This window comes from Mchenga conophoros, linkage group LG6, assembly GCF_057382185.1.
Source record: "Mchenga conophoros isolate Kocher_MC1m ecotype Shallow Benthic linkage group LG6, M_conophoros_male_GT1.1, whole genome shotgun sequence".
Classification (NCBI taxonomy): domain Eukaryota; kingdom Metazoa; phylum Chordata; class Actinopteri; order Cichliformes; family Cichlidae; genus Mchenga; species Mchenga conophoros.
The window spans coordinates 6,231,049-6,301,881 of NC_140531.1; the positions used below are offsets into that span (position 1 = coordinate 6,231,049).

Genomic DNA, 70,833 nt, shown 5'->3' on the forward strand with positions numbered 1-70,833 from the left:
GGTTGCAAAACAAACGGATGGCATAAAATCGTTAGCCAGTGATCTTCTTTCCATTTTAAAACACGATTCGACACATTACTGAATAAACACATTTTTTATTCGTGTGACCCGAGATGAGTGACTGAGCCCATACACTTCTTTTTAAATAATCAAAAAAATAACACCTAGCCAGTGAAAAGGTGTCCATGCTGTGCAGCTTACTCAGCCTTTTCATCTATTTTACTCTAAATTGGACTATAATTTGCAAGGTGAACATGCTGTATTTTTTTTTAAAAGCTTGAAACTACTAATTGACACCATAAACTTACAAGATGAAAGAATGCAGGTTCAAGGCATTTCTACACTGGCTTTACTTTCAGACCTAAACCGCCTCCATCTTTTATATGCAGTCTTTTGTCAAAACAACCATGTCTTGTAACTTTGGCACTGTTTTGTCTTTGTGGCAGTTGACTGCATGTGAAGAAAAGCTGAAAATGTCTCTGGTTTTGTCCTGACATCTGAATTCTGTTAGACGTTCTGACCGTACAGTTTTGTTTTGGGTTTGTTTCCTTTGGTTAGGATTACCATAGGAAACAAAGCCATTACATTACAGTATCAATCCCACTCATCATAAAACAAACCACAGTTTGCTTGCAGAGTCAGTCCGTCACTGGACACCAAATGTCATTATTCTCCCATATCCAAGCTAATCGACCTAAAGGAGGGAACCGCTGGGACGTCAGATAACCCGTGTAAAATGTGCAGAGTATGAATGCTCAAAAAAAACATTCAAATTTTCAATTTCATTTCTTTTTCTCGTGACTTTTTTTCCTTTTCATTTTTGATAACTGGCTACTGTTCATTTGTTAAATGTTCCTGGCAGCATAGACGAGGATAGATTTTTTTTTTTAAGTGTGTTAAGAGTCACCATGGTAACAAACATTCAATAAATCACAAATCGGATTGTTTATGGATTTGGGACCCTGTATGTAACCTTGTATTACTGTGAAGTAAATGCTTGTATGTGAGTGGCACTGTATGTGAAATACTTAATAAAGAACTATGTCTCATAGGATACAATCGCACTCTTCAAGTTATTTATGTTCCATCTGAGCGTTGGCTTTCAGTTGTGGAAGAAACATTTGCAGACACACCGAGAATATACAGGCATGAACTGACTGGTCAAACATACAAACACTGACAGGCAAAGTTAAAGAAATCGTTAAACTGACTACACTTTGTTGCACACTAAGCCACACCCCCATGCAAAACTGTTCACGAATGATTCCTAAATACAAAGAGCCCAAAGTGATGCCCCAGCTTCTAAATTTGCCACGTCATAATCTAACCAAGCATTCAAAGGATACAAAAGTCCCATCCCAAACTAGCACTAACCAAAGAAATTCCATGTCCATGCCCATACAGTCAGGTTTTTTTTGGATTTGCACATTGTTAGGAATGTGATTTTAATCATATTTCAAGTGAGATCATATGCCAAGTAAGTACTGAATGTTTTACTCAATGTTTTGCAAATTAAACTTATCCTTTTCTCTTATAGAGTTTTAGTCTTATTGATGGTACATGATAAGAAACACAGACTGATTCATTTTTAAATGGTGACTTTTTAAAAAAAATTTCTGTGAATACCCAGAACACTGATGGGAAGTTGTAGCAGAATTGTAGATCTACTGTATCGCTGTGTATTTGCGCTAAGAATAAAAATATCATTGAACCTTCCTGGTGTTGACCTTTTTGCAGCATCTCTGTTGATATTTTCCACTATCTCTAAAAGAGACAGAGGTCTATGCTGTGGGGCTGAGCTAGTTTAGGTTACCTTGGTAATCAAGGACAAGGTTGACTCCCTCATGCAAGATTGTCACAACAGAGCAGTAAGATAAGCATGCATGATTTATAGACACTCACCCAAATCTATCAAAAGAAAGTGCATTGCTAAAAAACAAACAAAGAAAACTGAAGAGCTGTTGAACTAGAGAACTCATCAATTAATGTCTTTTTAGGAGAAATGTTAAAAGGAGCCTGAAGAGATGGAGGAGGGCCATATTGGCCTCAACTGGCAGAAGTCACTGACAGGGTAGATGAGAAGAGCTATGACAGGAAGCACCAGGTTCGGATGAGATTTGCCCTGAGATGCTAAAGCCTCTAGACATTATGGGAATGTTTCAGTTGACACACCTCTTTAATGTTAGGTTGTAATCTGGCATTGTGCCTGTGGAGTGGCAGACTGGAGTGGTGATTGCAATTTTCAAAAAGGAGATCCTGAGTGAGTGCTCCAGTTATCGTACTCAGGCTCCCGGCAAAATTTCTTTTAGGGTGCTGGAACGGAGGCCCCAGCTAATGGTGGGACCTCAGATTTAGGACAAGCAATGCAGATTCCAGCCTGGTTCTAAAACAGTTGCCCAGATCTTCACCCTTGCAGAACTTCTGAAGGGAATAGAAGAGAATCTGACCATCCAGTCTACTGGTGCTTTATAGGCACAGAGAAAGCTGACAAGAATGGAGTGAGGGTGAGAGCTGTGTCTGCATCCTTGGTATAAAGTACACCGTGTTTTTAATGGATGTTGAGTTACCGCTTGTCTCTGATCCTGTTTTTGACGTTTATGGACAGAATCTCAAAGTGTAGCCAGGCTGAGGAGGGCATCTGCTTTTTGAAGCTCAGTCAAGCATTTCTTCAGTTTGCAGAAGATGTGGTTCTATTGGCTTCATCAGAGAGTTCCCATCAGCATGCACTGCAGTGATCTGCAGCCAAGCATGAAACAACTGGGGTGAGAGGTCAGGGTTCTTCACTGAAAATCTCCTCCTTCTGCTCCTTCTGAGATACAGAACAGAGGAAAAAGAGTTAAAATATCTTGAACTCATTTAGAAGTGATGAGAAGGTGAAGTATGAGTTGGACCAGCAGATTGGTGTAGTGTCAACAGAAATGCACATACCAGTCTGTGGTAGTGAAGAGAGAGCTCGGCTAAAAGACAAAGTTTTGAATTTACCAGTCCATTAACCTCCCAACCCTCTCCTGTGGTTATGAAATCTGGGTGAATACAGCCACAGCTGCTGCATGTCAAAAGAAGCCAGTGGAGGTGGTTTGTGAATCTGGTTAAGAGGCCTCCTTCACTTTGAAGCCACCTTTATCAAATTTGGCTACCACCATCTCAGATTTTGGATTCACCAATGAAAACAACAGCTAATGCAAGCAACTTTGGTTTCGAGGCACAAACACAAATAGCTCCTAATTAGTAACACAAATTTCCAATGCTGTATAGAAAAATACAAAGGAAAGAAATTCACCAATTCAATAAAAACACTGCCAAACATTTTATTTAGCTAAGTTGAAGCACAGCAACCGGCTAGAAGGCTGGCTCCAAGAAACCACGCCTCTTAAGATAACTTTATTGTCGCCTAGACAGACGTCAAGAACGGGTAAATTAAGACTGCAGAGAACTAAAACCTTTTTGTGCTAGGTTGTAAACATATTTGATTTCTGCTGTAAAGTTTATGGAAGTCTATAGAGATTTACTTGTTTTGAAGCAAACAACCAGTGGCCAGTTAAGAAGCTGCAGGTTTTTTGGCACTAAAGCATTAGCCAGCTGGAGATTGCCATCTTTTCCGGAGGCATGGTTGAAAACCCTGCAGACATAAGTAAAATACATAAATTCATTTATTTAAGTATATAAATATTTAGTGTTAAGATTTGGTTACCAAAACACATTCCAGAAGTCAGGTGTCTCAAGCTTATGCTTTGTCTGAACCCTGTTTTTTGCTAGCTAAAACTCAAATCCAGCTTGGGGTGACACTGAATCATAGCTGTACGTTGCTAATGAAACAAGATAGCCAGTGCTGGCAACAGCAAATAACACACTCAGTTATGGGCTCTGTACTTTAAACATAGCAATCTTTGAGAAGAAATAGTAGTTCATTGTCAAAACAATAATGTGTGTTGAATGCAATCACCAAAAAAAAAATTTATATTAATTATTAAACCAGTATTGGTGTTGTTGTTGAAATACAGAGCCATGGAGACAGCAGTGAGCTAAAGGCTGATGTCATACATTGTGAATTTTACACCTTATTGTGTTTGTATAATGATATACTTTTTACATTGTTATTACTTTACTGTGTCTATAAATCAAAATTTCTTTATCAGAGTAACAAAAAAGGTAGGTGATAGGTAGACATTTAATAAATGAACTTTGAACTCATAGATGACACATCGAGATGTATCAATTGAAACAGAACCATACTAAGTAGAATGCAGTCATGTATAAATACTAAGAAAAAACAGGATTACAACCTTAATATTTTGAAATGTAGCTTAGAATGTGTAACAGAGTGGCAGCAGAAAAGAAACATTCAGAGTTCAGAAAAAAGAAGAAAATCTCATTTCGCATGTGTATAAATATTAATACTTATTATTGAGGGACTACTAAGTAGCAATGTACCTGGAGGGGCAGTTCAGATTGCTGTGCTCGGCTGTGACTATTACTCATATTTCATTGCAATATAAAATTGAAAATATTAATTTATATTTCTCAGCTGAAATTAAATTAATGGTGGGGCAGAACTGCAATTTCACCATGGACATAAATTAATGAGTAAACAATCCTTTAAATCTACACAATCTTTTGAAAACACAGGCGTGTTTTTGGTAAATGATTGACTAATAAGGTGGGTTTTACTTCCCAGTGGTATTTTGGTTGAAAAGGTTAATATTGTTCTTTAAGTGTGTATCTATCTATCTATCTATCTATCTATCTATCTATCTATCTATCTATCTATCTATCTATCTATCTATCTATCTATAGTTGAGAGGGCAACACATATGGGCTTCAACTGGCAGACACAGATAATCACAAACACCACGCAGCTTATCCTCGGTAATATTCATAAAATGTGGTGTAATGCGCTCATGCACCATGACAACCTACTTTCCTCTGAGAGTACATTAAGAATTAACTATCTTTACACAAGCAGCTATATCTGACCTAAATATCGCTGCCTGAACTGTATGGCTGTCTCTGTAATATAAGGCAGCAGCCAGCTTTTGCTATGTCACTGCTATGTAACTGATATAATATAAACATAATTTATCAATATGACATAAAAAATAAACCATGACTGTAAGTATAATGTTGAATTAAATGCAGTTATTAAATGAATACAATGTGTAATCATGTGCAGACTACAAAAGTAAGAATTTCTACGGTAAACCTGGCTTATCAATAGCTGCTCTATACACCCCAGTTTCCTAGGAGGCTGGAATACCGTGTGTAAAATAAACAAACGCAGACTGCAACGACCTGCAGATGAGTTGAAAGATGTTATCTCAACAGCAGCATATTTTGTTCATGTATATGCATGTATAGATGCATCATACATGCCTATCATGAAGCATTAATGGTCACACGCATTCAAGTTCTCCATACCACATGTGCTGCTTGGAGCTATTATTTTAAACAACCTGCAAACCATTGCTCCATGAATCTGCATGTTACAAACCATTGTTTTTATTTTTGGAAAGTGGTGGTTGTATATCCATAGTAATCAAACAATCTTTTAGTTTTCAAACATTTCAAAATTTATTAATGCTCTTCTTCTGCTGAATTGACTAAATGTTTGCTAAGTGTATCAAATTAGCACAGGAACACAGTTTCTAGCTTGCACATATTTACAGAGTTAAAAATATCTGTTGCCTCTGTTTGTAGTTCAAAGAAAATATTTTTGATAGAAATCTACTGCATACGTTTCTTACATGTTAAGAAATCGTTCTTTATTATTGTGCAAAATGTTTGATCTGATTACAAAATAAATGAATGTTGTTATTGACCATGATGAATATTAATGTTACAGCTTATCGTCTTATGTTTACTGAACACGTTCTGTCAAGTTCGATTATTCTACCTCAGTTGTATCTATATTCACAAACTGGCCTGTCTCTATTTAACTGGTTGTTAATGCGAATATAAAGAACTGGAATTATATGGTACTTTTATTGCTTTACATGGGTTAGAAAAAGACTTGCATCATGGCTGTTCAGTAACAGTAAAGACGTCTGCTCCTCTGTTTGACATGGGGGTATGTAGGTGAAGTGGTCCCAGCGGGGTTCTGCTCTGAAGTCGCCCCAGAGCCCCGCTGAGGTCAGTGGGTTCGTAGCGTGAATCCTCCCGGTGTCCTTAAAGACGGGTCGTATGACCACACCCCTATGACGACACCGTGTCGTAGATCAAACGGTATCCGTTTTCACTCATGGGTCAAGTTATAAAAAGTGAACGAGCGCAAAACCGGCTGATCTGTCTTTCATAATAAAAGTCTGATCTCACGGGACCCTGGACACAAAATCACTGCTATCATTATGATACATTTTCAAACTCGTGATGAAATGTCTTGAGGTTAGAATGAACTCTTTTAGCTTTTACCTGGTATCTGGCTTGTTTGTCATGAGAAAACAACTTAACATATATAACTTATAATAATTCTATTTTCTATCCAAATCAGGAATCATGTTTTTGGCCTTACGGTTTGTATGGATATTCTTTAAAAAAGAATTGTACATTTCTTTTCATATCTTACATTTTGTTACAGTGAACATGTCCCCAGGGGAATCACGGTAGAATGCATGCTTTTAAAATTGTATTTTATGTGTGAAAGAACTTCACTTTGTGTTATTCCGAGGTATGTAATGGGAGAGGATAACAGCTATAGACCTAGCTATAGATAAGCTATAGACCTAACAAATACAATCCTTGAACACAACAGATATGAAGGGATATTAAGGGGAAAAATAGTTATAAAACGTGTATGTACCCCGTTTTTAATTGATTTAATACAAATAGGTATTATTTAAAATGTTGCATTATAAAAAGTATGTCTTTAATATAACCCTAAATTAATAACGTACGTTTCATATCTTATTCTTCAGCGCGACTTTTATTTTGAAAGGCAATCCCAGAAGTGCAGCCCAATCTTTTAGCTCTGACACTCGCTCTTCGGGATTATTCGTAAACTCAAGTGCCCCCCAACCCGCCGATGAGAACTGCAACTGTTTTTTTTGTTTGTTTGTTTGTTTTTTTACAGCTGACACACTTCCCATTTCGATCAGGTCAGTCTCTTTTTCACTACTTGTATGGCTCGCTGAACCCTGAACCTAGTAGCTAACCACAGCGTAGCCAACAGCAACAACAGCGCTGTTACTCAGTGACAGCAAACAGGACACACACTGCACGCGCGGATCCACGCCCTCTATCTCTCTGCTTGTGTTTATATTTCATTCTGAGCCCGTAAAAGTGGTTCTAACCCGCGGAGCCGGCTCCAAAAGTGTCCCCCAGTGTTATTTTGTGAGTCCCGCGGACGGCACCAAGTCAAACACAGAGGGGGGTCTGCTGTACGAGCTCGTAAAAGTTTATTAACGACGGAATTAGCTTCAGAGGAGAGATGAGTGCTTCTGTTTTCCCACCCTCTCATCTCCAAAACGTTAGGTTTCTGCACCAATGAAGGGGAGGGAGAGACAGGAGGAGGAGGAGGACGGGGTGGTGGTGGTGGAGAAGGGGGTGTTTAACAGTCCTACAACCATCTTCTGTCCCGTTTATCCGCCATATAGGCCAGCTCGATACTGCCGTGAACTAACTTCCTGCATGTGGCTGTAGCTTGAACGGGATTTCTGGGCTGAGCGGTCACTGCTGCTGTCCATGCGTGAGCCTCTTCTCCCCCCTCCGTGGATGGTGCGGAGTAATATCATCTGGAGAGGCCGAGGCCGACATTTTACCCCGGTCCGGAGGAGCATTAACTCGGAGGGGACATCCGAGGACACGCGTTAAGGTAAAGCCCGTCTCGCAGCTTTGTGCCTTTGGACAAATACATAAGCATTTACGTAAAGTTTTACGACCGATAATTAACTGACAAAATATTTAAAGCACATATAGAAAAAAATATGACGGCTTTTAACGGTCTTCTGTGATAAAAATGGCTACTTTCACACGGATTTACACACTGTAGCTGCACGATAAAGAACTATACTTTTGAATTTGGAATAATAAATGCACCGCGTTCACAAAAACATCTGGAAATATATGCTTTCCACGTGCGATATACGTAACAAGTTAGCGTATATATATATATATATATATATATATATATATATATATATATATATATATATATATATATGTACCAAATTACACTTTTACTACCCCATTTCACGCTACATAACGCATTTATACCGTTTTGTTTATGTTTCCTATATGCGCGGCCAGGCAGCTTTTGCTCCCGGTGTTTATTCTTTGTAATGGCTCAAACTTTACAGTTGCTCGCCGACAAAGCCTACATTTAATGACGGGCATAACTTGCCTCGGCCTGTAACAGCCACCATCAATCGGCAGCAGCACCTGCAGGTGGACCTACAGAAGCCAAAGTTGTTCTGAGATTTATTCAACTTTAATGTAACGAAAGTCCGAGTCGGTGTGGACAGAGAGTGGCCACCTGACCGCAGCTGGGGCCGTTAAAGCGCCGGAGCCCGTCCACAGGCTCTCAAATCGGCCGTATTAACAATTAATATTGGACATCCGGTGGCACTGCCAGCTGCGCCCCATTTTTATTGTCTGTGCGCTGAAAGGATCCCTGTTGTCTCGGCTGGATACTCCGCGAAGCGTGGTGGCTGATTTAGGTAGGAATATTTATTTCTGCGTTATATTGCAGTTTTAAAAAAGTAAACTAAAAATGCATAAAATGTGAATGTGAGGTGTGAAAGAGAAAGGCTGGATGTGGGAGCGCGGCTCTCCAGCTCGCTGTGCCATGCGGGACACGCTGCTGGCTGCCACCATGGCACCTTCCCTTCGTGCTCTGGCTCTTTATGTGCTGCTGCTGTTGTTGTATCCAGCTGTGCGGGGACACAGCACCGTTGTGCCCCGTCAGTTCGATTCCACCGACCGGGTCAGTGATTAAAAGATTTATTCGGGAATATTGCGGACGCGCACTGGATGTACGGGGAAGACAGGCGAGGGGCGGCAGAAGGGGGCCACTTTTGCTCTCCATCGTTACGGGAAACGGAGCTCCAAGGACACGGAGAGGCGGGGGCGCATCCAGGTCGTTTTGGGTGTTTGTTCTTGTATTTTTTTTCTTTGCAGTTATTAACATGTTTTAATTTTATTGCTGGAGATGCGAAAGATTTTTCCCAGGCAGACCGACCTTTGTCCGCCGCCTAGATTTTTGGAGCTTTAATTTGGCAAATTGGCTTCCCAGACAGACTGACAGCCAGATCGTCTCTCCTCCCCGCTCTCCCGCCTCCTCCTCGCTGTTTTCGGCCACACTCTCTGCTATCACAGCCTCTCACTGGGCTCCTTCTGAATTTACTTTTTTCTCACTTTCAGTCTCTCTCCCTCGTGCGTAACCTCCATTCATTCGTGCAATTTGCCATCAGCCTGGAGTTTTTTTCCCCTGATTATTTCTGAAGAGGCCTCCAGCTGCAAAAGGTTCAGTGTCTGGTCAGACTGCTTTAATTCTGCCTCGTGGTCCAGTGTCAGAATGACTTGCTTCCACTCCCACATTTGTGCGTTATACCCAGCTAGCACTATACTACGTTAATTCTGAAAGTGCAAAACAAGTTTTTATGGAGAAAGTGTGGTAGTATATGGAAAAAAAAATACCATAAATTATCACATGACTGTTTGAAACTTCAAAAATAATAATAATCATAAGAGAAATAGCTGGCACTCCTTAGGCAGGTGCTATACTTATATCCTTGCTTGCAGACTGTCATGAGGACAGCTGCCACACCATGGACATGTAGTCCTTCCTGTTATACTTTCAGTTAGGTTAGGGGCCAGTTTAAGCAGTTATGTCTAGTTGTTCCATTGCAGTGTTTCATTAATGAACTTCTGAATACTCAAGAACTCTCACTCTCTGGACTTTGAGTTTCATGTGGTGAGATAGTTCACAACTACTGGAGCTCTACAGAAGGCAGAAGGCAAAAAACTGAAATTTTGACTTTTTTTTATTTTTTTTATTTTGGTAATCTTAGTTTAGTTTTTTCCTCTCTCTGTTTTCCAGGTTTCTCTTTTAAAACACCTTTCTGTAAGTATTTGGGACCTCAAAGCTCCAAGAGCCACTTTACAGTAACATCTGCTGTTTTGATTCCAGGCATGAAGCCATTCATTTCAGTTGCATTTTTATTTATATAGTATCAATTCACCACAACTGTCACCTTAAGTCTCTTGACATTGTAAGCTAAAGACCATATAATGCTAGAGAATAAGGACCAACAACCAGATGTGAACAGCGTTTGGTGACATTGGGAAGGAAGAGCTCCCTTTTAACAGGAAGAGACCTCCAGAAGAACAGGCTCAGAGGGGGTCAACCATCTGCAGGAGAGAAATTAGCAGTGGCCACCTGGTAGCATTCACTTTCAACCACCATAAGCTGCTGCTTCTTATAGGCATATGAAAGTATCAGTTGTGGTTGAGCTATGCTCCTGATCTGTTTTAGTTATCTTTTGGAAACAGGCATCGTCAGGGCAGACTCCTCTAACATGCATTTGCGAGATGCTAGCATGCTTTCTGAGAAAAACTAAGACATAAGTGTCATTTTATTTCAGTTTGGACATTACGAAATACATAAAACACTACTGTTCATTGAGCTCCCTCTGCTGCAGTCTCGCTTTCACAGCAGCCAGTTTCGTTCGACAATGGCATTGAAAGGACGATTTCTGAGAGAGTAAATTGGAAAGCCCTCAGATTTCTGTCCAGAGCCTCATTAACCCTCTGATAGTGAAGCTCACCCACAACACTTACTTTCATTCTTGCAAACAGGGGAGCTGTAACTCTGGTGTCATGGCGATGCTCTTTACCCAAATAAAAACCCCACCACAGGCAAACCGTTTTTAAAACTGCCCGTGTTGGAATACAGTGGGGCTGAAACAATTCATGGATTGGTCACCTAGTTCATCAGCTGAAAATAACCAAGAACTCATTTTGAATTTTAATGTTGTTTTCTTTTTCTTTTTTAGTTTGAAGCAAGAAGTACGTCCTTTTTCCAGCACGTCATTTGAATGACAGTAAATAGACTGGATCTGCATTCTTTATTGTAGCTTGGGTGAAACAATGTGTCAGTTTGGAATGTAGGAAATTGTAAATAAGTTACGTGCCTTTTTTATGATTATTTTCACACACAACAATTGAGAAAACAAATGCCAGATGAATCAATAATAGTGCAACTGTTTGCAGCTTTTGAATGTACTGTAGATTTGTTTTGGAAGGGTACATTATGGCGTGACACAGATTCTTTTGAATACTCTGCCCTGTGTTACATAACAAGCTGTTGCAAGGATATGGGTTCAGTTTTATTTTGCATTTTTCTGTGCCCACACAGTGTTCACCGGATAATTGCTCCAGTGCATTTGTAATAGACTAATAGAAAAGTCAGCTCTAAGTGTACATGGGGTTAGAAATGGCTGCAATTACTGTAAGTTCTGAAGGCATCGAAAGGTCCTCTGTGGCGGGGGATGGCTGGTGGGGGGCCTCCATAACAAGGAAAAGTAAATTTCGTCATGCACCACCTGCACTACATGAACCATTTTCTTACCGCATTGTGAGTGTTAGCATATATATTTACTTTGTCAGTGTGCGTCCAGTGTTGTTACATAAGCCACAGTTGTGCAGGCATCCACTTTGCTTGCAGAGTCTTGTTTACAAAGCGCTAAATGCATCGTTGGCTGAATGTAAAGCCTATGGTTATTGGTTACTGTTGACTTTTTTGTTTCCCCGCTGCCTTGCTGTGAACTCTGTGAGTGTGTTTATGAGCAAAGAGCCCTTTGGACTGTGCCCTATATTTAACCAATGTGCACAAAAGGATTTCTCAGCTGTTATTGCATGAAGCCACCTATATCAGCCATGGTATGAACAAATATAAATACAAGTCTGTTTGGTGTATCTGTTTCATTGTGCAAATTTCCCCTGTAGAGGCAGCAAATAGCTAGAGGAGCGCTGTGTTCATATAAACAAGATTAAAAGAAATGGTAAATAGTACACCATGGACACATTTGCATGTGCGCTTCGCTCCTGTTTGCAGGATATATCAGCACCAATGTCGCATCCGGCAACAGAGGGGAAAGTGGCGTGGTAGCCTACTAAATGCCATTTTGATTTATCGTATTCAAAAGCTTTTTTTTGCTCTGGTAAGTACAGAAATATTCAAAGCTGGCACTCAAACAACTTTATTGTTGGTACAAGTGAACTGCTTCCATAATAATCTACATAGCTTTAACCCTTAGTGCAAACTCCCAGAGCTTCGCGTTTCAAACGGTCCCGCTCTTTGTGCTGTAAACTTTATGATAAATAATGTGTATCTTTTCTTCATTTGTATGAAGCCTGGATTATTATATTTATTCCACCCGTTGGTTATCAGCTTCAGAGGCCTGTTTGTGTCTGATAAGTGTTTGTGTACACAGTATGTTGGTAGCTGGCTTGTCTCATGTGCCAAATACCAGTTTTCCATTTGGCGTGCCAAGGCAGTGTCATAACCGCCCAGCCAATCCTCATTTCCTCATTCTTGTGTGCCTGAGGTCAATCCACAGAGAACGTATTATGGCATTGTTCTCAAACACTGAACCAGGGTCTGTGTGAGCTGCTTTCTTCGACTTTTCCACAGGTACTGAACAGTAGGTCTGCATTGTTCCTGCGGCGTGTGTGTGTGTGTGTGTGTGTGTGTGTGTGTGTGGGTGTTATGTTGCTCGGTATTTCATCATGTTGCCATCTGAAAAGAGCCGGGTGTATTCGGCGCCTGCAGTGTGGCCTCCTCCCTTCTCCTTTAAGGGAGAATCAGAGTTTTGGTTACACAAACATTAATGAATGGAGCAGCTGAAAGCAACGTCAATGCTCAAGTTTACCCGTATGAGGCGGAGCTAAAGAAGCAGTTCTTCAGTGGACCAGTAAGATAGTCCGATGAAAAGCGATTTACTGTGTGTGTTCGTCTGCACCACTGTTGCTCATAAACAATTAAAACACATCAGTGAGTCACAGTGTTGCACTGTGACATGTAGCTTCAACATTATTAACACACTGCAGAGGGTTTTTTGTATCTTTTTTTTAATCTGGCGTGCAATCTGTTCTGCATCTGTTCGTGGCTGAAAATGGTCACCGACAAATGCACCATTTCTTCCTGTTCAATGTGGAATTGGTTGAAATCTGTGAATTTTCCACCCGCCTGTCCTGCACCTCTTGCCTCTCTTCCCTTTCTATTCTAAGCCCCTTCAAACAGACAAGTACACGACACATGCTTCATGGGGCTACAAATAGGTCAATGTTGACTTTTGACTTTATAATTCCTGCGATACTGTATTCAGATATCGGTCCAGTCTTTACTCAAAAAGCTACGCCTTTTATCAGTGACAACGTGCAGATCTGTGAGGTCAGTTGTTTAATTCTGTGTTTAACACACCATCCGTCAGTGTCGGTGGGCCAGTTGTTAGCAGGAGATGTAACATAGTGTGAATGAAATTATCAGCAGAGGGTTAGAACTTTGTAGTATTTCGCATTAGCATCGGTAATAATTTTGCTTGTGCATTACTGTCTAAAAGTCTTGACTCACCCCTCATTTCTTTATATTTTTCTTGCAAGAAGCCACACTTTATTTTTTAAAGAGGTCTTGAGCTACAGGTTTGTTTGTTTTTTCTTATACTAATTTTCAGTTCTTGTACCTGTGTGAATCATTCAAACATAAAAAGGCATCTGACTCAAGGGATAAACCAATGTTCTGTTTACACATAACAGACAGTTTGGTGCCAGACAAAAGATCTGGCAGGTGTAAAAACTATCTGCAGCAGATAAACTGAAAGTCATGTCCTTAAGAAATACGAGAAAATCCAGCAAAGACCTGACACAGGAGAGATGCATCTGGTCTTTCTGATAAACCATCGATGTTTACCAAAACCTCATCAGAAGTCTCAGTGGAAGGGAGGTTGTCTTGACAGAGAGAAAACACTGAAGCATGCCAAATTACCCAAGAACTCGACTGAAAATCAGTGGCAACAGGTCTTATAAAGTGAATTTCAAACTTTAAATTTTTGGTTCAGATCGCTATCAATATGTACAGAAGTGGTTAGGAGAGAGGTACAACAGTAAGTCTCTGCAGCCACCTGTAAAACACATTGGAGGCTCTGTCGTGTTTTGGGACTTGCATATCAACCAGTGGTGTTGGGGATCTTGTCATAATTGGTGGAATTATAAATACAAGAAAACACAAACAGATTTTGAGCCACCTTGAAATCTGGAAAGTATCTTATTGGCAATGGAAAATAGGCTGCCCATTCAGTGAAAGAATACCTGGATAGAAAAAAACACATTGGAATACAACAGTTTTGGATTGGCCTCCTCAGAGCCAGGCGTTATTGAAAGAATGTGGGATCATGGTGACAGAGACGTAACAATAGGCAGGAAGCAAAGCCTGCCTACTGGAAGCTGGGAAACTATTCTGCTCCAAGAAATTCTGAAGACTACTTAAAGGAATGACAAGAAACCTTGCCTAAGATTTCAGGCTGTGTTGAAAAATAAACATGGTCATACCAAGTATTAACTTTAAGCTAGTTAGAATTGTACAAACTCCAGTTTTTGCCTTATCTACTGCATTTCCATGTGTTTGCACTGCTAATTTCCCTTTTTTCTAGCTAAATGTAAAAAAATAAAGGGTGGCTCAAGACTTTTGCACAGTACTGTATGTTTGGAGCGGTTGTTCTCAAGTTAGTTGGCATGACTGAAAGTTCTGATTATGATGCTATCCCTGTCAGGCTCTGTGTCTCTTCCTCTTGGGAAGCTTTTATTGCACTCAAAGTTGCAGAGCGTTTTGTCATCAGTGCATTTATTATTGTTTCATGTCGACTTTCTTTTGTGATAGCCAGTCTACATGCAGTGTGTGCAGATAGCTGGCCACGGTATCTGTAAGGTACTGAAACTGGAAGAACTGGATGCATATCAACTTTGTACTTTTCACCTGATCTGACTTGAAAAAATGGCAGTTTGTCAAAGTATGTGACCACTTCAATAATATAATGCTGAAACATTATTTAGGGTTTTAAGTAAGGTTACTTGTGATGTTTTTAAAATGTAAAAATAAAACAAAAACTTATTTTTAAAGATTTATATTAATAAAAGAAGGAGTGAATCAGTTGGGCAGTGAAGAGAGCAGACAGAGATGGACTGACTTCTTTCTTTTTTTGTTTGTTTGCTCATGACCTTGGCAGTCATGATACAAGCTAACACAGCTCAATTCAACTTGTCAGCTAAGCTTAACTAGCTTGCTTTGCACATTTTTCACTTAGCTGGACAAGAGCTAATATTTAGCCTTGAGGATATTGACTTCCTCCTGCCCTGCATACTTTAGCCTTTTGATTCCATAGCATACAAAGCATGGAAGCTGTGTTTTATTGACAGTTCAAACTTAACTAGTGCTAATCTTTAGATGATCTATCCAAACTCTTCTCCTTTCCAGCTCATTGATCCTCATCCCACACTGGTCATGTAATGTTTAACAAATGAACATCAAAGTTCTCCTTTAATGCACATAACAGTATAAATAACAAATGCCAGTGAATCACATGAATGCTTTGTCACACAACAGAATTCAACCTTTATCTGGTGCATGAAAGCTTTTGCATTTGCTGTTTTAAACACTCGTTGTTAGCAGAGGTTTCTCAGGAAGTGATATGTCCTACATTTTTGCAGCACCAGCATGTTTTTTTTTCATGTTGAATGAATGGATGTATTAATAGAAAGCTAACCAACTAATGTAAGTAACAATAGCTGCCGCTGTAGAACAGACAAATAAAGAGCTCTGAACTCATTAATGTTTTGCTTTACAAATACAAAATATATTAAAAAAAACCCCACCACAATAAACAAACGAAAGTGAATTTCACAGATTGCCCTTGTGAAATGTTTTCTGTCAAAGAAGCCCATTCATCTAAGAGCAGCACTGTGGATCTGTTATTAAAAAGACACATTTAAAACCTGCATTGTATCATCTGTACCGCTGTCGTCTCCTCCTTTTGTGCCGATCAAACAAACTGAAATCAGTAGCAGCAAACAGACAACTTGTACTGCACGAAGCCAACAAAACAATATAAGGCTTATGTAACACTGTAACATTTTTGTGTTCATATTATGTATTGCATCCCAAGATTTCATTGTCACATTGATTTGCTCCCTTTTTTATTGTTTTCTCCTTCAGGCTGAGAAATCGAGAGCTGCAGAGCTGCGACATGTGAAAAGAGCTCACCCACTTGGCCTACTCACCTCTCAATCTTAGGTAAGTACTTTCTTCCATTTCTCTTTGTCTCCTTTTATCTACCTTCACTTCTATCTTTGTGATGAACTCTTCTTTCCCTCTTTTGTCTCTGCTGGTGACATCTCAATGCTCAGACCGGAACTCAGTTGAGTTTTTCGCTGCTAAACTCACTCACACTCACGTTGGGACTGCGACCTGACAACCTCCTGCCTTGGGCATGCCTCAGGTAAAGTAGGAAAGCTACAGTGGCTCTCACCCATCACCTCTGAATTATCCTACTCCTTGCTTCGGTGTTGGATTTACTCTGTGTCTGTGTGTTTTACCTCCTTTCCAGCCGGGTATGAATGGGATGGAGCCTGCATTTGGCGAGGCCTATGGGGGGCACAGGGGTCTGATGAGCCCCTACCCTCTGGCCATGTCGCCACAGGGAGGCAGGACAGAGTACGACCAGGTAAGACAGCACAACATGGACAGAGCCAAAGCTCACGCAGCTTATAGTGTGACCTCGGGTAGACACTGTATAGTACACACAGATATATTAATAGCTGCCTAATTTGAGTTGGTGAGTCATTGTAGCAATTTAAATGATGTCATTAGTGATTGATCTATTAGTGGAAAATACCGTGCTCTTACTTTGAAAGTATATCTTATTGGCTAGCTTGCTGGCTGTCAGTACAGTCACAGTTCAGCTGCTTCCCCAGAGAGGATTTCACCCTGATGTCAGATCCAGATCCAGCATCTGCACCTGGTGATACTACAGGAGGAGGAAACCTGGTTCATGTGTAGCGATGCTCAGCTCACTGAGGCTGCAGAACAGAATAAGCACTGTGATCACCAGCCTATTTGTCTATAAAGTGAAAGACTTGCAGGAGCAGCAGCTGATTATAATGCTCAGTTATAAATTTGCCAACCTGCCAATAATCAATTCTTAATCTCTGGGAAAAAATGTGTTTGTCTTTAAGGACAACAAAATATGACCTGTTTTTTATTTGTAATGTAGATTTTTTTTTGCTTGCATCTCTACATTTATTGTTCAATCTGTACTATAGTTTTGTGTTTATTTTCTTCAGGAAAATAAACACGGGCCACAGGCTTGATGATGATTGGATCGTGAACCATTTCCAATCCACTTGATCTTTAACCATTACAGCTTTCACTACACCGCACATTAGAGCTATTTCTCAGCTGTATTTAAACACGTGCTTTTATAAGAGCACGGGAAGAAGTCTGGAAAGACTTATCATTAAACAGATGCCCAGGTAAACTGTGCTTTTATGATAAAGCCTATATTATTAGGTTACATACAGCGATGAAGTCATCCTTCCGCTTCAGTGCTGTCACATAATCCTCCTCCTCTGTCTGTGTGTGCATTGATGCATTAAGCTGCTGCATGTCTCTTCTCTTTAATGTCCTATCATGCCTCTATTAGGAATATAATGAGAGCTCAGCAGCAGTAACCGCAGTGGCAGAAGGTCAGGTGGTCAGGCTATGGCAGAGTGGGAAATGTAATTGGGACACGAGACTGTTGTTTGTATTCTGTTTTTGGTTTCTGCTTGAAAAGCCATTAATCCTCTACCACTCTCAATCTTTTTGTATATATATACATCGCAAATACAGTTTATTTATTTATTCAGCAATGTTTAAACATCATGCCTCACATGAAAACAAGACCAAATTCTTCACGTGGCATCTCAGTTATCAACAGTCAGTGTATGTGGGCCAGGTGTGAAATAATCCTGACAGGATTACGGCACTGGGGGAGGGTGGGTAATTTTGATTAAGGTTTTTTTTCCCCCCACACAACTCAGTCTGACCTGTTTTAGTAGCAGAAGTAGATTCACAATTTAAAATGCTAGTAAATGCTGTCATTTTACACCAAAATAATCTTTAAAATACTGAATGATTTAAAAGTTTGTTTATTTTTTTGTCACAAATCATATGTTTAAGTGTCATTTATCTCTGTCCCCCTTTTAGAGTGTGCTCCTTATGCTGGGCTCCCCAGCATTGCCAAGGAAACGGCCCTTTGAGTTGCTAAGCGACCTGGTGGACGACGGAGGCTTTGGTGAAGACCTGCACCCAGAGCGCTGGGATGTGTCCGCGCTGGATGAGATGGCTCGTTACACCAAACTGGGCCTTGGGGTCGGAGGGGAGCTGCTGCCCTGCTCCGAGGAGGCTGTGCTGATGGGCTGCTGGGGGAGGAGTCGGGAAGAGCAGGAGGAAGAGGATGAGGAGGAGGAGAGGAGGAGGAACAGACACGCAGTCCCTCCTGGCACCCCGGAAGTCCAGAAAACTGCTTCAGGGAAGGAGGAAGAGGAGGAGGAAGGGTGTATCTCTGTTGCCCGGACAACAGAGCTGTGCGTTTCAGGAAGAGTGACTGAAGGTGGACAGGATGAGGGGGTGTCAAGGGAGCGGACGGTGGAGGTGTATCAGGTGGCCCAAGAGGAAGAGGAAGCAGCAGCAGCTGCAGTAGGACTGGCTCTGGAGCACTGCAGTGAGGAGCACAACTACTCCCTGAGCCAGGGAGGGGAGCTGGGGGCAGGACCTGCTCACAACTCCCAGACAGAGGAGGTGCAGGTGGTGGAGAATCAGCAGGAAGAGCAGGATAGGGAGGACAGCCAGGCCGAGACCGAACTGAAGTTGGAGGATGAGGATGAGGAGCAGGACGAAGACGAGGAAGAAGAGGAGGAAGAGGGAGAGGAAGGAATGGAGGAGACAGTGGTGGAAGCTGAAATTTCGAGCTCCTCGGAAACTGAATGTGGTGAGTTCTGGCTTCAGTGTGTGTGCGTGTGTGTGTGTGATGGCGAGGACATCTCGGCTCATCACAGCGCGGCCAGCAGCCTGTCTGCCCACACACAATCCATTTTGTTCTGCCTCCAGTCCAGACGAGACCTCAAACCGTCTCGTCTGACTTGGTTGGCTGAGCACAGGCACATGTGATACCAAATTTTGCGGGTGTAATTCCCAGACATCACACTGCTTCAGTGACTACAGTGTTACTGTTATAAAATGGCTTTGAGGGCTGAAGTGTCTTTGGGTATTGAAATACCATCTGTAACAGGCGCGCTGCTTTGTTTCTGGGATGGGGTGGGGGTTTAGCTGAGCACGTTAAATAGGGTATGAAAGTTGGTACAGATTGTTAAACAACCATTACAGAAGAACGGGATTTCTAAGCAGCTTCAAAAGCAACATAAACATGCCAGCTACAGACTGCAGCATTCAGCTGGTGGCTCATTAAAAACCATTTTTCTTGCCTCATTATTTCTTTACAGCCCACTTATCTCTCATTCACAAATATCAAAGGTACATAGTACGACTCAAAAGCAGACTTGAACAGTTAATTCTACAACTATTTTGGTAATTGCTTAACTGTAAAGATGCCAAACTATTACAGATTTTTTGCTTCTGTGTTTTATGTAATACAAATAGTAGAAATAGTCTTTGCTTTTCAGACTCTAAATGACAAAAGAAGAACTTTGAAGCTGTCACACGGGTTCTGTGAAATTTGACATTGTTTCATAGTAATGGATTTGTTGCTGTTGTCTTCAGGATGCACAGTTTGTGTGCTAAAAAGCATTCCTACAACGTGTTTCAATGACCAGGACTTTTTGTAATTACTGCTAAAGAAACATTTGTTTTCTATGGCGGATTGAAGTCTCCTGGTCATAGCACCTTTGGGTGCCAGTACTGAGTACCAGAGTTATCATAGATGTGAGCTTTCTAATTAAATATTTTCAGTATTTTTTTTTTCTAGTTTCAGTTAAACTCTGGCATGAGTTTACTGTTATTGTTGTTGTGTTTGGTTTAGCTTTCATTAGTTTCAGTGTCAGTTTTTGTCTTATTAATTATTACTATATGAAAGCTATTTGTTTGGGACAGAATGTTGAAGTGTTACATTACAGACAGATAATATTTTGAAACTGATTTGAATTAGTTTGTGAGGACACTGTAATGTTTCTGGGGATGTTCAAGCATATTATTAATTATTAATAATTGTAATTATTAATTATTATTAATTTAATTAATTATTAAAGCAAATTATTTGCTAGTTGTTCATTCTGACAACAACGTTTACACTGAGCTCGCTTTAAGAGGATGGAATTAAATATTGGCCTAACAAATATTTTGTTGTTATTATAGGAGCTGTATGAAATTTGTAATCACATTCCTCCTTAATCAAATGTTGTTGAAATGTGTGGCACTTTGAAATATGTGTTTGCGCTCTGTGTGGTGTTGCAAACACACACTACGTCAGATTAGTTTGGCTAATTTTAGCAGTGTTATCAGCAGTAGCCTGACTTTCTTCCATGCTACTGTCCACATCATGATACAAAATATGGTTATATGTAGCTTTGGTTGCTTGGATATATTCCACTTTATTCTGACAAAGCTGACATACAACTGCTCTGTTTTTTTAAACATCAAAGTAATGCAGAACAGAGCCGGCTAGCAAGCCTGTCATCTGTTTACTTTCACCCTCACTCATTTACAACTTCCTTTTTTTTAACATAGATTTCCTACCTGTGTATAGAAAGTGTGCCACATAAATGCATACAGCTAGATAAAGTAGATGTGTGTACAGTAAGATAGTAAAATGGGTAGTAAAAAAATCTAATCTTAGCTCAGTGTGACTTTACTGTCTTTTCTGCACTTTCTCTTCTTCAGTGCACATGCACACCCTCTCTCTCACACACTCTCTCACAGACACAAACACACAATAGATAGGTGATGTGAACAAAATATTCAGTTTGAGCACAATCTGTTTAATTTTTGTAAATGCAATGAAAGTTTACCTGCAAGAGTTGAACCCAAAATAAGAGAGAGATAGAGTGAAGCCAGCAGGGAAAGTCATCAGCTTTTCACTCAGCTTTAAATAAGTTAAGAAAAGTTCCATCCATCCATCCATTCGCTTCCGCTTATCCTTTTCAGGGTCGAGGGGGGCGCTGGAGCCTATCCCAGCTGTCATAGGGCGAGAGGCGGGGTACACCCTGGACAGGTCGCCAGTCTGTCGCAGGACCAACACATAGGGACAGACAACCATTCGCACTCACATTCATTCGCACATTCACACCTAGTGACAATTTGGATTATCCAATTAAGTTAAGAAAAGTTATGAAATGAAATTTGCACTTAAACCACAAACTAACAAGCCTGACATTAAAAGCACCTGAACTGCTGCTGGTTGGTGTTAGCTTCTTCCATGCTGTGTTAATATGAAGAGTACACTGGTGCTGTAGAGCACAAAGGTGCCCACCCACTTTTGGAAGGTCTCCCATGAATTCATGAAGTGAATTGCCCTTTCATTTTTTCTATTGACATTTCAGACAATTCCTTTTTTAAAGGTAAAGGTACAAGATAGTGTACATAGATACTTTTAACAACAAAGGAGCTACTGATGCAACAATGCCATACAATTCCCAGAGTCTGCATTGAATGACTTCCAGCCTTCCCAGATTTACTCCTTTTCATTATTCCAGTATTGTACAATATCCATCCACCCCTCCATTTTCTTCAGCTTCATTGATTCAGGATCGTAGTTGGGCTGAACGCTATACCGGCTGTCGGTGAGTACACCCTGGACGGGTCACCAATGTAGCCGACATAGAGAGAGAGAGAGACTATTATTCACACTTACACTCACACCTACTGCCAATTTAGGCTCACCAGTTAACCCATGCATGTGGGAGGAGTCTTACATGCCCCCAGGGCCAATGCAGGAAAGGTCTGTATGGCCTAGTTATGTTACAGTGCTTGGTTCCTGACTGTCTTCACTTTTAAGATTTCTGAAGTTTCATCCTTAATCTTGACACATTTCTATGGCAACCGTAACCTCCACCAGTCAGAGACGTCACTGCTTCAAGGTAGGGTTGTGGGTAGAGTAGTTATTTTCTGCAACATCATGAATGAAATTCTTTTTTTCTTTTCATATTTTTATATTAATATTAATATTTTTATATTTTATTTTTATTCTTTTTATATTCTTTTTAGAAAAAAACTATCACTAGGTCAATATCACTAGGTAAGTCAGCGGTACAAGCTGTTAATCAGCATCCCTATGGAGAATATGAATATGGTTTTTCACTTCTGGAACTTAAGTATTGGGGTCTTTATATCAATACAAGCTATATGTTGTTAAAATACATACTGCCACCAGTTTGCTGCATGACTATGACTGAAATGGATGCAGTGTTGTTGAGTTTAATTTCTGCTGCATAAAACTGAGTAGAATCACTGTGAAAAATTTTAGAACAGCTTCAATATCATCACTGTTTATTGACTTGATGCTGTAAGGCTGTTATTTACTCTCCTGCTGACTGTTTTGATTAGATGAAAGTGAAAGAAAGTCAGCTTTTTAAATGTCACTCTGGTTTGCTCATAAAAACAGGAGCTTTCATTGTATTTCAGAACTCAACTGAGTATCTCTTATGTAGATGTGGGGATGTTTATTCTGGAGGAAATTTGAAAAAAGCATGGAGGTCTTATTAGGTCAGCACAATATGAATCCTCCCTCCCATATTTGCAACATGTCAGTGTGAGTTTTAGGGCAGCAGTTACCACTGAGACCTCGGTGATATTTTCAATAGGAAATTGCTATATCGCAATTCTGATCACTTTCAGCGATAAACACAGCTGTGATTTTTTTTTTTCATTCTTGCTACTGCACAAAAAGATCTGGTGCCATGACTTTTAAAATCCTGCTTACAATCCAGACACTAAATACCATCAATTGGATTTTCAAAACTAAACAGATGAAAAATTGTTGGGCTCATTCATGGATTGTATGTGCAAAAACAGTGCAAAAAATGAATTCTTGGATTGGCCACAACAAGCAGTCAGTTGTTGCCTGAGTCATGGCTTGCTACATAAAGGCTGATAGAAAGTGTGCTCTGATTCGCATTTCTTTGTCTTTGGCTTCTGAACACTTGTCTATGACGTGTTGCTGCTCTGGAGAAATTTACAGATAGCTTGCTAAAGGTTTTTGTGTTAACAGGTAAAAGATCAGGTTACATTGACATTACAGGGAAGCAAAGGATGCAGAGGTTTAGAGTTGAAAGACTTTGTTTTGTGATAACTAACATTCAAACTAACAGGACTAAACTGGAGGTTTCTAGGCAGTAGTAAAATGTTGTAGTGTAACAATTAGGTACATTGTAGTGGCCTAATCCCTCAGTAATAAACAGATGAAGTCACTGTTTGCTGAGAGCACAGAACATCATCAGAACCCTTTAATGTGAGATGAGTTGTTATTCCCAAACTACAAGCCATGAAACATAAGCATGTATGTTGATAACACCTATGTAAACTGACTTCCATTCAGATTAGCATCTTTTCCCAGGCCTTTTCTGCCTCTAATCGGCTTTGCGTTAGATAAACAAATCTTAGGCTTCTCGTTGCAAGGTAATAGAGAGGTCGGTGGCTCGCTCTCAAAGAGCGAGGTCCAGCTCGTGTTTCAGCTGTCGCAAGACACAATTGTTGGTCCTTTGTTCCTGTGGTGTGTGTTTGTGTGTGTTTGTCCTGTTGAGCTTTTATTACCATTAGCCCACAGCGATAGCAACGGTATAAATGACGGATTGTAAAAATGTGATGTGTACTCGCTAAAATTGATGATGGTTGAGTGAGTTTAGGAAACCAGACAAAAGGCTGAGAAACAGAAAACCATGGAGCAAAAGATCGAGTTGAAGGGGGAGCGCAGACAATGGCGTTATCTGCAGACAGGACCAGACACCATGATGTTACATAAGCTGTCTGTGTCTGTGTGTGTGTGTGTGTGTGTGTGTGTGTATGTGTGTGTGTGTGTGTGTGTGTGTGTGTGTGTGTGTGTGTGTGTGTGTGTGTGTGTGGACTGTCCACTCATGAATAAAAGCAAGGGCAGGACTTCACAGTTATCAAGTTCAAATCTGATTTAATCACAGCAGAAACGACTGTGTTCACTGTGACAGCGCCATTATTCGTGGGTCTGCATGCCTGAGGCTAATCTTCTATGACGTCTTTGTGTGAAACGGCATACGTGCTGGTGGCTTTGTCATGAGGACATACAGCATGTGTTTTTTGGATTGGGGCTCACAGCATGATCTCATAGCGACCAAACATAAACACGAATAGCTGTCAGTTATGATTGGGTTGCATTCGTCATTTCACTTGCTGGGTATTTCTCTTCTAATAAATATTGCATATGTGGCTGTCAGCGTTGTCCACCTCCAAGATTCACTTTCCTCCGGAGCAGTGTGGCCTGGAGCATCAATGCTGGATTTGGATTATCTCGTCAAGCGATTCTGTTGCAACATTTTAACCAGATTACGTTCAATAAATGTTATTTGTATGCTTAAAAAATAATGAAGATTTAATTTTCTCATTGCTATTTTTATCAGATTCTTCCAGCCATTCTGAAGAGCCATGAAAATATTTTCTAATGTGAACTATGGCTTGTGGAGCCGGTGTTGTAGCTGTAGGTTTCTATGACGCTTTACATTTCTGGCATCCTGAACGATTGAATTGAGTAGAGGGTATTTTATCACTGCAGTTTCATATTCATAAGTTAAACACTGCAGCTGTTCTGTGATCACTCAGAGAGTCAGAAGCAACACAATTGCTCTCACACAAAGCGCACGCTCTGCCTGGGTTGTGCTGAATGGTGTTGAGTAAGTATGCCTCACTCTGAGCTCAAGCTCCAGCAGATTATTTTATCTAACTGCTAACCCCTAAATCTTATGACAAAGTAACAGTGTTTTCAACAGTGAGGTGAACTGAAGCATGATTATTACTGCTGCTGTGGGGAAAAAATACACGCAACCTGTAATTACCTTGAACAAAGAACCGCAATGAAAGGGTTGTCTAATGTCATTATTCGGACATCATCTGACACAACGCACAGGTTAAATGTTGATGCATCGCTGAGAGAGAACGGTAGAAGCAACAGTAGGTCTGGCACTTAGCGCTCGGTGCTCAGGCTCTGTGGGGATACAGCTGCTGCGCAGAGAGAGCTGCAGGAATGAGCGAGAACTGTGCTGTTCTTAAATATTTTCCCTAGTTGTAGCTCACCAGAGCGGTGTGAAAGTGTGCACCTTTTCCCAACAAAGAGCCTGATTATCACGTTTGAGATGAACTAAAGCTCATACACTCACTTGCCAATTTATTAGGTGCACGTAACCCTAACAGGTTTCCCTTTCCCTGCCTTCTGCCTGGCACAGATTCTACATTCCTCAGAGATTTTGCTCCCTATTGACATGACACACTGTCACACAGTTGCTTCAGATTTAAGGGCAGCACGTGATGTGAATCTCCCGTTTCACCATGTCCCAAAGGTGTTCTACTGGATTGACTGGCATCTGGAGGCCATTTGAGTACAGTGAACTCATTGTCACATTCAAGAAACCAGTTTGAGATGATTTGAGCGACATTGCACCTTATCCTACTGAAAGCAGCCATTAAAAGTTGTCAGGAGCAATACTCGGGTGGGCTGTGGTGTTTAAGGATGATCGGTTGGTGCTCAGAGGTCTGAAGTGTGCCAGGAAAATATCCCCCACAGCACCACTGACCTGAACCGCTGACACAAAGCAACATGGGTCCATGCTTTCATGCTGTTTATGCCAAGTTCTGACCCTACGAATCTGAATGGTACAACAGAAATTGGGACTCATCAGACCAGGCAACGATTTTTCAGTTTTCTGTTGTTGACACGTGTGATCTTCTGCTGCCGTAGTCTGTCCGCTTCCAGGTTTGGCCTGTTGTGTTTTCAGAGATGCTCTTCTGGATATCTTGGTTGTAACAAGTGATTATTTAACTTACTCTTGTCTTCCTATCAACTCAAAGCAGTCGCATCATTCTCCTCTGACCTCTTGGATCAACAAAGCATTTTGGTCCAGTGAACTGTTGCTAACTGGATCATTTCTGTTTGTCTAACCATTCTCTGTAAACTTTAGAGATGATTGTGAAATACTCAGACCAGTCCACCTGGCACCCACAACCATTACACGCAAAGACACTTTTCTTCATCGGTTTGAACTTCAACATCTCGTCTTGACGATGTCTGGCTAATTAGATATTTACATTAATGAGCAGCTGAACAGTAATCAGTGCTTCCTCCCTTCTATCCTTGTACTGTTAAAATTCTAAGTGATAAAAATTACAAACATTTATGAAAATGCAGGAACCAAAACGATTACTCCAGAGTATTTCTGCTGTGCTTCAAAGTAATGATACCCACTATTCTAGAAAATATAAGCTGTATTATCATGACCCTGTCAGTGTTTAAATAAACTCTTTTTGATGGTTCAGCAGTTGTGCCACTTGTATTTGTACTTACATGTAATTTAGTGCAATGGTATCCAGCCAGAAGATAAGATGTCACAAGATAAAAAGAAACAGAGCAAAAGAGAAACTTGCATTTTATACAGAGCTGACAGGGAAGCCTTGTCAGGACAAAAAGGATTATAGGAAATAATTTCCACCCACTCACATGTCTGTTTGGATGCAGCACCAGGGGGAATTCAAGAAACCGACAAGATGGCTTCCGATCTTTCTGGAGATATAAGTTTTATGAAACACTTTCTTCTTGGCTGCTTTCCTTACTCACTGATTCTTTTCATCAAATATTTTGTTCTTGTGTCTATTCTCTGTCACTTAGTTTGTTTGTTGTTTTAACAGGCAAGCAAGTTGCTTGAAGAACTGCAAGGTTTTTCCCACATGAGTGCCTAAGTCTTTGCATATTTGTCCTTCTAGAGGTGGAAGCAGAGCCAGCCAGGCAGCTGGGCGAGCGACCGTCGAAGCGTCGCTGTTTCTGGGAGTACAGACGTGCTCGGGAGTCAGCCACAAAGAAGAAACTTGGCGGTGACGTCCACTGGTCTCTGTCCTGGAGCTCCAGCACTCTTCCCAGCACGCTGTACCGCCGAGAGGGTGAGAATACAGCATTACTGCGTGATGCTAGTGAATGCTATTTAATGCTGATTGTTTCATACAAAAAATAAATAAATAAAAAAGTCAGAAAAGTTACTAGATTATTAAGTGAAACTGGTTGTTTCTCTGGGGAAGACATTTTTGGAGTGCCGATGACCTAATTATTAAAAATGATAATTGTCAGATTGATAAGTTAAACCCTAATCAAAGGGCTGGATTGAAGGTTTAGCAGCAGGAGTCATTAACCCAACGTGCACGCTGCAGTTGGGATCGTCCCATTTCCTTTTTCTCCCGTGACACAGATCAGACCTGCACCCTCAGGCGTGTGCCCTACATACAACTTGCATGTCAAAATGTGGATTTTTCAACATTCCCATCGTACGCGAATCTCACGTCAGGCTCAACAATAGCTTTGCTGCAGTGCTGCAGCCCGTGTCGTGCTGTACAAACCAGAATGGCAGTCCTTTAAACTTAGTCCAGTCAAACCACTCAAACAAGAGTCAGCACTGATAACAGTTTACGTGTTGTGTAAATACTCCGTAAATCTATCAAACTATTGGGGTGGATGCTTATTTTAAATCATGTCATTCATTGTACAGTAATTTCTATGTGACATCTCTATGATAGTTCTGTATCATGTCATATACCTCTAATGTAGTCATTTCAGGGGGGAAACAATAGCTCTTGTAGCAAGCTCAGATGATCCACCCACACCATTTGCAAATCTTCTATTTTAAGGGGCTAGCAATTAGTAGAAAGTTGGTTTAAATAGCAATTTAGCAAAGTGCCTTGGGTGCCTAATGTTTATTTCAAACTTTAATCATGCAAAGCTGCTCTAGAAGAGTCCAGTACTAAAAATATAGAGCTGCAAACCATAATACCTCCAAATGAAAGCAGATATTAAAACAAATAGATGCCTTGCCTTGTACCACTGGGAGATTTGGCATCCTGACATTTTAAGGCCAGGTTTGGTAGAGCTGCACTGTTTTTACCTGACCGGACACGTATGGAGTTCATTTTGTTGTCGTTAATTCAGGCAAAAAGGGGCGACGCAAAGCCCGGAAAACAGATGCCAGCGACCTGACGCCGAACCCTCAGAAGCTCCACAACATCGGGGAGCAGCTGCAGAAGCTCAACGCAGCGATCGATGGCATGGGTCCGGTCAACGACCTGCCCGCTGTGGCCCGAGCCCGTTCACGCAAGGAGAAGAACAAGCTGGCCTCCAGGTACAGCATGCTCTTTACTGCCCTCCTACATCCTCTGCTCTAAGTGAGAACACTGGAAATGCTCTGTATTGATTTATGAGGCCTGAGTGGGAATTTTTAGAGGGTTTCAGCTTTTGTAATTTGTTGGCAGAAAAGAGAAGCCTGCGGGGCTCTGTGGTCTAGTATCTGCAGTCTTTAGCCCTGTCAAGATTGGTTTTCAAATATGTGCAGCATTTAATAGTTGACCTTCTAAATTCGGGTGGTGGAGGACATGGACGGTGAAGAACACATGGAGACGTGATATCTGTGTGGATTTTAGACCATCAGTTGCATTCATGTGATGGAAAATAAAAGGATCTTGGGAAATGGGTCGTGTTTTTGCTGATTTGAATTTTTTCCTTTGATGATGCCGTCATGTCGTTGAACTCTGCAGATCAGCAAGCCTTAAAAGAAACTACCATTTGTAAAATTTCAAACGGGCTTTAATTTACTTAAAATATGTCCCTCAGAATAACACACACACACAACACTGAAGGTCGAAAAGCTTGGTCTTCGGTGTATTTTTGCATTGCCTGTTTCTTTGTAACAAACTTACCTTGGATATTACCTTGACAGAATAAGTGAAGGAAGGACGGAGGGAAGCAGAGGAAAAAACAAGAGAGGCGGGGAGATGGAGGGGAGCAGGATGAAAAGCTGAATACAAGGAAATCAGGCAGGATTGAAGAGGCAGACGAGGAGTAGAGGGAAAGATGGGTCATATAAAGTTCATCTTTGCAGGGAGGGAGGGGGAGATTTCAGAATTCAGGACATTATTGCAGGAGCCTGGGAATATCTTGTAATTCAAAACATACATTAAACACGACGCAAACATGTCATCTAATAGAAAGTTTGGCAAGGACTTACAGAAATAAAGCTGAAAAAGAGACTGAAGGGGAGGGGAGTGAGGGAAATTTAACGTCAGAGGAAGTGTGACTGCGAAGTCACCGAGTACATGTTTTTGTTTAGTATGCAGGAATCTCATGTGAAGATTCACTTCTTTTACTCTGTCATAGCTGTGGCTGCGTGAGTCCAGGTTGGGGTTAGTAGTTGGATTAGCCTGACCGCCTTCAGACCTTCCTTCTCATTCTTTTCCCTGCTCATGTCTGAAATAACCTGCCTGGGGCATTCAGGCGGCACAAAGGAAAAACACTGGGCTGGTTCTTAGCCCTCGCCCAGTTTGGCACAACATTCCAGCCAACACGCTTAGCAATGATAACTGTCCCGGATGCTAACTTACTAACTAGACTCAGCAGGAATACACCATCATTTGGGAAAGTATTGTTTAGCTTCTTCAGTGGTTTCATGGTGTAGTGATTTTGACCAGTTAGAAACCAGAGGAGACACAAATCCATACATCCGCTGAAGTGAGCTCTTTCAAGTAATGAACCAACAAAAAGAAGCTTTATAGCTAACTTCTTCATAATAGACCTATATCACTGCTTTTTTTTTCTTTCTTTCTTTTTAAATAATTTTATTTGTATTTTATCAAAGTCCCTCCAGAAGCCTCTCCACTGTTCTGAATAGTAAATCTGGCTGCTTGTTTCAAGCTCTTATCTAAATACATGTAAAAAAAGAAAAAGGTGTAACGTCTATTTTAGTGGTGTTTTGGGCATATGAAGTGCATCTATAGGATCACCGGTTAAATTGGATTAAATAACAGCAAAATAAATGAAAACTTAAACATTGTTGCCATCTTTGCCAAAAAATAAGATATAAATAGCATTTTTACAGACTAGAAAAATACACAAATATTCACACCAAAAAAAAGGTGAGTGGTAGGTGTTGTATGAACACGAGCAAAAGAAAAGCTCTGGCTCATTCCACCAGAGCACTGAGCAAACATTAAGCTAAGTCATGTTGTAGATAGAGAAAGCTAAAAATAAAATCATACTAGAACTTACCATCATCTTTTCTGCTACTATCTTATTATTATACTGTAACTGTATTTGCTTGCCACTACACAATTGAATGTGAGTGAATTTAATTGAGTTGAATGCAGTTTTATTTGTATAACACCGAATCACGACAGCCAACTCAAAGACAGCTGAGAACTGGTGAGTCTTCAACCTGGATTCAAATAAACTGAGTGTTTCAGCTGATCTGAGGCTTTCTGGGAGTTTGTTCCAGATATAAGGAGCATAAAAGCTGAATGCAGCTTCTCCGTGTCTGGTTCTGACTCTGGGAACTGATAAAAGACCGGATCCAGATGACCTGAGGGATCTGGATGGTTCATACTGGGTCAGGAGGTCATTGATGTATTTTGGTCCTAAACCATTCAGAGCTTTATAGGCCAGCATCAGAACTTTAAAGGCTATCCTCTGACGGACAGGCAGCCAGTGTAAGGACCTCAGAGCTGGACTGATGTGGTCCACTTTTTTAGCAGCAGAATTTCAGGCTGAAGTCCAAGAACTACTTTGGATTTGACACAGTCTGTAGATTTACCCACAGAAGCAAAGTAAATCTTGCAATCTTTGCAACTTTGGCAATCTTTGACATTACAAATGCTGCTCAGTACTCATGTTAAGAAGGTTAATAATCATGTTTCACAGGATGCATAAATTCAGTGCAGAGAATTGCCAACCGTCATCAGATATCATCAGATTGTAGATTTCCTGCCTGATGCATTGTCCACAACACCCTATTGTGGCTGGCCACAGGTTGGCATACACTTCCAGGTTTCTTAAACACAACCATTTGCAGCCCTTTTCCAAACACATGCATGAACCAGAAGCTTTCAACTTGGTGAACACTTTTCCTACCTTCAGGCAGCGACTGATTTTCATTCAGTACATTACTTAAATCAATTTGCAGCTGTAGGTAATCCATCACAATAAACAGCAAGATCTCTCAAGGACTATTTTTGGATTTGCATTAAGAACAGAAACTCTATATCTCTATAATCACATTTCCAAATGTAAAAACCTGTGGTGCATATTGGAACCTGCTCAGTACTTGGTTAAGTCCCATCCCCGCAGTGATTAGGAACATTTAAATTGTTGTACTGTCGTCCACATCCTCCTCAAACCATCAGGGACTGTGGTACAAAAAAGAAAAACCTGGCAAGGCTCAAGTCAACATGTGGAGAAACACTGAGGAAATATTCTATCCAGCGCTACTGACCTGCAAGTATTTTCTTTCCCTAAGTTTCATTTAGCTCACTCATAGCTGTATGAAAAGAGAAATTCTCTCCACATTGCAGAAAATAGTCCCCATGAGAGGCATTAATATTTGACACGCATTGATTGTTTTATTCTCAGATCCCTTTTTTCCAACACTCTCAAACCAGAACTGGATTTGCCCTTTTGTGGTGTCAAATGGTCCTTCAGAGGGGTTAAAGAGGTTTTCAATCTTCCTCATGGTTTGGAAATACGGTCAGCGTGAGCCAGCTGACTCAGTAACGGGGTCATGTGGAGAATGGGAATGCTCGCACAAAGTCTAAAGAATGACAGTGTTTTATTTTCCTCTGTTTTCAGGGCCTGCCGGCTGAAAAAGAAGGCCCAGCACGAAGCCAACAAGATCAAGCTGTGGGGGCTCAATCAGGAATATGGTCAGTACTCAGGAAATCACTGGGTATTCTTTAGCAGGGGGTTTCAGATGCCTGACACTTCTGACTTTTCCCTGAACATATAGTCAAAATAGTCATTAAACGCTGTACATGCTCTTCTTATAAATGATTGCATCTAGATTTTTATTTTATGTTTATTTTTATATTTCTCTCTTTTTCAAATGGGTGACCCTTCTTGCTGTGGGTGGCTAACGATAATGATATCTGCTTTTTCTTGTGATACAGTCACCTATACAGCAGCACCAAATATCAGCATTATAGTCTAAACATTTAGTCAGTTCCCATCAACCTTTTGGCTTCTCCCAGTAGTGACGGTGTTCAAATAAATTAGAGTAAAGTGAAGTTAAATGGAGGAGAGCAAGAAAATGCAAATCAGCTGCTAATTAATTAAACTGCTGCATTCATTAAAAACCAAAACTCTATCCTGGAGGTTTCCACAAAACCAGTGAGTGGTGTCACATGGGTGTGTCCATCTTTTATATACAGTGTGTGGTCCCACACCTAGTCCTAACTGCTTCAACGTGTGTGTTCAGAAATCTTCTTCTACTGTTCAAGTCAAGTCAAGTCAAGTATTTATTTATTTGTTTGAGTTAGTGTTGCTTCCTCATCAGCTTGCACTAGTCTTGCTTCTCTTCCTTAACCTTTTCTATCAAATAGAAGATAATCTTGGCCTCCTCTATCAGTTGTGTGTGAAAATCTAAGTAGATGAGCAGTTTCTGAGACAAGTTTGTCTCGCACCACAGCTATGTTTAGTTCAAAGACACATAAATCAATTTTCCGTCCCTTGCTCGGTTTGCAGTTTAGGAGTTCGTCTTGATCATGTCGACATGCTTAAATGCTCTGAATTCCTGCCAGGTGATTGGTTGATCAGATCTTTGAATTGTTGAGCCGTTAAACGGGTGAAGCAGTTTTGTATGTACAAAACTTCTAAACATTGTGAGTCTTTTTTCACTTCACGTGAGTTGACTTTAGTAGAGGAAAGAAGTGGGAGAACTGGCTCTGTGGGACAGACTGTTGTAACACTATATATGAGATGGAAGAGCCTTACAATTTAAATTGATAGATGATTGAATGAGTTAATTTATTATACCCAGCGTCAGTTAATGAGAGTAAAACCACATCAGAGGCTGCAGCGTGGCAAGGTGGACATTTTCCTTACTAATGAAATTTAAATCAAGCTAAATTAGTGAGAAACCATCTTTTCAAATAACACTGAAGATGCTCTGTTTAAGAAAACAGGTTAATGCAGAGAACTGATAGTAACAAGACCACGAGGAGCAGGGAAACCCTTGGAAGTGCGACTTCACCTCGCTCCTGATAATCAACACCTCGACTCTGCCAAATCTATCAGCCCAGTTCTGCCCACCTACTCCTCCTCCTCCTCGTCCTACTCTTCGTGCTCCTCGTCTGGTTTTCTATCGATCTCTGTGAATTCCAACCTCACTAGCATCAACTTTCTTTGTCCATTTCTCCTTGATTTTCTCTGAACGTTTCAGTCTTTCCTGATTTTGGCCCAGCATTTGCTCGCAAAGATTTTAGTTGTGGCTTCTGCTTTTGTGATTTTTTGCCTTCTGACTGGCCCAAATACAGAACTTAACCTCACAGATTTCCTTCCTTCCGTTTTTCCTCCTCTGCTCCTGTGTCATTTGTTTTTCTCTTCCATTCACTCGCTTTATATCGCTGCTGTTTGCATCTATACAAAACACACTTTTGCATACTTAGCCGCAGATTCAACAGGAAACTTCAAACAAAGAGCACTTTGGTACCATGCCAGTGCTGTGTGAAGCCTCCGGACTTGCTTTGTGTGTGTGTGTGTGTGTGTGTGTGTGTGCGTGTGTGTGTGTGTGTGTGTGTGTGTGTGTTACAGAGACTTGGGGAGCAGCTGGTCAGACCCACTGTGGTCCTTCGCCCACACACGCACTCCCTGCTGATATGAGCCCTGGACAAATCACATCAAGGCGAGAATAATGTACACAGACAGAAGGGGTGTCATGGCACCACTGGGTCACATGACCTGACAGGGGAGGAGCCACTAGCATAGGAGGTGCCGATGATTCACAGCACTACTATCTGAGCTAAACTAAACCGTTTCTGTTTTATAAGCAAACAAAAACACAGATGTTTGGGGAAAATTTTCAAACACTGGAAAGAAGCGGGGCTTACATAAATATACCATTATAATGTTAATATAATAATTCACTCTTAAACCACTTTTGCTAATTATAGATGTAAAACAATCCATTTATTTTTAAATTAAAAACTAAGATTACCTCTTCTATTAATCACATGCCCACCCACTGGCTGGGCTTGCTGCTTACCATCCGCAAACCTCTCCAAGTATAATATTAATAATAAGAAAATACTTTTTATTAAACGTACATTTTCCAAGCCAATTTCAACCCTACATTTTCTGCTTTCCCGTGGGCCCAACCAGCTGCTTCTCTGTGCCACATGTTGTAGCAACCCATCTGCTATTATCTCACAGACCCAAGAAGGATTCCTTTAACAAAAAGCGTGTTTCTTGACTCCAGATGCTTCATATTACTAGTCAGTATCTGTTAGCCACTGAGCAGCTCCACTTGGACAGTTAGGAGTTGAAGATCGAGGGTTGAGTCACAAACTCACTCATCTGACCTTTTGGGCACCACTTTCACTCCTTTAGTTTCAGCTTGATGTTTACTTTCCCTTTCTTTTTCTCTCTGCTTTCTCTTCTGCTTTCTGAAAATAAACATCTGCTTCGTACCGCTGAGGGGAGTTCTGCGAGAGCAGCTTTGCATGATTGGCAGTTCAAAATAGTTCTTATTTATCTCACAGCCTTTCTGTAGCCCCTTCAATTCACCCTATCTCTAAAACAAGCTGTTTCAGCTGCTCTCTCTTTGAGCCAATTTAGTCCCGATTAGCCATCCCTTGCAAACAGAAGGTCAGTATGTTTGACAGCCCTGCACTAAACACTGTAATTTGTCTCATGTAGGCGACTAAAAATGCACGCCTTTGGATTCTGTGGAACTCCACAGCCCTGAATGATATCAGTTATTCTCCCTCGACTTTCAGAAACAGAATTCGACCCCTGGAAACGCTTTCCTGACTCACACTGCTGTTTTTTCCTCTTTTTGCTGCATAGAAAACCTGTTGGGAGCTCTGCTACGGATTAAGGAAGTGATCAGGCGGCGAGTGGAGAGCAGCGAGGAGGAGGACACGGACGAACGAGGGATGACCCAACGGCTCGAAGACATCCTCAGAGAGTCGAGTGGTGAGAAACAGACTAACATTACAGATATGTAATAAGCAGTTTGGATATTTCGTGCTATAAAAACAGGTTTGATTTTGCTTGCGACTTGTCCTTTTCTTTCCATCGCACCTCCTAATTTATCTCCATGGCTACCTCAGGTCCCTTAGTTGCTGGGCGGACCAAAGACTTTGTGCAGAGGATTTTGGCAGCCAGCGCAGGCGGTCAGAACCAACGCAAAGAGCCCCCACAGGACGGGGATGAGGCATCGGGGTAAAACCCCAAAACAGCAGTCCCTTTTCTCTCCGTACCCTCTTCTTCCAACCCCGCCCTCCCAGCACCACCAACTTGTCGAGACCAAGCTCCTCTACACCTCTTCTGCTCTCACGTCGTACACATTTAAGCAAAGAGACGGCAAAGTGGAGAGGCTGGGAACCAAGAGGAGGTGAGGAAGAAGAGGAAGGAGTAGCCTAAACAAAGCGATAGTAAATTGCTACCTTGCTCCTGGTCCTCTCCTGTTGGTCCTCCAAACAGCAGCCGTCTTCACCGCTCTGTCTCTGCAGGCTGCACCACAACCACCAACAGGCCAGAGCTGCTGCTGCTGCTGCTGCTGATGTCTCTGTATTCTGTGTTCTCTGTGTGCGTGCATAAGTGTGTGCGTGTAACATACTGTATGAGCGTGTATAGTGTTCCTCTCTCCCTCTCTGTGCTGTATTTGTACCCCATTGTGCCTATGAATAGACATTGCACTGTTTTGTAGATGGTCGTAGTTGTTGTCAGGGGGCCGTTAGTGAGCTGAGGGCGAGGGGGCATTTGAGGATAAGAGGAAGTTCTAAAAATAAGGAAGTGGGAGGAGCCCAGGCACGGGAAACAAAGAAGAGGGTGTGTTTGTTTTGGTTTGGGGTTTTTTTTTGTTGTTGTTTTTTGTTTGGCTGGGCTCCTATAGAAGCTCTACATACCATTTGAATTGCACCAGCATCTGAAATGAGACCCAATGCCAGACCAGTCAATGGTAACTGATTGAAAAGTCCTCGGAGCTTTAATAGTCACCCATCCCTCTCTGACACCCCCGTCACCCCATCAAAATGTAAGCAGAGATCAAAAGAAAAAAAAAGAAAACAAACTGCACCTTAATTTAAACTGACCAAAGATAAGTGATACTGCTGAACTACTCTGACACCTCTCACCACTTCAGATGCTGCCAGCCATTAACACACCATCCTGTCCTGCTGAGAGAGGGGTGAAGTGACTGATACACTTTTAATTCTTGTCCTATTTACCTGCATGCATCATTCAAAGATGGGCATCACCTGATAGACTTAGATCCTTTTCACGTAAATGCACTACCGTCACGGACCCGAGAGGCCGTGGTGTGGCAGACGGGACTTGACCAAACGCCTTGTCGATTGGTTGGCCGTCTAGCTCTGCAGCCTGGTGCTCCTTTAGCTGATCTGTGGTGGATTTATTTTTTACCCCAAAAAAGGGAAGTGTCCTCGATGCCTGCCCCAAGCCCTCTCCTCAACCCCCTGACCTGATTATGTAGCGCAATTTCCTGACTTGCAATGACAAATAGAGAAAAAAAAACACACACACACACACTTGTAGAGCTAGAAAGCAAATAATTTGTTTTTGTTGATTTGATTTTGTTGTTATTTGATGATGCCACAGCCCACAAAGTGGGCGTCAGTCTTGAGAGTTTTGAGAGAGAAAAATCTGCCTTTTTATTTTCTGTTTTTCTTTATTTTTCTGTGGTCTCTGCTAAAGCTGGAGACCAACCTGTCCACACTCTGTAAATGTTGTTGGACGCTAAAAAAATTAATTAAGACCTTTGAATTGCACTGTGGTAAGAGCAACAAAGCACCTTTGAAGAGGGCTTCAAATCCTCCAAAAGAGAGAGGAAAAAAAAGACTCTTGGCACCTTTTTCTAAAGACAGATATTGATTGAGAGACTTGAGGGCACCAAGCGCTTTGCGACCAACTGCTGGTTTGGGCTTGTTTCAGTATGGTGCTACTATATGATGACAGAAAAGTCATGCAAACACATTTGGAGGCATGAGGCAGTAACTGCTGACTGGGTTTTGGCCTGCAAGGACGTACTGTTGTAATAGGCGGTTTGTTTGCATAATGACGCCTTTCTCAAGTGCCTGGAGCTTAAAGCCACAGGGACCTGTGTTATTAAAACCTATTACAAGGTAAAACTTAACTCGTGACTGCTGCGCCAAGCTTGGCATCACTTGACTTTACTTAGAAGAAGAAGAAGGAAAAAAATGCAGGCTCATCTGGGGTCACCAAAAAAAAAAGGTGAAGCAGAATGTTTTCCTTTTAAATTAAGTCTATACATGGAAACCTACATTGTTTTCACGTATATGTTGAAATCTATTTGTGGAAACAATAGAGGGCACTGGTTTCTGTGAACATCATATCTGGGAAATATACATAGGGGAGCGGCTGTTCTCGGAGCAATTCCCTTTTGTTTTTTAACCTTGACAAGCTCCCATCTGGGCTGCATTCCAAAGCTGCTGTTCTACACACTGCCCCCTTTCTATGGAAAAAAAATTGGAAAAACAAGACATTTCCTGTCTCATTCAGGAACGGAGCGGTTCAACTTAAACTCTTCACGTCGTGGATGTCTTGCTTGTTGTCATTTTTTTTAGAAGAGTGAGGGGCAGCTTAGCGTCGCTCCTGCTTTTAGTTTTCTGCTCTGTTCTGGGAAATGTTGCTCATGGTTGTATAAAGCTGTACTGTAAACAGAGGATTCCTGTCGCTCAGCTGGAATGGCCTTCCTTGCTGGGGAACAGAGCGTCGAGGCTCTGGTGCCAAAGACGGTCTGAGAATGAAAAGATACCCGATTCAGCTCTAATGTCAATGAGGCGTCCTCAACGTTACCACAGAAACCCGCTCAGGCTTTCATGTGATCATCCGTGAAGAGACGCGTGATCTCGGGGAAGGTCACTGAGTGTAGCTAATGGTGTGCACTTCTACACCCATAACCCCCCCCCCAAAACTCACACTTTCTCCCGGGGGGCTGGGAAGCTGCTGATGCTGCCAGCAGAGTCACGGGATCGTGCGCTGGCAGCAGCTCGTGCAACAACAACAGAAAACATGAGGAAAGAGCAGAGAAACAACTGTGCAGATCGCCGAGCTTTAAAACGCTCTCACACCCATCTGTCACGTCAGAGGAGGAGGATGAGGTCTTTGTGTTTAAAGACTACACAAGTTTGTACAGATATTTTCCTTCGTTCAGATCGCTGTTACGTAACACAGCGCACCATCTGCTGTGTACATTCATCTATATGCCAAAAACTGCAAACAGTTGTAACACGGTGAATTCCTGCCTCTGATCCAAACAGAAAAACAGCCGGTTTTACACAAGCGGTGCGCTCATCTAAGGGCCTTAACTGATGCTGTAGCTTGTTGTATTGTGGAATATCCCTTTAACTGTAAAGCTTTAATAGGGAGTGGCCGGTCTTGGCAAGGCCACTTGTTTCTGTTTCTCACATTCCTGATTCAGTTCCTCTGTAGTGTTTCTGTTTGTGTGCACCTGGAAGGAGGAGAGAGAGAAAAGTGAACTGACCCAAAGATGTCAGTCGTGTGGTCACTGTTCACTTTTTCACGGTCAGAACAGGGCGAGCCCAGCCCAGGCTCAGCCGCGGATCTGCTGGGGTTTAACAAACAGCCCAGAACAAACAGTCTCGGCTTACAATTTTGTCCACATCCGACCTAATATAGACAATGACTCTGCAGAAACTGGACGATTCTTATCTGACTGGCTTCCTCGTCGGGTGTCACCATCTGCCAGACGCAGAGAGAAGTAAACAATTGTGAAACTTGCCTGTTGCTCATGTGCACGTGGGCTTTTTCTGAGAAAGTTCTGGAGAAAGGGGGAAGACGTTGAGTGCTCAGCAGTTTAGGGAATGGTGACAGTTGAAAGTAAGGAGCTTCTGCATATGTGGTATACAGAGAGGACACACATCTGAGGCTGTTAATGATTGCTACCAGTGTGGAAATTCCCACTGAAAACGTTACAGGGAGGTTTTAATCTTTTCATCCATTTATCTCAGCAGACTAAGTTTCACGTTTCAAAGCAGTATCGTTGACTGTTGACATTTTAAACGTTAGAGGTGCATTAAATGCTGGCACGGAAGTATGGATACGAAAAGATGCAATATAACTGAGGCAGGTACTTATTAGAACAACAACAAAAACCCCTCTGTGGGCTAATAAAACAGTAAAAGCTCTGTATCTCATACACAGCTGTGCTGTGTGGAGATGCTCTGCTTTTGAAAGACTTCCAGTGGAATTTTGAACTGCAACCAAAACATGAGAAAATGAATTAACAGTAATTCTGGTCATAAAGTGATTTCACAACCGAGATGACCAGACCGTCCCTTTTTCTGGCTGCTGTGAACAGGATTTTATTTCATTGTAAGTTTGTCTGTTATCTTCAGTAACTGTTTAAAATCACGAGATTAACCGATTGTTTTCTTTTTTTACACTCTGACGTTTTTATAGCTGCCTGAGGAAGAAGTTTTAACCTCTGTGTGTGCCATGCTTGTAAAGTGTAGCTTAAATCCTTGAAGCAGCAGTGTTAGGGTGAGAACAATTAGAAGTGGTTGACCTTCCTAAGCTTACACATGGCTGCAGTGGCTTTTTGGACCAGGCATTCAGGCCCTGTGGACCCGCTGGGCTGAATAGACTCATCAGTAAGACTACACCGGTGGGACGCTGCTGACCTCCAAGTGCCCGTCCCCGCTCTGCTCCACTGCTCTCATTGTTGGAAACACTCTGGCTTCTCCAGTTTCAAAGGCAGAGGAGGCCAGGGAAGCGGCACTTAGTCAGGGACCCTGAGTAGTTTATCCGAACCCTTCTAATCCACACCGTCACCTCCACCCTCTGCCACACTCTGATATCTTTCAATCGCCCTGGTGGCCTGCGTCTCGATGCCCCGCTTCCTTTATTGCTGACCTGGAAACTTCCATCTGGAAGGAGCCAGATGGGGTCCAAGTGTCAGTTTCAACCTGCAGGTCCATATTACTTTTCTCCATCAATTAAATTGAAGTGGAAGGAGCTAGATGAGGCTTTGCCAGTCGGTGCCTCATGTGTTATCATTGCATTTAAATCAGAGAGCGGAACATCTGTTTTTAGAACATCTGGCAGTGGTTGTTTAAGGACTCTGACTTTGTATGATTAACAAGGTCCTACTTGTGCACACCATGTTCTGCCAAACCTAGATTGCTTGCAAACTTAATGATAAATTATTGAACATTTTATTCAGACAGCAAGATACCACAACTTCAAGGCTTTAGAGGAACTGCTTGGTGCTTTGGGAAATACTGTTGCTAAAGGTTAAATCGTACCTTATGAGGTTATGTGTGAGGCTTTGGTCTTGTGTTAAAGCAGCGGTTGCAATGTCATCTTAACTAATTTGCTAATCTTTTATATGTCTTTATCAGAGTGGAATTTGAACTCTCGCCATTAACATTTTGGCAGCAGCTCTGTTGTTCTTTTTGGAGCTGTATTTAGGCTAGAGGGTGAAAGCACTGTACTGTCAGCTGAGGCCAGCAGACTATATCAAGAAACCGTTTGGTTACAGTACCCACAAAGAGAATACTGTTAATTAGGTATAAGTGATAAAATATTCAGATTGCAGTCATCAAAACTCAAACACAGACTTGTTGAAAGTCCACACAAGTTAGAAAGTCACATTGTTTGTCAGATAATTCCGTTAAAAAATCCTCAAAGGCACCACCTTTAAAGCCGGGACATGCAGTTCAAGCTGAGGCTTAGCAGGATTCATATGTCCAGCAGAAGCAGTGCGATCGCTGTCCGCTGGCAGTCTGAGAAAGAATCATCTCCCTACACTGAGCTCCGTTTCCAGGTGGAGGACGTGTACAGTCTGGTACAACTGGGAGCTTCTCTTGCTTGTGCTGGTGTTGGTTCGTCAGCCAGCTGTGGAAAACAAAAGTTAGGCTTCCAATGAGCTGAAGGGAAACCAAATGTTAAAAGCAAGAGAAAGTGTCACTGTGCTTTTCATGCTGTAGTTTTTGGATCTTAGACACGTACATCATCCACTTCTGCCGATGTGCTGTCAGGATCTTGGAGGACACCAAAGGAGTGTGTTTGGAGTTGGTGAACCCCGTTTATGCAGACAGACACAGTTAAACAGCTTCTGCTTTAGGAAACAGTCATTGCCTAGAGCTGCCTGTGTCTGCACCTGTCAGTCAAACTGGCCATGGCCAGAAATCCAAATGGGTGAATTGTAGTTGCCGTAAAGTGGGAAATTAGCTGTAAAGACCAAAACTATATATTGTACCAGGCTGTAATCATGTTCATGACAGAAGTTGGGCATTTTAACATGGGAGTCTATGGGAAGTGGCAGTTAGACACGTCTGTGGTGCCTTTGTTCTTCAGCCACAGAAGCTGGTGTTTAATAGAAAAGTCCAAAGGACACTTTCATTTCTGTTAAAAAAGTTATTCTTTTGTACTTTTCAGGGGAAATACAGCTGATGTTTTGGCAGGACAGTAACGTATGCAGTGACCAAAAATGCAGACATTCATATTCATTCTCACAGAGCATTTCGTACTACTAGTGGGTTTTGAAAACCTGCATGGTTGTAGCATCCGATACGTTAACAACGTGCTGCACATGTGTTGATGGCACAGCCGGTGGCAGCTGAGACACACCTCGTGGCTTTAACCAAAACCGAGTCAGTCGTTTCTGTCCAGATTGATGATGAGTCGAAACCAAAGGCCAGTTGTGGATGTGAGCAGTTTAAAAAAACAAAAACAGAAAAACATGTCTCATTAGAAATGAAATAGTACTTTAGTATTCTAGAGAAAAATCCTGTGGAGAGAATAAAGAGTGAACAATCACATCCCTGCTGGTTCTTTAATCTGTCTGAAAACACACTGAAAGATGGGAGGAAAGGAAAACTAAGAGACTAGCAAACATTCCACAATGCCATGTCATATACTGTACAGCAACCCTGTCTCCTCCTCTTCCCTTTCTCTCCCCCTCCCACACCCCCCTGTCTGTCTCTCAGTAATCCAGTAATCACAATACTACAGTAATACTTTGGACCTGTTAACACATTAACTCATCTTTATGTAAGTCAGTACGTAATCCTTAATAATAATCAAAAAAAGAAAAAAAATACAAGAAGTGCCGTACAAATAGAAGCCTAATATTTTTTGTTTTTGTTTTGTGTGAGTGTACTGTACACCTGTATAATGTATATTTTAATATTTATATGCAGCTGTTGTATTAAAGTATATTTTTAAAATAAAACACGAGTTTGTTCTTTTTATGTTTTGCAATATATCAGGTTAGAAATGAAGCATGTGGTGATATTTCCTGTATTTAATGTAAAACTGTATCTGTGCTAACTTTTGTAAACACTTCAGTTGCTGTTTTTACCCCTTCTTAGTGTGACAGAGACAGTGTTTTCGATTAATGTGCTCTTTATTGTTTCTCTTCATTTCTCTGAGTGGCAGGAGTCAAGATTTGCGTTTCCCTTTAGGGATCCTGAAAGGTTCACAAATACTCAACAGCTCCCCCAGCAGGCCTCACAGGGTTAGAGTGGCAGTTATTAATGTGGGTTTTTACATGATATCATACTGAAAACAAATGTTTAGGAAACATGATATCGTGAAGCAGACAGTTAGAAACAGAAAGACTAACAGTAGTCTGGCTCACATTTCTGTTAGATAAAACCAACGCCTCAGAGATGAGCAGAAATACTGAGGTATATGCCTGCAATCAAAACGTTAGAGATAGAATCAGCAAGGGAGAGCGATACACTGGGAACAGTTTTTATACGTTTTTTTAAAAAGCCATTCAATTTGCAGAAGAAGATGCCCAGAACCAACAGCTTTTGGATGAGTCCAAATCAGCCTACATAGAAAGATTGTGTGGAGGAAAAAAGCAACTGGAATACTTCCAGACAGAAAATTTGGATGCAAACCTAAACAAAATTCACCAAAAAAATTTACTTAAGTAACAGAAAATGATACTGATCCAAAGCATATCAGCTGACAGTGTCTTAAAATGTCCCTTTTATAATCCTAAATCCCCCACCCCCAAATTTAAAGTTACCAGTTTTTACCAGACCCTCTGTTGGCCATAGCATAGAGGCAACTTTCACCACAACTATTTCAGAGATGTCTCGATGCATGCTCAATGATCCAGGTAAGGAAATCCCAAAAATGGGATCTGGATGTAGCAGTTTCAGTAGGAGAAACGTTCGGTCAATCATTGAGTGACTTTGCTCTCTCTTCGAAGAGAAAGGGAATGTCTCAGACGAACAATGGGCTGTGAGGGCAGTTTCTTGATCATTAATATCTGTTTTATATTATTGTGAAGCACTTTGTGGTTTTTATCCTGTGAAGAGTCTTATATAGGTCAATAAAGTAAAAATAAGTTAAGTAGTATGCAAATTGTCATTATCATTGATCAACAACCACGGATCAAAGATCAGTGGTACACTGTTAGACATTTTATTGTATTTTTACAGCAACTTACTGGCAACACTATTGCCAGTAAGTTACTGTAATTACTGATCTACAGTATCTTTACTGTTGTGATGTTTTACAGTTCAACCACTTTACTGTAAACATATATTACAGTATAACAGCTTTACTGTAAACGTGGTTTACAGTTAGAAAGACTTACCGTGATTAAGTTTTATAGTATCACTGTACTGCAAATGTGGTTTATGGTATAACACTGTAATTGTGTACAGTATAATTTGTTTAATAATAATAATAGATTGGATTTATATAGTGCTTTTCAAGGCACCCAAAGCGCTTTACAATGCCACTATTCATTCACTCTCACACACTGGTGGAGGCAAGCTACGGTTGTAGCCACAGGACAGAGAGCCCAGGGACTGAACCGGCGACCTTCCGGTTACAGATGCGATTCCCAACCCCCTGAGCCACGGTCGCCCGTTTAGACTGTAATTGTGTTTTACAGCATATAAAATAATATTAACATTCATATTCAATATAAGAACATTTACAAAAAACAATATAATTCAATAAAGTAGTCTCAGAATAGTGAATTAAACCAACATTTATTGTTGATATTTTTTTAACAAGAAAAACATTTTTCAACTGAATAAAAACAATGTCAATAACCAAAATAAATAGAAGCGTACATGAAAACTACACAGTCCTTCACCTTTCTGTGTCTGATTTTTTTAAGGAAAACAGTTTTTCATTCCACTAAAAACAGGACAAACCCACCAGCATGAACATTAAATAAACTATTACAATTGTAAAACAAAAATCATTTACAAAATGTAATAAGATAAGATAAGATAAGATAAGATAACCTTTATTAGTCCCACACGTGGGAAATTTGTTTTGTCACAGCAGGAAGTGGACAGTGCAAAAGTTATGACGCAAAAATTAGAATACAATAAGAATAAATACAGTACACAACTGTACAGAATAGAATAAAATAATATACTATATACAGTAGAATAAAATAGAATAAAAATATACAATAAGATAAAAATAGAATACGAATGCTATATACAACTGAGTAAAAATACAACGATGCCAGACACACTGGACCCACTACAGTTCGCTTACCGTCCAAATCGTTCCACAGACGATGCCATCTCTCATCTCCTCCACACATCACTCACTCACTTGGACACTAGAAGGGGGAATTATGTTAAAATGCTCTTCATAGACTACAGCTCTGCATTTAACACCATAATTCCCTCCACACTCACCACCAAGCTGGAGCATCTGGGACTCAGCTCATCTATGTGTCAGTGGATCTCCAACTTCCTAACTGGCAGACCACAGGCAGTAAGGATGGGCGGACATGTCTCAGCCTCCACCACTCTCAGCACTGGAGCCCCCCAGGGGTGTGTTCTGAGCCCCCTGCTGTACTCTTTGTACACATATGACTGTGTGGCCACTACCAGCTCCACCACCATCATCAAGTTTGCTGACGACACCGTCGTGGTGGGCCTGATCTCTGATAACAACGAAACGGCCTACCTGAAGGAGATTAGGAATCTGGAGAACTGGTGCCAGAGGAACAACCTCCTTCTAAACGTCAGTAAGACAAAGGAGCTGATAGTGGACTTCAGCACTAAGCAGGAGAGGAACTACCAGACCCCCGTCATCAACGAGTGCCCAGTGGAGAGAGTGGACAGCTTCAAATACCTCGGAGTTCACATCACGCAGGACCTGTCATGGTCCTGTCACATCAACACCGTGGTGAAAAAGGCCCGACAGCGTCTCTACCACCTCAGACGCTTGAGAGACTTCCAACTGCCCTCCAAGGTGCTCAGGAACTTTTACTCGTGCACCATAGAGAGCATCCTGGCGGGAAACATCTTAACCTGGTTCGGGAACAGCACCATGCAGGACAGACGAGCTCTACAGAGGGTTGTGCGGTCAGCTGAGCGCACCATCCGCTCCGAGCTCCCTGACCTGCACTCAATCTACAGCAGGCGGTGCTGGACCAAGGCCAGGAAGATGGTGAAGGACCTCAGCCATCCCAACAACAGACTGTTCTCTCTGTTGAGGTCAGGAAAGCGATTCCGCTCCCTGAAGACCAACACAGAGAGACTGAGGAGGAGCTTCTTCCCGCAGGCGATACGGTCTCTCAATCACACCACCACACAGTACTGACCCACACATATGGTTCTTACACACACACTGGACTTTCTGGACTTTGTTTTTGCACAACACTGGTCACTATATTCTTCATTTCCGGTTAATACTTGTACAGCTGCTGTTATTGTGTATATATTTATTTATATTTAGATTCCTTCATACATTCTTATATAGTTCTATATTGTGTATTGTGTATTTTGTTGTACAGTTATTTTATTTTCAACTTTAATTTATATATTTATCTTTATCTTATTCTTCCCAGTTAAATTTACCCTTCATTCTAATTTGTGTTGTACAGTTATTTCATTTTTAACCTTAATTTATATTTTATTCCTTCCTAGTTAAATTTACCCTTTTTAATTTTTCATATTTATTTCCTATCTTATTCATAGCCTTTTCCTTTTTTGTTCTCTTTAGGTCACGAGCAGTTGTCCAAGCATTTCACTACATATCGTACTGTGTATGACTGTGTACGTGACAAATAAAATTTGAATTTGAATTTGATTTGAAAAGATTATTGCACTTAGTGTTATTGCACATGTGTGGATGTGTGTGTTTGTTCAGTTAAAGTCTTTGTTGTGGAGTCTGACAGCAGTGGGGAGGAAAGACCTGCGAAATCTCTCCGTCCCACACCGTGGTTGCCGCAGTCTCCCACTGAAGGAGCTGCTCAGTGCTGTCACAGTCTGCTGCATGGGGTGGGAGACGTTGTCCAACAGGGATGACAGCTTAGCCGCCATTCTCCTGTCACTCACCACCTCCACTGGGTCCAGAGGGCATCCTAGAACAGAGCTGGCCCTTCGGATCACCCTGTTCAGTCTCTTCCTGTCCCCAGCAGAGATGCTGCCGCCCCAGCAGACCACACCATAAAAGATAGCAGAAGCCACCACAGAGTCATAGAAGGTCTTCAGGAGTGGGCCCTCCACCCCAAACGACCTGAGTCTCCGCAGCAGGTACAGCCTGCTCTGCCCTTTCCTGTAGAGGGCGTCTGAGTTATGAGTCCAGTCCAGTCTGTTGTTCAGATGAACACCAAGGTACCTGTAGCTGTCCACAGCCTCAATGTCCATACCCTGGATGTTCAGTGGTTGCAGTGGAGAATGCTTGTGCCTGCGGAAGTCTACCACCAGCTCCTTGGTTTTACTGGCGTTGATCTGGAGGTAGTTCAGCTGGCACCAGTCCACAAAGCAGAGGTGTGGACTCGAGTCACATGACTTGGACTCGAGTCAGACTCGAGTCATTAATTTTATGACTTTAGACTTGACTTGAAAAAATGTTCTAAGACTTGTGACTTGACTTGGACTTTTACACCAATGACTTGGGACTTGAATTGGACTTGAACCGGTTTACTTGAAAAGACTTGATATTTTACCCCAAATATAAAATTTAACATGCATATTATATAGAGATTGAAAATGTGACGTCATTCACGGGTAGAACCGCAAAGGATTCTGGGAACTCGTGGCAAGCGGTACTAGCGCACGCAGGCTTTCAATTAAAATCAGTTATACAGCGATAAAAAGAAACACAAAAATGTCAAGAAGCTGTTGTATTATTAACTGCAAATAGCCGGTCGCATGACAGCCACGGGAAGCCGACGGGTAAAGAGATCGGTTGTTATCGGATTACGTCATTGAGGAGAAATTGTTCGAGCCATGTTTCCGAAGTAACAAAGACGCGACGGATGGCCTGGATTGCAGCCATTCAAAGATCAAATATAACGTCCCAGAACACTCCAGCTCACAGGTTAGTCTGCTCCAAGCATTTCCACAAAGGTCAGTCTGCTGTTGTAGTTAATGCGTCATTTTTCTTAACATAATTGGTGATATAGGTTACAAGCAAGTCTGGCGCTGAACAGAAATTGTCGCGCTATGCTCCTTTGTTTATTGTGCATAAATAGTGAATTGTCCTGACACAATATTGCGTTTCGCTTCTGTTATTATGGTACATTGACAAAAACATATACTTTTATTCACAGGATAAAACAGGTTTTTTGTATCACTAATTGCCCAGTACGATTACAGCATACAATATTGTTGTCACTGCTACATTTCTGTGACGCTACCAGAAATTATTTCCACTACTAATTAATTACCGTTGAGCTCAAAGGTCCTATTAATAAACGGTTAACGAATGTGTATTTATGATGACGATTTGTGAGACTGGTAAACTTATGATACGTACGATGGTCTTTCGTTCTACATGGTGCATTTCAAGGTCCTGTACCCATCCGTCGGTAAACTGTACCTGGGCTTGTTGCAGTGACCTGAAGTTACTAAACTTCATGAGTGTGTGCACTCACTCCAAGAACCGTATAATTATAAATATGCATATAAATATGCTACGATGAGATAGCTGACTTCATCTAACTAGCAAATGTTTTCCAGGCTACGTTGGTGATGCAGTTTTTTTTTTAAATGATATTTTTTTTTAAAATATCATTTATTTATGTATGATATTTTTGTCATGCGATTTTAAAGCCGGTCCTACAACCGCATCCAAGAATAACATGCAGCTTATCTCAGAACTGTCGGTGAAAATTATTCTTGGAGCTAGGTTTAATTGAGCTGCATTTTAAAGAGGTGCAATTTCACAATTTGTGTATATTTTCTAAGTTCACTATTTTGTCATGTGTTGAGAAAAACACAGATTTAAAAATTACATGGTCTAATATTTACATTTAGCATATAACTGCAACATGCTTTTTTTCGTTTTTTTTAACGACTCGAAAGGACTTGAAATTCAAAGTTTCAGACTTGTGACTTGACTCGGACTTTTACACCAGTGACTTGAGACTCGACTCTGACTTGCCTGACATTACTTGAGACTTGACTTGAGGATAAAGACTTGAGACTTACTTGAGACTTGCAAAACAATGACTTGGTCCCACCTCTGCCACAAAGTCTTGAGTCAGTCCTCTGTACTCCTTGTCGTCCCCATCAGTGATGAGGCCGACTATTGCAGAGTCATCAGAGAACTTCTGCAGGAAGCACTGGGTGGAATTGTGGGAGAAGTCTGCAGTGTAGATGGTGAAGAGGAACGGAGCCAGAACCGTTCCCTGTGGGGCCCCCGTACTGCAGACGACCCTGTCCGACACACAGCCCTGAGTCCTCACATACTGTGGTCGGTCGGTGAGGTAGTCCAGGATCCAGGTAGTGAGGTGATGGTCCACTCCAGAGTTCACCAGCTTGTCCTTCAGAACCGAGGGAAGAATAGTGTTGAAGGCACTGGAGAAATCAAAGAACATGATTCTCACAGTGCTTCCAGCGGTCTCCAGGTGAGCGAGGGAACGATGTAGGAGGTGAATGACGGCATCATCCGCTCCAATGCCAGGCTGGTAGGCAAACTGAAGTGGGTCCAGTGATGAGCTTGTTAGGCGCCGAAGCTGAGCCAGGACCAACCGCTCCAGGGTCTTCATCAGGTGGGATGTCAGAGCCACCGGCCTGTAGCTGTTGAGGTCCTTGGGGCGTGAAGTCTTTGGCACTGGTACAACACAGGAGGTTTTCCAGAGCTGTGGGACTCTTCCCAACCTCAGGCTCAGGTTGAAGAGGTGCTCCATAATAATTATCAGTGGGTCCCAGGAAATAGAATGTGACATGGGATTTAGATTTCCGTTACCAGGATGGTCGGGTTCAGCGTAGTCTTTATCACCACCTGTCAAAGACACATCATCAATATTCATGTTTGCTCAGGTTATTCACTTGTTCACATCTGTCTGAGATCATTCATACTGTTGTATGGATGTGTGTACAGTATGTATATAATTATCAGCTATGTAAAAGATATTATCATCTCTGTATTCTTACCTAGTTGGAAGTTCTCCATTCAAACTCAGAGAGCCGCTGGAGGAAGGTGGTGATCCGAGGGCTGATGCTTGTAACCTTCCTCTTTACGACACGACCTGTCTTGCGGCTTGTACCAAGTTTTGCAGGGCATTTTGTTCCCATGTCTCGATTGATCCTCACAAAGAACCTTTTAACGGAAAAAGGGCTGCTTTAATTTCAAAATTAAAACATACATTACAGCAATCACCTATATGTTTCTGCAACTGTAGTCAAGCTATCACATATATTTCATTCTTAAATGGTGTAAGCTTTAATGGTGTAAAGTATTTACCTCTGTATCATCTCCAGTGTGATGGACGCTGACTCCTGATACTCAAGGTTGAAAACGTAGTATGACGCAAAGAAGACAGCAAGGGTGCTGGCAAAGTCATGCATCTGCTCAGGCTCATAAAATACCTTGCCCTCCAAACTGATCATCCAGCGGCTTGCAGACATGAAATTATTCCCTAAAAACAGACAAGAGTCCAATAAGACAATGTGCTCACCCTTACAAATAAGGTTTCCACAAGAATGCTGGATAGCAGGCCTCACACTGTAAAAAAATAGAATCCACACGGTTTGCTGCTATTTCTCTTATTATTTATTATGTAATGAAAATTATGATCAATTACAGGAAAAAACTGCCTAATGTTTTGGCATTTTGGCCTGTGCTGAAATGTTAGGCTGTTTAAGAGAAACAGCAGCAAACTGTGTGTATTCTATTTTTATACAATATAAAACAGACAAACCCCTGTTAAGTAAGTTGTTGTGGGTACAAATACCACAATAATTACATAGATTTTTTACAAAAATATTACAAGAGGATTGAAAGTATTTACTTACCAAGCGCTATTACCCTTGGTGTGATGGGTAAGGTCATCTCTCTCTCAACAGACATCTTGGTGGAAAAAGCCTTTAAAACACAAACACTGAGGCTACATCACACTGTCAGCGCAGCCAGCAAGGGCAGGAGGACAGCAATGCACCACACTGGGCGGGAAAAGACAGAGAGACAATTGTTAATTTAATTTTGCATTTATTTAACCCTTGAAAAATATATTTACATAAGTAAATAAAAGAAAAAAAACACACAACCCATCTTTTCAAGAATAATTCAACTAATTGCTCTTTTGACCAACCTAACACAGACGTTACATGGTTTTCCTATGAAAAAGACCCTGGAAGACGTTGTATTAAAGGAAAAAAAACATGCTCCCCTTCCCACTTAAAAAAATAATAAATATTAAACTTAGGTTGGAGTTCCTCGCGCCACCAACCTAATGTTATATTAACTTTTTAATGTGTACTGCAGCTCACACAAAATTAAATAAAGCAGGCTAACCTACATGAGCAAGCTCAAAACTGGATAAGATTGTTTTAGCAGTCTCTAAATTTCCAAAAAAAAGTTGTCTTTCTTTATTCTCATTAAATGTGTATTTTTACCTGCTGCTTTAGCTGAAGCTAAATGTCCCACTGTTAGCGTGGCTAGCTTCTCAATAGTCATAGAACAGAAGCGCAGGAGGACAATGCACCACAGTCGGCGGGAAAAAGACAAAGACTGTCGTTGCGCCTGTGTTCTTCGCCCCTCCCCGTGGAAAATATATATCTAAATATATATTTAAATAAGAAAAGAAAAAAACACACACAACCTATTTTTTCCAGAATAATTCAGCTAATGTGCTATTTCGACCAAGCTAACACCGATTTTAAGCCCCCCCCCCCTCCCCCACACACACAAAAAATATACATGCTCTTAAAAATTAATAAACGAGTATGTTAGGTAGGAGAGTCCTTTGCATTACCTTATGACGTCCCGTTTGCAGTTTCCACACAGAGGTCCAACAATAACAGGTGCAAAATCTTTTGTCCTCTCGAGAATATCATAACGAAGAGTTAACAAAGTTGGCCTGTCTTTCCTCTCCTGTCAATCACTGGATCACAGGTCATGTCAGTCAGGATATGGAGTGGTGGTTGGTAGAGGTGGGCGGGGCCAGCATGCATTCAGTGTGTGTTTCACTAAGTTGGGTTGACTAGTTCCCAGAAGAGTTCTGTACATGTTGCACGTTCAGTAAATGAGCAATTCAGTTACTGCTCGACTGAGAAGCCTCCGCCAAATTATTACAATATTCTCCACTGACTGAAGTTCGCCTTTGGCAACGCAGTGGCAAGCACACATTTGCAGCAGCTGTGCATGTGCATACAACTGCATGCAGCAGATTAGATGATCAGAATTCTTGAACCTTACACACAGGCAAGTCCCCTAAAAAGTCAAAACCATAATACTTTCACTGGTATCATACTGACAAATGGCATAGGTTGGAGGAAAATCTGGAAATGGTTGGCAGTGAAAGAGTTAAAATGTAATGCACTATTGCAACCAACCACTGAAAGAGTAAAAATACACAAACAGTATGATGAACCATTCAAATCACATAATAATGAAAAATACAGCAAAGGTTAACAGTGTATCATTCACCACATAAACAGGGTGTAACTTTAACACCAATTGTCTGTATGATCAACTCGGTCACCTATAACATCTCAAAGTCTCTGGCTTCGATCTTCAACCCGTTGGTAGGCAGCTCTGAACACCACATCCAGAACACTTTGGATTTTGTTGAGAAGGTGAGAGATGTCCTATGGAGGCAGATGAAACCATGGTCTCATACGATGTTACATCTCTCTTCACTTATGTTCCAGTCACTGAAGCAGTGGAGGTTGTTCATAAGAGATTACAGGATGACCCCAACCTCAGCAACAGGACCACTCTCACCACAGACCAAGTGTGTTTGCTCTTGGAACTGTGTCTTAATTCCACCTATTTCACATACAAAGGTCATGTAATACTGACCCATGGCACACGCGGGTTAGTGCACCATGACAACCCATGGTGCACTAACCCGCATGTGCCATGGGTTCACCATTGTGACCAATGTGGACATGAAAGAAGTGGAAAAGAGAACTCTGTTATCATACCCTGGAACAGCACTAAGTCATTGGTTCAGACACCTTTGTGTCAGGATGTACCACAATTCATGGATCGCATTAATTCGGTGGACCAACACATCAAATTCACCAGGGAGGATATGAAAAATGGCAGGTTAGCCTTCTTAGACTGTAACATTTCCATCAGTAATGGGGGATATTTAAAGTAGATGTTTAAACCTATGCATATGGATCAGTATTTAAGGTTTCACTCTCATCGTCCACCGGAGCATAAACTGGTTGTCATCAGGACGCTACAACACAGAGTGAACACCAACCCCACAGACACAGCGGCCAGGAAGAACATCACATCAAGAAGGCCCTGAGTAAATGTGGTTATCCCAGCTGGACATTTGTCAAAGCTGGGAAGGCTCCTAAGGAAAGCTCCAGCCGATCCAGGAGAGAAGGACAACTGCTGCCTAAGCGAAAACCCTCAGTGATCCCGTATGCATCTAATAATAATAATAATAATGTATACTTTATTGATCCGCGTGGGGAAATTACTCTCTTTGTATTTGACTTATTCACTCAGTGAAGCAGTGGGCAGCCACTGAGCAGGGACGGTACCTTGCTCAAGGGTACCTCAGGGTAGCCGTTCAGTGGATTCGAACCCCCGCCTTTCCGATCATGGGAAGGTAAGCAACCACTCTACCTACTGAGCTATCCCTGCCCTGCGCTTTCTCTAAACGCCACCGCGTCTCTGTGGCTTTCAAACCCTAAAACACGCTGCGTCAAAAATCGGTCCTCCCCAAGGATTGGGTCCCTGTTTTGTCTGTATTATCAAATTGAACATATTAGACCTTGATGTTCTTTCCCCATCTGATGATGCAAAGAAATCCTTTATCCTTTATTACGTTAGCTAACGTAATAAAGGAGTTTTTAAGCACAAACTTTTCAGATGGCCTGTCACAAAGGCCAGTTTGAAGACCTGCAGAATTTGTCACTACTTTGTTGGTTTCATTTTTTCAGATTTTTTAAATGAACTATCTTTCTGATTATAAATGCCATTTGGTATCACATTTGGTCATTTTATACAATAAAAATTATGTACTTGTGGTGATTGTAGTATCCAAATACCACTGTCCAGAACAGGCAAAGTGAAGAGCAGTCTTTCTCAAATCCATTCACACTCCCATCACTCTGTATGAAAACTTATGTAAGTTAATGCATTAAAGATGAAAAAATGCCCTAAAGAAATCTTCAAACCCTGCTAACCTTCTGATCTCCTCACACATGCACAGTCACTGAAGTTTGTCAGATTTTTTAGTTGCACTTTAGCTGAAGCTTATTGGCATGTCCATAGATGAAAATATAGTGATATAAAAGAGTTTCTGAATAAATGTTACTAGAAGTGAGGTAGGAAAGTTTAATTAACTGTATCAAACCTTCTCTGAAAAGATCCATTAAATGGCACCATTTATTTGCTTACATTTATATCATCTACATATGATCTGTTGGTTTATTACCTCAGACTAACAAAAATGAAAAATCCACAGCAACTTATTATGAATTGTGATAGTTTCAGTTCCAATATTTCTTTTCCTAAAAAACTTACATTTAATACCAGAAATGACCTGATATGATTTGATGGGAAAATGTCATAATTTGACCACAATGAACTATATAACTGTGTGTTTTTGTTTATAGATTTTGAAGCCTTGACTCCAGCTTTAAGCTTAGCTGGATAGTGCACAGACATCCTGCTAAATATAATTTCATATACTGAAAAGTTAGTCCTCTTAAATAGTCTGCTAGTATATTTAATCACACAGCAAACTTTATTATTTGTCAAACAATAACAAAACAGCCACTAAAAGTTCCTGCATTAGAAAGCACAAAAGTCTGTTTCAGTGACTCAAACCAGCTAATGTAAAAAAAACCAAACAAACCCCAAAACAATTTAAAGGGGGTGGGTGATAATAGGAAAAGTTGGTAATCGGTGTCACTGTGGAGATGAGTGTCTGATTGTGTCACTACTTTTCTACAGTTCCAGCATGATTACACTGAACCCTCATATGCAGAGTCCAGAAACAGTGAGTGAATGAACGTGGCTATTGCCATTATTTGTATACAGTCTTTGATTTTAACATGGGTCTCTAGGGGAAGTGATTGGACGGACTCACTTTTTCAGTCAGCCATTGGCTGCCCAAAATGATCCCGTGGCTATTTTGGCACTTGGATGTTGGATTTTCATATCCAGCAGTTGCTGCTTTGCTTGAACACAGCTAACATCATTTCATGTCTGCAGTTAGTTCTGTGCATTGCGTGAGGTGTGCTATCAAGAGTCAAATCACTTGAATTACAAAGAACCATTTATTGGGATTGATTCGGTTCACATTTACATTAAAAGTACCACAATTAAAAACATTGAAATCAAATCTCCTCTTCAGTGAATTACTGTTCAAGATTGCACAATGCCCAGCTCTGGAAAGACAGTCAATGACTGGTCCTCCGTCAGGAGTCAAAATATCACAGAAGCAGCAGAAATCTTAAAAATTCTCATCAGGATGGATCAGAAAGAGGTTTGCAGTTTTTTAACATAAGAACTGGAATGAAACAAAATGGACCTGTTGGCACTCAAGTCTCATTGATTAAGAATATAAGAGTGAAAGTATTTGTTGCATACACATGGGAGAAACGTTACAAATGAACACTGACGATTTGATGAAGACAAGTCAGAACTCATCTATACGAGGAGCAGCAGAACGGAGAAAACAAGAGAACATATTTAACGTTCTGAAATGACGCAAAGCTCTCAAACGGCTCCGCTTGTCTAAACAACAAAACATTCACATTAGCACCACTTACAGCTTACAAAAGGACAGTTTTCTTTGAAAACAATGGAGTCATCATCGTTCAGCTGGATGAATCATGCCCCGTCCCACTGACAGAAATCGCTGTGAGAAACTCTGAGCCATACATTTGAACATTTAAAAACAATCCACTGTAGGATCTATGATTTATATGACTTCTCAGGAAATGTCACCAGGTGTGGCTCAAACACATATTTCTATCTTCATGGTTTGCTGCACAGCTCCATCAGTTTGTCAGCACATGTCACTCAAAAAGAAAAACAAAACAAAACAGTGATTTCAATTTACAGCTATACAATACAGTAGACACAGAATGGAATACACCTCTTTGTCTGCATTAGGCTCTACTCCTAAAAATGGCTTTAAAGTAGTTCATCTTGATATTCGAAACACAGACTGAGAGCTGTTCTGTACTTTCGTTCATGTCCCAGTATCCATCTAAGCCTGAGGCACAGGAAGTGTCCCTCCCCCTTTCTCTGAGTTATTGCATTCAAAAATCAGACAGCATCTGCTTAAATCAGGCCTGCAGGTTCTTCTTCTGCTTTCAGTGCCTCTGTCCAGACTCTGATTAAGCCTCCTTGCTTATTTCAGCTAAAAAGCTTCTTGGCCCTGCCTACCCTCTGATTAAAATTTGGTTGGACGGGGGTATTGGCAGGACAGCAGTGGAATTCAAGTATCAAACCATGGTCTGAGGCCAAAGTGATGCAGCTGACATCATCAGTCTGCAGGATTGCTTTGAAGGAAATCTTCCCATCGAGACGAACGGAGCTGTGGGTGAAAGCCGATCCTTGATCATGGAGGAATGGTGACAACAAGCTTTAAATCAACTTGCACTAACTTATAATGAAATGCCAGTTTTGGAGAAGTGAGCAATTGAGCTGGGCACGAGGGCTGAAACAAAAAATAAGTTCTCAGGTATGAAGCAGCTTAGGGTTTGTTACAGATGTCATTTCACAGATAAAGGGCAGGTAACACTGGGCTACAGAAATGATGGCGGGGGAAAGCACAGGTCATGTAGGATACAAAAACCTGTATGCAAAAGTGGCAGATTTTTCCTGGTATTTCTCATCTGCAGCAGCCACTGACACAGGTGAGTAATGTTTGGCATGTTGTGGCATAATGTTGTGTTTGTGTGATATTTGGAGATGTAAACAGCATGTAAATAGGATTCGCGTTAAAACGGAAGTCGCTCTATAAGCACATGCATCATATACCATCCAGTCATATATGTACACAACCTGTCTCGTGATGGGTGGTCCATATAAACATCTGGCACTCATTCAGCCTCTGCCTACTCTCAGCTCTGCTCGCATTAAAGAGCTCAGGCTGCCTGGGTTTGTTTCATATGGACCCAATATGCTCATTTTTATCCTTTGACTGTACCAGAGTAGCTCTGTATCATTCACGCCTAAATATAATCCTTATCTAACTTATACTGGGCCTCAGTGGAGCCCCCCAGTTCATCTTCTATCTAAAGTGAACTGCTTTCGCTCTTGCAACCTTCCCTTTAAGCCAGCGGGGGCTTCTGTGCTCACAGTGAGTGTAATGTGCCTGAGATGCCCATATTTGGGCTATCCCCTGTCACTGACATCATCCAGAGCCAAGGGTAGAAAAAACAATGTCAAACTGAGTGTTTAAATCAGTCTGAAGCCTGAGCTTTTACCCACAGAGATTATTGCCCAGTGACTGACCTCATTACTTGACACTTTTATTTCATACGACCACCAACCACTGTAACAATACATAGGTGGGAAAAATGTTAAGGTCCCCTTTAAGAACTGAATTTTTGCGCAACCGCTTTGACTTTCAATATGATAAAACAAAAGACAAAACAATTAGATGATAACGAATGACCACTCCCTCTGCTGTCCTTTTAGGTGACTTTTCCCCTCCAGTGAGCCCATATTGCAAAATAATCTCTATCCTCTCGTGTTTTCTCCTCAGTCAGCAGTGGAAACATTAACAATGACACCACATCCATGTTAACCATCCACACTGCCTGTAACCTAGAAATAAGATATTCGAAGGAATGGGTAGCCCCCCCCCCGAAAAAAGGAGTGGTTTGATCCTGTAAACCTGGGGTGATTCTTTTCATCCAAAGTGGTCGTGAAGAGAAGAAAGTGAGCCCAGAGTCTGTCTCTCCAGTCTGAGGTGAGCTCTGTACGATCAAAGGATATACAGAGGTGTTTGATTTCGGGGCTCATTAAACTGTCTCCATGTTGCGATGTTTTTGTCTGGTCTCCTCTTACATCATAATCTACCAAATCACACGCTTTTCCACTGAGTAATTTCTCCCTTCCTCAACTGTCCTCCATACTCACATTTTTCACACACAGTGAGGCACATATAAGACTGTATGCGATTAGTGTGGAGCCTCCCGTCCCAGACATATTTCTCAGGGGAGGAGAGCCTCTCCCTCTTCCACCCAGAGGAGGTTCAGGACCTCGGCCTGCCGCTGCTCCCGCTGGTGAATCCTCCGCAGGCGCAGGATGTAGAGCAGGATGGCCAGCACCACCACCAGGATGCAGAGTGAGAACAGGTGGTGGTTGTAGACGAATGAAGAGCGCAGCCAGCTGGGGTGGTTCTGCCGCAGTGCTTCCTGCTGCAGGTCCCTGGAGAAACAAGCGGGGCAGAGGAAGCACATGTTTAATCCAAAACAAATCCTTGCTAATGAGCAGAGCAGCAGGAGCAGCATTCTGTTTAGCTGGTGTATTATTTTTGGGGGGCAGGTTTAGTCAAGTTATAACTTTCTGTAACTGTTTCATTTCACGGATGTAAAGAGGATGTTTTAAAAATCTTTTCAGGTAAACAAACTCTGTTTATATGATGCACTGTGCTTGTTATTATTAATTTGTGGCTCTCTTGCACAGCGTGTCTTTTGTCCCCCACCAGTCAAAGCAGTTAGCTGCTCCTGTCTCAGCCTGGACCTACTGGAGGTTTCTTCCTGTTAAAAGGGAGTTTTTCCTTCCCACTGTCACCAAGTGGTTGCTCCAAGTGATTGCTGGGTTTTTTCTCTATTACTTTAGCGTCTTTACTTTAGAGTCTAAAACCCCTCGAGGTGTCAGGTGACAGTTGTTCTGGTTTAGTGCTTCATGAATAAAAATGAACTGAATCGCTCTATAGCTGATTTCAGACTGTGACAAGATAAAGACGTAAGCCGTGTTTTTCATAGCGAGCACATTCCTGTGACACATCTTGTGTTTTTTCCCCAAACAAACCTACAAGTTAAAAGGTAACTCAGTGCAGGGATAACAGGAGCAAATCAATGAAAGTACATACCAGCGTAAGTTAGTGTAGAGTTAAAGTGTGACATATCTGACAGTTACCTGAGAGGCAGGAAGCGGGTTTTGTACAGGATGGCCCCCAAAGTCCACTGGACCTCTTTGTCATAAACCAGCTGGGCTGTTTTCAGGTTCAGGTAGTTGGTGGGGAAACGGAAACCAGAGTGTAACACTTCATACACCCAGGCTGACTTGAAGCACTGATACCTGGGGTAAAAACAGCACAATAATGGGTCAGAGGAGGATGAAAGTGACATCTGAGGGCAGGGAAAACAAAGCAGCCATTTAGATTTACAGCTGCAGATAGAGTCATGCAAATGTGCACCACCTGCAGGCAAGAAAGGGAATAACTTTCACAACTTTTCCACCAGCAGTATATCATTCTTTCAAGAATCAAAACACAGTCTGAAGAGTGATGTAGCTGACATCATTAGCCTTCATTTGCCATTTCCCACTGAGACAAACAAAGCTGTGGGTGAAACTCTACGACTGAAAGTGGCAAAACGATGGCAGCAGGCTGTTACATCAACCTGCACTTAACTGCAAAGCTATATCAGTTTCTGGGGTGAACATTTCAGCTGGTACATGACGGTAAGAGTTGCTTTTTCTCCTTTTTTCATGTTAGCGATGTCACATCATAAAGACTCGCGTGTAAAATTTGAGTTTGTTTGTGTATTTATACAGAATTTATGCATAATTTATAGTTAGTGACGTAAAGAACTGAGAAGTGAGCAATTAGGAAATATTTGTTCTGTTTTTTTTGTTTACTGTCCTCGAAATGCTTGGATGTGCCTGTGGCTCCTGGTGTTACTGAAATAATCCACTGTTGTGCATTGGTAGAAGAATTGGGTCAGCCTTACTTACCAAGAGTTTATGGGCTGAAAATCAAGTTCAGAGAGATTTGTTTATATGTGGAAAGCAGGAGAAAAGAAGTATCCTCATTTACAACACACAATATGATCTGCAATTAACTGCAGTTTGCTAGACTGAATAAATATGTGTGTATCTTAAACATGTGAAGATTTTAGCCACAAACATGTCCAGTTCTAGAAATTTGGTTTGATGACAAAAATAAACCACAAACCAACGGCTGACGTAACTTTGTCCATTTTCTACATATGGTCAGTGAAGTAGTTGGGGAGTAACTGAAGAGTTCCTCCTCATGTGGCCTAATAAAAGTGAATTGGCGATTGTGATAATTACACACTTCACATCTCAGGTTCTGCTCTTTGCTATGAAAAAACTCTCACACAGAACTGGAAAATTCTCAAAAGATGCCACATTTATTTGTGTGTGTCGTTTGTGTGCAGGTGTTTCCACGGACAATTTAGAATAGCATGAATACAGCCAGAAAACTGAACTTACTTCAGTCTGCTGTCGTCTGCCTGTTTGGAGTAAAGGTGGTTTTCCAGACGCTGTTTCAGTGTCGACCACTGGGTAGAGCAGTAGTCCTGTTAAATAAACCGAAACATGAAACTGAACTTTCACTGAACAAACACAGAATGTTAAAATCTTTTATCTAATATATTTGTCTAATGGAAGGACTGGTTTTGTTTGTCTGTTACCATAGAAGCTTTGGAGTATTTCTCACTGTTGTACTGTCCTCCTATCCTGAGCACGTCCTCCATACAGTAGTAAAACTCAGAGAAACCATAGAACTCACTGTTGCTGAAGTTGATGGGAGCCTGCAAAAATATTAGATGCCAATTTTTCTTTGCATCTCTACTTTATAAAGAATCAAGGAAAGACTGAGCAGCGATCAATACCATAAACAAAACCTTGCTATCATAAAGGTCCATACCTGATAGACACCTCTTGGTGACATAGTGCCATTATGGAGACCCAGGAAGGGTCGCACTGCCTCCTGACACTTGGTCCAGTCACCCTGACCCCTCAGGTGCAGCGTGCGATTGTCCCGGACTATTGTTTCAGTCAGTCCGACGGGCAGGCAGGAGTCCAGGTACGGTTTGTCCTTACTCAGACCCGTCTGTGTGGTTAGATATCTGGACAATAACATGGAAAAAAAAAATTAAATCTACTTCCTTCACTTAGCTACACTGAAAGAATGTGAGGTTTAGAAAGATAAGTGTCTGCAATTAGATAAATCAGTGAATCAGAATTAAATACTTGATCAGTTATAGGATGTTTAAAAGTCTGAATCAACATTGTCAAATCAAGATCATTAATTATTCATATCATTTTATACACAAAAGATTCACAGTCCTGAATGTATGTGCACTATGTTTCACATCACATGCTCCAGATTGGATTTTAGAGAGGATGTGTGATTGTGTGCAGGGAGATGGTGCTGTTTTTCTAGTTTCTGAGATTAAACCAAGTTAAAGGCAGACAGTATTTTTACAAGGTTCAGCAAAACCTGGAAAGAAGCAAACAGAGAAAACAGCTGTGATAAGTGCCAGCTTGACTTTGGGTAAGAGTAATACGAAAGGCATGAGAGGAAAAGACACCGTCTAGAAGCTGATCTCTTATGGTAACACACCTGGGAAACAGGTGTTGATTTTTGTTTGCTTCAGCTTACTTTTAGAGTAAATATGGGAGCTGTTTAACATTGTTCTCTATGGAAGAGTTGGATGAAGGAGGCATTTATAGGAGAACCTTAATGATAATAACACTGATGAAGGAGGACAATAATGGCTATGGGTAAAACAATGGCTGTAGAGGGAAAACTGTCAACACAGCAGCAGTTGAAAGACAAAAAAATGTGATTCATTTTTGGACTTGTCCCACTCTACCCCACTCTAACCGATCCCACAGACACTCATCATAAACTCTGAAACGGGTGAAAAAAAGCATGAAAAGTGGAACTGAAGAAAAACTATAAAAAATATTGAAAAGATAAATACAAGATCAATAGTTTCATGTCTTGGCTTCGTTTTAAAGTCTGAAAGGTGTCTGTAGGTGAACGTATATGGAAGCAGTTAGAGTTAAAAGAGGGGCAACTTAAAAGAGGGTTTAAACACTTCTCTCCATTGAAATACATTATAGATTTTGTTGAATAAAGTTGAATATTTCAAAAAATATAAAAGTTAGAAATGAGAAAAATACAAGCAGACATGTAGAAAAGAAGAGCAATATAACGGTGGTTGAATGGTTTTTCTAAGTTGAAGGTGATAGCTGGTGAAAAACCTACACAATACAGGATAATAATAATGAAAAATAATAACAAAGATTTGGATTATAATGCTGTGAATGTTTAATCTACATTCACACTAATTAGAAGTAAAGTGAATGTTATAATATATTGGCTATAGAATAATAACAACTGCCTGTAAATATCAGTTTTACAGTGTAGCTCTGTCTAAAGGAAAAATGAGACACATATCAGTTATGCAGCTGTAATGCAAAATGTAGATATTTGCAGGTATCTCACAGTGTGCTTCAAGCATAAAAAACACATGTGACTAACCTGTTCTTGGTGAAGGTGCTGTTAAAGAGCTGGTCCTCGTAGCGCTGCCTGGCCATGTTTCCTCCAAAGCCCAGGAACGTGGTGACATACACTCGGTACACGTGTTGCGTGTGCTCGACATCACAGCCCAGATTAAACTCTGCGAGGAAGCTCTTCCCTGCCTCCTCCTGAAAACCACAGGCGTGTTACGCTAATGCAGACAGGAGCAGCCTTCCAGGCTACATCACAGGCAGGACAGGTCAGTACTCAGTGTATTTCCTTACTTCTTGAGGTGAGTTGAAGGTGATGGCGCTGGGCACCTCATAGGCGATCTGAAGCGAAGCTCCACCCATATCCATGATGCCCACTGTGCGCCGTCTGCTGATTGGCTGCTGGTTCTGAGAACTTGTCGTCACTTCGACTGTGGCGTCCTCTAAAAAAATTTTTTTTTTTAAATATTAAAAAAATTCCACCCCCCCAAAAAATAACAATTTTGCATAAAACACACGTGAAACAAACATTAGTGTGAGTTTGGTAAACATCATGCCTCCGTCACACTCACCCTCATCAGGATGGTCGAAGCGGCCCAAGACAAAGTTAATGCCAATCCATGCATACACTCCTACGAGGTCACAGGAACATGTCGTTTCACAGTGAGGAGACACAGAAACAAGCAGGCAGCAGTTAGAAGTGTCAGATTTAAAGAGTGCCACTATCAGCAGGGTAAACAAGACTGTCAGCTCACCTTCCTGTTTCCCAGAGATGACCTCAACATGTGAACGGGAAAAGAGGAAATCAAACTCCAGGGGGACATCGGTGACAAGATCCTCTATAATGTCTGCTTGCTGCCTACATGCAGAGAAGTACAGCATAAAACGGGAGGTTTTGTTCACAATATAGAAATACAGAACAAGTGAGGAAAGCTGCAAACCCTTCATTTACCAGGGACAGCCAATCAGAAGAAAGGTGAGGGAGACCATATCAGCTTTACTAGAGTAGAGTCAAATGGTTCACAGTGGGAGCTGGAAACAACCATACCAGGTCTCCCTTAAAATACCATTAGATTAAAAACTGATGCTGTTGCGTGGTGTTCTGTTTACCTCTCATGCAGCAGCCGCATGCCAGCAGTACAGAGGATGTAGAGTGGAGTCTCTTTATGTTTGTTCTTTGGGACATGAGCAGCAGCAAAGCTGAGGAGAGGGTGGAGGTAGTCACTGGCCTGCGTTGGTGTGGTTGCCAGAGTAGAGATTCCTGAGAGAATATACACACACACACACAGTACAATCAGGTATAAAATACAAAATTCAGAATTTTTAGCTAGTTATAAAATTAGAGCTAGCTAATGCAGAAAGCTAATACGTCGCCCATAATGGAACAGAAAGAAAATCTAATGCTGTCAAGATAAGATGAAGTTGAACAGGGTGAATTTGGGTCATAAAATGACTAATAAATGACTAATATATAGGTATAGTTGAGGTTTCACACAAACACTTTACATGACATGATCTAAAATATATCAGTGTGTTTTGGTAGGAATAAATGCTGAATGATATGAAAAATCTGGAAGTATTTGATGCAGATCACTGAACTAGACAAAGCTAAGACATCAGCATTATAACCTTACATACCACACATCAATCATAAAAGCCTTAAAAGGAAAATGATTAGAATGGTTGTCACACAACGATGTCCTGGCATTCAAAGGGTCAGGTTTCCTTTAACTGCAGCATTCGATCTAATCTGCCTGCTGTGGCAGAGATAAAACAAAGTCGCAGGGACTGAAAGCTCCTCACCACTGATGTGACTAATTATTAAAAGGTACAGTGTATAAAATCTAGTAGATTGTTTTACCCCTCCCAATTTAGTGCATAATCCTATTGTTACTCAACATGCCAGGTGTCTATTTGTTCTGGAGGAGGCTGTGAACATTTGTGGAAGGAGTCGGATACAAGTCGGGAGGGTCACATATCTAATCTGCTGACATTAAGTAATTGTGATAATATCAGCCATGGATAAGCATGTATAAGCATTAATGCACAGATCTGTGTGTTAGAGCTTTGATTTTAGTTCAGGAGATGAGGCCTGAGGTGAGGAGGAAGAGGATGAGGTGGAAATGAGGGAAGACAGAAAAGTGATGGATGAGACAGATGAAGAGGAGGAGAACGACATAATGAAAAAGAGATAAAGAAAATATACATGTACGAATATTAAATGGTCCTATCATTTTAATTTTGGGATCTTTCAATTAGAAGTGACTTATACGGCAGTGTCTAGTCACATACATAAAATAGAATTAAGTGTAACACCACCAAGTTCACTTTGCATGGGAAAACAACTGAAGCCAAATCTGTTTATCTTTTTCCTACTTTCTGTTTTCCATCATGTTCTTTCCAGATTCACATGCTCTGACTTTCACTTTTCTGGCCGTGAGCCAAAGGGCAAACAGTGAATAAGAAATGATCTCGCTGTCGCCATCATGTTCTGTCTCACTGGCACCGTCTGGCACCAAAAACAAAACAAAACAAATAAACAATCAGTCTTTGCCACTTTGTTTCTGGTCTGTACATAAGGCTTAAACAGTTACAGTTAAGCAAACCTAGAAACAATGTTTCTTCTAATTGCTCATTCATTTACGTGAACACTGTGATTCATCTTATGCCATCCGACTTTGATTTACCTCGACTGCTGAGCATAGCCTTTCCTAAATCTTTCTGGGGTGGCTGTAGCTCAGGTGGCAGAGCAGGTCAGCCACTAATCAGGTCAGTGGTTCGATTCCAGGCTGCCTCCTGCATGCCAAATATCATGCAGATACTCAGAGGGCCCGGTGGCGCCAGTGTCCGGCAGCCTCGCCTCTGTTAGTGCGCCCCAAGGCAGCTGTGGCTACAATGTAGCTTGCCATTGCCGTGTGTGTGTGTGAATGACTGAATGTAGTGTAAAGCGCTTTGGGGTCCTTAGGGACTGAGTAAAGCGCTATACAAATGCAGGCCATTTACCATTTCTGACTGAGTATAAAGAGAAATTTAGTACTCTGATCTGCTCCTGTTCTGTTAAGGGTACACCATTTATACAAATGTAACATTTCCTGTATATGTTTCAAATTAAAAGCCATTTAGCATTTTAATACACAGAAACTGTTCAGTTCTTATAAAAAGCCTTTTGCAGTCAAACTTTTGCAAACTAATTTCCATCTGAAAAAAAAAACATTCATAAAATTATCAGTGGCTCACAAAACTGGTCAATAACTCACATGTTATTCTACCACAGCAGATAATAAGAAAGGACGTCTATACTACAAGAAAAAAGGGAGAGAGAGAGGAGGATACACAAGAGTGCAGACAGTAGGATGTGAGGAATATGTAAGAGGATGAAGGACGATAAAGATGGACAGACATGACTTTTCAAATCCAGACAAAGGACTTTAACCACACATTCATACAGTGTTTAATTCTATATGCTCTAAGCACTTCATCTACCCCGCATCCAAGGCCAGCTAGGAACTTCCACTTGACCTAAAATCCATGTCTTAAAACTTTGATACGTAAAGAAAGGCCCCAGCCAATCAGTAGACCTGAACTAGAAACATTGTGGCTTTGAAGTTCTAACCACTGTACACCATACTGCCTGGGGAGTCGCAGAGGATCTATTCATAAAACCAGTCTAACATTTGCTCATGTGCGTTCTCAGCAAGCTTTCACACTCTGTACAAACTCCGAGTGAGCTTTGCTTACTCACCAGGCTTGATCTTCTTGACGACAGTGTTGCGGCTGCGGTCCCTCATTTGTCTGATGTCCAGTAGGGTGTGGGGGTTCCCGTTATGGGGTGGCCAGTAATACACAAAGATCCTGGAGCCACTGCTGCCACAGTCCACCACGATGCCATAATTCAGTGAAGGGTTGAGGATGTCAGTAGCCTCCATAGACTCAGTGAGGGAGAGGTATCTGAAGGAGAGCAAACAGAAACATTAGGAGATGAAGAATATACTCAGAAAACTGCACTTATGTACCAAAGAAAGCACAAAGGTGTCAAGAGCTTAAATAATATCCACAGACATGCTTCTTCCTTTAAATCCGCTTGAAACAAATGTTCTACACATTCATACAAAGAAACCGCAGAGTGCATTTACATTTTTCCAAATGATCTCCTTATTTAGTATCTTTCCCTTGTTTACTGAGGAGAACACCTGCAGTCAGTCCCACACACTGAGTCCTTTCAACAGTGCTCTCAAAGCTGGTTATCTGTTTACCATGAGCTTTCCACTCGAACACACTTGAAAGAGAGGAGGGCCTGCATTATTTGAGCTCAAAGAGAATATGATCGACATGACGGCACTTAAGAAATTCTCTAGACTTCATTGCTCAGATTAATGGTGGCTGATTATGAAATGCACCTAAATTTATGGCATGTTTTGGCATGCTGTTTCACCCTCCTATTTCCTTAGAGCCATGCTTCGTTTAGCTTAGCTTCTACAACACTGACTGGAAAAGGTTTTGGGACTAGATTTTTGAAATTGCATTTTCTAACAAGACAAACTAACACAGGAAGACAAAAATCTATTAAAGTGAGCCCAAAGTAGCATATAAGAGGAAAACACGTTACCAAAAGGCTTCCAGATTTGCAAGAGGCCACTCTGTCAGCCTCTGTGTACGGCTCAAATGAAATGAGTTTATTTGTTTCATTTCCGTCCACTCACTTGTTAATTTGGGTCCCAGACCGTCGCTGGGTGCCCCATAGCTGCCTTTGGTAGGTTTCCAGAAGGAAGAAGGCAGAGGTGATGAGCAGCAGCAGCAGGAGCAGAAGCCTCTGTCTTGGGGCACAGCCCAGAGACAGCAGGGACACGCTGCAGTACCAGGAGGCTGGCAGGCAGGACAAAGTAATCCTGTGGAAGACGAAGACACAGCAGATACTGTTATATACAACAGCAGCCATTCTGACATGAAACAGTAGGTAAATACAAGTTTAAGTTAATTAATTAATTATAGGCTCTGTTGTGTTAAGTGCTGAGCCCACAGTAACATAAGTAGTAACACCTGTGTTTCCCACAGCCATGGAAAAACATTTGTTAGCGTGCCAAGCATAACGGCTTCTCAGGAATACTCTGACAGCAGAAACTGTTATCGGTTTATTACCTTGCCATGTGTCCACATCAGCAAAAGTACAAAATGTCACAGTCGTCACCTCATGGCGGCTGCAGGCTGATTATGATGTTGTCAACTGAATTTTTTTTTCTGCTGGAAGGGAGTAAGAAGGGGGAGGGGGGGAGAGAGGCTCAGCGGACTTAATGTTAATGCCCTGTTGTCTAAATGCACGTAAAAATAAAAATAAAATAAAAACTTTACAACACAATAAATACTTTACTCTAGTCAGCTGGCAGCCTGTACACTGGCAGACCTAACTAACACTGTTTGTCTTCGTAAGGCCTTAATTTTACTTGCTACAACCTCAAAAAATCGAATTTATTTGTAACACTTGCAAACAAACAAATTACTCTAGCCTGCCTGCCAGAACAATAAGCATATTGTGCTTCAAATCTGTGATATGTTTTTAAATCCCGTGCTGCACTTGTTAGACGCTGTCGTTAAATAGAAGAGGACCATTTTAGTATAATCTCTCTTTTTTTCCACGGGTCAGTGTAACTAGCCTACCTCTCAGTTATATAAGCTAAAACCGTTACATAAAACACAATAACTGTAACCCAAACCAAATAACAGAGGGAAAAATACATTATATGCTGTATTTATTTATTGGCTACAAATGTAGCTATCATTGTTAATAACTGTTCAATTACAAACCGGATACGTTTACGAACAACTGATAACCATCACAGCACCCGTATGCTATCACTCGCTCTTATAAACGTACCTACAGAAGCCTCTTCTCCACCATGGCAGTAACAGACATTAATAATACTTGTTTGTAGTTCGACAGATAAGACAATACGACCCCTTATTCTCTCGCCGCATCACCGTAAATTATTAGTTTAGAGAACACGACGAGGAGACGGAGAGGAAATGACCGAAATTTCCGGTTAGCCGGTTGGCTACGTCATCAAACACGAAAGGCGAAGGCTTGCTGCATTCAAGCCTGTAGGAATAATCAGAACTATGCAATGCGGTGGAATGGGAAATATTTTATTTTTCCGACATATGGGAATTATTTTTATTACAACAACTAAAATCATAATATTAAAAATACATCAGACTATCGTAGAGTGTGTATGTACGATCATACACTAGCAATATTAATAACAATAATAATATGTCTATAACATTTTATAGACTTTTTTTTAATCAAAGACTGTTTATTTTATCTTGAAAAATCAGTAAGTTGTGTTTTCTCCAGATCAAAAAGTCCATATGACATATGATTTTGTCATGTAAAAAAACAATATACCCTTTTGCTGAAGTAAACATATCAGTATTAAAGAAAAATAAAAGAAATCCCACAAATGCCCTAACTTTAAGTGTAGATGTGTTTCGTTCAAGTCTACGTTGATGCGTAATCTGGGACGTCCTGTTCCAGCAGGCCCATACGCGTGATAAAAAGAAGTTACAAAAGACGAGATTTAAACTCCACCCACTTTACCTACCCGCCCAGCCCAAACTGGCTAATTGGAGCGAACTGTCTATGATTGACAGCTAGTCTAGCGAATCAAATTCATTTGTTGGCGTGCAACACTCACAACCAACCCATCCTTCCTCCTGGTTCCCGGTCTCTCTGCAGCTTGCTGCCGCGCACTTTCTATCCCCGGCCTGCATTCATAAGCTGCCGGGAAGAACGCGCCAACAGGCAACCGCCGGATTTGTCTATATCAGTAGGACTAAAGTCACTTACCTGAATGGAAGCGGATGGTTTCATGTCCCGGCGAACGTCGGTGGAAGCAGCGGGCGTCGATAGCCGGGTCACTGGCCCTGCAGCCAGGGCAGAGATTCGATGGTTGGGCGGCAGACTGCTGGGAACATCGGGAGGATTTCATGTCTCATCCAGAATGGCGGGGGAACAGGACTTTGTCTCGGTGTCACATCGGTCTACTCTGGAGACCTTGACTTCTGTCGAGACAGAAATAGACTATGAAGGACTGCCTCAAGGAGTATCCACCAGCACACACATGTTGGCAGGTGCCGTTGCTGGAATCATGGAGCACTGCGTTATGTATCCCGTCGACTGTGTCAAGGTATAAGAGCGATGGAATATAATAGGCTACGAGTTTTAAAGTTTGTCGTGCTCTGTTTTTGCAGCATTGAGGGTAGCAGCTGGTTGTATAAAGCCGAATCTGACGCAGGCCTCTTTACAAGCCTGAGCTCGATTAACGCTAGCTTACAAGCTAACAGGGGGTAACCTTGCTAACAGAGGTCAGTTAAATCAGCTACGTTACCTAAACCTAAAATTATAAAACTCAGGATTCTCAGGCGGACGCAGTGGGAAGCTTAATGTTAGTGTGTATGTTTACCTTTACCTAGCTTTGATTTGGAGAGATAACTGATGTGTTAGGCTTGATAGTAGCTCACTGAGGTGCCGTTAGTGTGGTAACCGGCACCTCAGTTTGTCCCAGATTGTTAAAGTTTGTCCCTAACATGCATCCTTTATCGCACAGGGTTTGAAATGTGCATTTTTGGTGTGTTTTCTTTTTTCAATTTCAAGTGGACTCGTAAATTTACACCTTGCTACACAGCACTACTTTCCCACGGGTCCCGATACACTTAAAGAAAGTTATCACTTAACCCATTAACTCCATGGACATTTTGTGTTGCTTTGTCCAAAGCCTTCAATTGTGCTACGTTTTAAGTAAATGGTTAGTATCGTAAAAGTAATCCCGAAGAAAATCCAACAGGCGAGATTTTAGAATTAACTTTGGAGTTCACATATGGTCAAAGTCTGATATCAAAGACGTAACCGTAGAGGACTAAACGGAAGCGATACTGGGGACAGTTGTTGCTTTCATTCATTTGCATTGTTGGAGCTACCTTTATGGTTGTAGACAACATCACTCTTTGCTTTACTTTGGGAAAACACTTTGCAGAAACTGTCAAAAAACCACGGTGAAGAGTTGGCTGTAGTAACTGAGTAACTCATTTGGGTCATTAGTCACTGGAGCAAAAGTCAATGACACACTAGTTAAATGAAGCACTCCTTGGCAGAAGAGGGTGTGGCCCTGTGCACAGGCTTCTTTCTCAGAATAACTGGATGGTTTAGGATTTTCTAACCATGTCTTCCTATGATATAAATGTCTGTGCCAACTGTGAACAGCTGCTTGTCCCATGCTTTAGCTAGAAAAGTTGAGTAGATTTAAGGATTAGAGGAGGAACTGACTAGTCAAATCTTAGCAGTCAAAAAGCATTTCAGCAATCAAGACAGTGTCTTCCTTTGTAAGCTTAGTGCTCAGTATGCGGCCTGTTATTTCCTTTTTGTATCAGGAGATAAAGAAGCAGTAATTCTGTGGTTTCTTATAGCGGTGGTAAATCAAACAAAAGGCTTATTCACTATAAATTCCAAGTTGAAGATTTGGTGAAAACAAGCTCAAGCTTTCCCTTGCAGGACCTTTCATCAGAATCACACCATGATCAGCAGATGTTTGTTGAAAATGTTTTGACTTGCAGATTTGTGGTTATTCCAAATTCTTATTAACAAGGATGTAAATGTGCAATCTGCTGCAGTGACAAGTCCTGTGCAGGTCATTTTAACTGAGCAACATTTGGTAAAAAATGATGTTGA

General features: G+C 41.3%; 5 protein-coding genes across 12 annotated transcripts in view; 3 read left to right on the forward strand and 2 right to left on the reverse strand.

The window, feature by feature from the left end:
- Positions 1-1,059, forward strand: part of atp6v0e2 (ATPase H+ transporting V0 subunit e2) — a 12,553-nt gene extending 11,494 nt beyond the window's left edge. Inside the window, exon 4 of the mRNA XM_085275985.1 lies at positions 1-1,059. This exon is cut by the window's left edge and continues 2,306 nt beyond it. The gene's annotated coding sequence lies outside the window, so the exon portion shown is untranslated.
- A 5,882-nt stretch (positions 1,060-6,941) lies between these two features.
- On the forward strand, positions 6,942-42,468 carry LOC146571972 (uncharacterized). Of its 4 annotated transcripts, XM_085275986.1 has the most exons (11): positions 6,942-7,088; positions 7,587-7,804; positions 16,199-16,276; positions 16,390-16,481; positions 16,590-16,706; positions 18,230-19,013; positions 26,972-27,145; positions 28,182-28,371; positions 31,863-31,936; positions 35,076-35,204; positions 35,342-42,468. In XM_085275986.1, exons 4-11 carry the CDS (start codon positions 16,473-16,475, stop codon positions 35,455-35,457), a joined length of 1,593 nt encoding a protein of 530 aa, XP_085132112.1. In that variant the 5' UTR covers positions 6,942-7,088; positions 7,587-7,804; positions 16,199-16,276; positions 16,390-16,472; the 3' UTR covers positions 35,458-42,468. The 4 variants fall into 4 exon arrangements, with proteins under 4 accessions (XP_085132112.1, XP_085132113.1, XP_085132115.1 ...); XM_085275987.1 differs by lacking the exon at positions 7,587-7,804; XM_085275989.1 differs by lacking the exons at positions 6,942-7,088; positions 7,587-7,804 and adding an exon at positions 8,581-8,648.
- Positions 42,469-49,350: 6,882 nt separating this feature from the next.
- LOC146571973 (uncharacterized) lies at positions 49,351-51,573 on the reverse strand. Of its 4 annotated transcripts, none has more exons than XM_085278562.1 (5): positions 51,083-51,151; positions 50,483-50,584; positions 49,932-50,106; positions 49,622-49,787; positions 49,351-49,469 (listed from the first exon to the last, which is right to left on the reverse strand). In XM_085278562.1, the coding sequence occupies exons 2-4, from the start codon at positions 50,535-50,537 to the stop codon at positions 49,622-49,624; spliced, it is 396 nt and encodes a 131-aa protein (XP_085134688.1). In that variant the 5' UTR covers positions 50,538-50,584; positions 51,083-51,151; the 3' UTR covers positions 49,351-49,469. The 4 variants fall into 4 exon arrangements, with proteins under 4 accessions (XP_085134688.1, XP_085134689.1, XP_085134686.1 ...); XM_085278563.1 differs by lacking the exon at positions 51,083-51,151 and adding an exon at positions 51,442-51,573 and having other exon boundaries at positions 49,352-49,469; positions 50,483-50,629; XM_085278560.1 differs by lacking the exon at positions 51,083-51,151 and adding an exon at positions 51,442-51,563 and having other exon boundaries at positions 49,352-49,469.
- A 3,350-nt stretch (positions 51,574-54,923) lies between these two features.
- On the reverse strand, positions 54,924-68,159 carry LOC146571974 (ectonucleoside triphosphate diphosphohydrolase 7-like). Of its 2 annotated transcripts, none has more exons than XM_085275992.1 (14): positions 67,984-68,159; positions 67,251-67,349; positions 66,815-67,000; positions 65,857-66,062; positions 63,225-63,375; positions 62,870-62,973; positions 62,687-62,746; positions 62,409-62,557; positions 62,146-62,312; positions 60,520-60,721; positions 60,284-60,403; positions 60,084-60,169; positions 58,764-58,925; positions 54,924-58,049 (listed from the first exon to the last, which is right to left on the reverse strand). In XM_085275992.1, exons 2-14 carry the CDS (start codon positions 67,256-67,258, stop codon positions 57,833-57,835), a joined length of 1,818 nt encoding a protein of 605 aa, XP_085132118.1. In that variant the 5' UTR covers positions 67,259-67,349; positions 67,984-68,159; the 3' UTR covers positions 54,924-57,832. The 2 variants fall into 2 exon arrangements, with proteins under 2 accessions (XP_085132118.1, XP_085132117.1); XM_085275991.1 differs by having other exon boundaries at positions 67,251-67,352.
- Positions 68,160-68,801: 642 nt separating this feature from the next.
- Positions 68,802-70,833, forward strand: part of LOC146571975 (mitoferrin-2-like) — an 8,871-nt gene continuing 6,839 nt past the window's right edge. Inside the window, exon 1 of the mRNA XM_085275993.1 lies at positions 68,802-69,295. Coding sequence (XP_085132119.1) covers positions 68,960-69,295 — 336 coding nt within the window. The 5' untranslated portion in view covers positions 68,802-68,959. The remainder of the gene's footprint in view (positions 69,296-70,833) is intronic.

Coding starts and splice junctions, on each gene's coding strand:
- LOC146571973 (XM_085278562.1), bottom strand. CDS start 50,537: ATGTCTGTTGAGAGAGAGATGACCTTACCCATCACACCAAGGGTAATA. Junction 50,107..50,482: donor ACCAAGGGTAATAGCGCTTG/GTAAGTAAATAC, acceptor GTCTGTTTTTAG/GGAATAATTTCATGTCTGCA. Junction 49,788..49,931: donor ACACTGGAGATGATACAGAG/GTAAATACTTTA, acceptor TTCCGTTAAAAG/GTTCTTTGTGAGGATCAATC.
- LOC146571974 (XM_085275992.1), bottom strand. Junction 62,558..62,686: donor CTTCGACCATCCTGATGAGG/GTGAGTGTGACG, acceptor AAATTTTTTTAG/AGGACGCCACAGTCGAAGTG. Junction 60,170..60,283: donor AATACTCCAAAGCTTCTATG/GTAACAGACAAA, acceptor TTTATTTAACAG/GACTACTGCTCTACCCAGTG.
- LOC146571972 (XM_085275986.1), top strand. Junction 28,372..31,862: donor AAGAACAAGCTGGCCTCCAG/GTACAGCATGCT, acceptor CTCTGTTTTCAG/GGCCTGCCGGCTGAAAAAGA. Junction 31,937..35,075: donor GGGGCTCAATCAGGAATATG/GTCAGTACTCAG, acceptor TTTGCTGCATAG/AAAACCTGTTGGGAGCTCTG.